General features: G+C 40.5%; 1 protein-coding gene across 1 annotated transcript; it reads right to left on the bottom strand.

Moving 5' to 3' along the window:
- Positions 1–22,865: 22,865 nt before the first annotated feature.
- LOC142150596 (NXPE family member 3-like) lies at positions 22,866–68,082 on the bottom strand. The gene is made up of 6 exons (XM_075205796.1): positions 68,075–68,082; positions 67,445–67,949; positions 66,024–66,244; positions 54,084–54,154; positions 49,199–49,414; positions 22,866–23,398 (listed from the first exon to the last, which is right to left on the bottom strand). The coding sequence occupies exons 1-6, from the start codon at positions 68,080–68,082 to the stop codon at positions 22,866–22,868; spliced, it is 1,554 nt and encodes a 517-aa protein (XP_075061897.1).
- Between the last annotated feature and the right edge of the window lie 4,007 nt (positions 68,083–72,089).

The following is a 72,089-nucleotide window of genomic DNA, read 5'->3' as shown; positions in this document are numbered from 1 at the left end:
TTTATGAGAAAATATTCCCGGTTGCAAGGGACCTAGACTAGAGTGTGTTACAACTACAAATGCATATTACGGTTTTGTAAGTAATGAAAAAAAAACTATATTTTACGTTAGGGTGCATTTGAATGAAGAAATACTAAATACTGGCCACAAAATCATATGTTACCAGATTATAAACCTATATGTCCATACACTGACTTGAGGGGAAGAATCGGATCAGCCATAAGTGCCAGCCTTTTAATCTACAGCCGATAAAACTCACATCTGGTGTTCCTATGGCAGACTAGGAGGTAAAGGATTAAAGACACTTAAAGTCTGTACAAAGGGGAAAATTATATTACCTTATTCCGCTTACAAGACATTGTAACCCAGATACTGACAGTACTGTGACCAGTAACCCAGTAATGGGGGCACAGAATATTAAGATGCCTATTATAGGTAAACCCATCGATATAATGAAGGAGAGAGAAGGTAGTACAGCTCTTAAAAGAAGTCATAAATAAAGAACAGGATTTCAGGATTTTTCGCCCAGAAGGAACATTAGATTTAGAGACATGGTATGGGTTTTATTTATATAATAAAGAATGGATAAAAATGGTTGGCTATAAAGATCAGGTGAATGTGTGGGTATGCTATATGTATATTTGAAGCTGCGCAGCTAAATGAGTGAGATGTGTCCCTCCCTTATTCTGTATAAAAGATTTCAGTGTGTTGAGATAAGAAGCACTCTGTTTTTTGTTATCTGACAATGTATGTAAAGCTGATAAAATATGTCCGGAGTGCTGAGTGATAATAACATGTTGAGGCTAGCTTGTATTTAGTCTAATGCTGGGACTTGTAGTTCCACAGCAGTAGGATGGAAGATATCAGTTAATCTATCTCTCTCTGTATGCTCTGTCTTACTGCGTGTGAGGGAGATCAGTGTTTGTCTGACTTGTCTGTTTTTTTATTTTACAAGAGACATGTTTCAAGGTTGAAAAAGTTGTACATTTGTAAAAATATAGTGCCTGCATGCTTAATTCTAAGCTTTTAAAGAGATGCAAAACAAGTGTTGAAATGTTTGGTCCGTCATTACACTATTCAGTGAACGGACAAGTTGGCTGGGGTCCAACAAGCCGTTTCTGTATTTGAACAAAATAATTTTGTTTCTGAAATTGAGAGAAATAGCTTTCTCTTTAATGAAGTTGAGAATTGTGGGAGTGAACTTCTACATGCAGCTAACAAGTGGTCTTAATCTGTGTGAAAATAATGCTGATAAATGTTCTCAGAAATAAGGAGGGTTTGTTATGCCTATAAAGAAATGATACGAGATAAAATGTTTGTGAGCGAGACTTAAGTGAATATATTTGTACTTTCAATACAAAAATAACAGAATCTGAAAATGTGTGTGAATATTTTATGACAGGAGCAGTGTTGCTTTTAAAATGGCTGTATGATTAGAAAATTTTCCAGGGCTTTTGGTGATGAATGATTCATAAAGGAGTGGCTTTGAACACTCGTCCAGGTCACGTCACTTTGACATTCCCTGTTTGTGAGATTAGGGACTGCCACTTTGAGGAAATCATATTTCCATGGCATGCAAGTGTCACAGTTATTAGCAGCCATTCACTGAAAAAAAAAAAAAAAAATATTTACTGGTTACCTAATAATAGTGTACTGAAGTTGACAAACATGTTACATGCAATACACACTGATTGGGAAATGAGAATTAATGATAGTTGTTGTAATCCCTAATTAATAAATGTTAATCACTATGCAAAAGTTTTTTTCTCTCTTCACAGAAAGTCTCCAGCTATAAAGACCATTTCAATCCAGATTGAATTTATCCAATGTCCAATGATTAGAAGTTTGAATGAAGGATTTAAATAACGTAGACTCTGCTGAGTAATGATTACCTTGTTTTGGAAAGAGATATTAGAGTTTATGGGCTATTCACATAACAAATGCATGAACTAGGTGTTTGAAAGAAAGTAATGCAATTTAGTGTCAAATTATGTCAGATAACAAAAGGTTTTTATTTTTATCCTCATAACAATTTTGAGTCAATCAGTGTTGTAAACACATTGACTGCCCTTATTTACTGTGCTATATTAGTCATATACTGCAAGTCCTTCTTTGTATCTTGGGTATGGTAATGCATTGTTGAGAATTCAATGTTTGTACATAAATGAAAAAAAAACTTAAGACTTTATGAGCTATTATCTGTGCTCCTGCATTAGCATTTCTGGGTGATAGCAAGACATTTACACTCTCCACTGAGCAAAACCAAATGTTTAACCAATTTTAAGCTAAAGCAACTTCAGCACCAGCACTGGCTTTGCCAGATTGTGACAGAGCTACTCAAGCACACGAAGTTGAAGGTTTTACTCGAGATTACCCTCCTCTGCCTCCCCTCTCTGCCTTGCCCTTCACTGGCTCCCCTTCCCCTACAGAATTCTTTTCAAACTCCTCACCACCACTTACAAGGCTCTCTCCCACTCTACTGCCCCTTATATCTCCAACCTCCTCTCCATTCACACTCCCGCCCGCTCCCTGCGCTCGGCCAATGACCGTCGCCTCTCCTCCACTCTGATCACCTCTTCCCATTCCAGAATCCAGGACTTTTCCCGTGCTGCCCCCCTTCACTGGAATGACCTCCCTCGCTCCATCCGCCTCTCTCCCACTCTGTGCTCCTTCAAACGTGCACTCAAAACTCACCTCTTTCTCAAAGCCTACCAACCATCCACTTAACCCCTATCTCCTCCGCTTATTCTCCCCTCTCTCCCATTGCCTCAACTGGCTCCTCTTGTGCCTGGTCTGTCAACCCTCCCTTAGGATGTAAGCTCGAATGAGCAGGGCCCTCTTCCCTCCTGTCTCCCTACCCGTTCTTCTGCTCCGTGTCTATTGCATCTGCCTGCCTGGAGTTTCTGAAGTATTGGTACTTTTTGTTTATTGTTCTGTACTGTTATACCCTGTATAGTCTACTGTTTGTACTATGTGCGGCGCTGCGGAAACCTTGTGGCGCCTAACAAATAAATGATAATAATAATAATAATAAAGCCCAACATCGCAGACTGTTTAAGACCATATTCCTTAATGACCTTTCTGAAACATATCATCAACAATTGTTCCTTATAAGACCAGAAGCAAATACAATGGAAATGCAATTCATGCTCCAAGTCCTTTAAGGTATAGAAGACCGGGAAAAGGAGAAGCAGAGGAAAGTCAAAGACAAGTCCCAAACCGTTCATGTGGTCCAAGAAAATCAAGACTGGAAGGTTCGTACAGACACAAGAGGTGCACCTGAGCAACAAATAAAGGAAAAAGGAAACATGACTCTGGCAGAAATGAAAAAACAAGGAGTTTGTTTATTTTGCAAACAAAGAGGCCACATGAAAAGAGATTGCATTAAACATAAGAAATGGCTGGAAAGAAGAAATCAACAAGCTACAGACCAACAACTGGCATAGTAAATTGGTAAATGGGCACTCCAACGTACCTCCGGCTCACATATAACCAAACTTTGAAAGATGACTTAACTAAAGGCCTAGTGAATATCATATTACCCAATGGTCAAGAATGTGAGTGTCTAATTGATACTGGAGCAAGCCGCACTGTATTAAGAAAACAGGAGGTACCTCAAGAACTATTATCAGAAATTGATTTACCTGCTACAGGCCAGCAGGAAAAGAAGTAAAACTAACAGAAAGTAAACCAGTTACACTTTTAGTAGGTGAAAAGACAATTGAAGTACCTATACAATTTCTCACTTCCTCATCTTGTCCCTATAATCTGTTGGGAGCAGAAGTACTTTAAAAGATACAAGCCAGTATCAAATACACCCCAACTGGAGTAAAACTCACAAGTCAACTCCCATCTCCAGTCCAAGAAGAGCTTACAGCAGCAACCAGATTAGCACATGTTACAAGGATAAAACTGTTAATCTACCAGATTGGCTGAACATAGTACCAGACAAATTATGGTCCACAGGAAAACAGATTGTGGGTACACTTAAAGTAAGTCCTGTAAAACTGACACTAAAACCAGGAACACATCCTGTCTCAATTAAACAGTACCCACTTGCTGCAGCTCAAACCAAAGCGATCTCAGAACAAATACAAGAATACCTACAAGTAGGGGTGTTAAGAAAATGTCGCTCTCCTTATACCACACCCCTATTCCCAGTAAGGAAACGAGATGTCGGACAAGGGGTCAATCCCGGGCAATACCGGATGGTTTATAACCTAAGAGAGGTCAACAAAAGATTACTGATCAACAATCCCATTGTGCCCAACCCCTATACTTTGCTCAGTCAGATACCTCCAAATGCAAAATGGTTCTCACTAATCGACTTGGCAAACGCTTTCTTCTCAGTCCCCATTACAGAAGATAGTCAACATCTTCTAACCTTCACCCATGATAGAAACCAATACTGTTGGAAAAGACTGCCTCAAAGAGGAGCAACCAGCCTATCAGAATTTTCAGAAGCAATGGCACTAATCCTCCAAGGATGGAGGCCTATAAATCCAACTACTCAACTCATTCAATATGTAGATGATCTTATGGTGGCTGCGGAAACTGAAGAAGCATGCAAAGCAGAAACACTGTCATTACTTTGTTTCCTGGCCGAACAAGACTGCAGAGTATCACCAAGCAAGTTACAACTTGTACAGGAAAAAGTAATATTATTGGGACATTGTATCTCTGCAGGAGCCAGACATCTTACAACTGAAAGAGTTAAAGTTATACGAGACATGAAGACACCAAAAACAGTCAAATAAATCAGAGCCTTTTTGGGGCTCCTCGGGTATTGCAGAGAGTGGATTCCCTCAGCTTCAATTCTTATGCAACAGCTGTATGAATGCTTGAGGAAACAACAGGGAACAGAACCGCCCAATATAACTGAAATAGAGAACGCAGTACAAGCCTTGAAACATGCCATCTCTACTGCACCAGCACTTGGACTACCAGACTACCTGAAGCCTTTCACATTGTTCTGCCATGAGCAGTCAGGACATGCTCTAGAGGTCCTCACACAGAAACATGAAACGAATCAAAGGCCACTGGCCTATTATTCGTCACAACTCGATCCAGTTATAAGAGGCTCTCCATCATGTATACAAGCAGTAGCAGCGGCAGCAATACTGAAAGTGAAGGTAGCAGATATGGTATTGGACCATGCACTTATTATTCAAGTTCCACATGCAGTCACAGAAATTCTCAATCAAGCAAAGACAAGACATTTGTTTTCAGCTATACTAACTAAATATGAGGTAGCCTTGCTCAGCGCCTCACATGTAACAATTACCAGATGCACAGTCCTCAATCCAGCAACCCTGCTCCCCATTGATGATTCAAAAGAGGGGAGTAAGGGGAGTTACAAAGGAGATGAATCATCAGACAGGGATATGAGGACCTGAGTAATGCATCTAAAGCATGTGAAGAAGAAACTGAAGAAGCTGAAGAAATACACACACAAAATTTTTTCACATGACTGTTTGGAACTTATGGAATTCGAAACTTCAGCTTTGCAAAATGTCACTGACACACCACTTTTAGATGCAACCCTAACTCTTTATGTGGATGGACCTAGATATTATGTGGATGGAGTTCCATATACAGGATATGCCATCACTACTGAGGAAGAGGTGCTTCAATCGAGAACACTGTCTAATCGAACATCAGCACAAGAAGCAGAATTGATAGCTCTAATTAAGACTTGTGTATATGCAAAAGGACAAATAGCCAATGTATATACAGATTCACGTTATGACTGGGGAGTGGCGCAAGATTTCGGTCCCAATTGGAAAAGTAGAGACTTTCAAGGGTCAAATGGAAAACCCATAAAACACACCAACTTAATTAATGAGCTATTTAGAGCATTGGAACTCCCTAAACAAGTGGGAATTATAAAAGTTCAAGTTCACACTAAAGAACAAACTCCAGAAGCAAGAGGAAATAATTTTGCAGATCAACCAGCAAAAAAGGCAGCCCTCCAACAAAAGTATACTACATTTCTTGTAGACTCAACAGAAGGTGATGCAGACAAATTTAAAATCCCAGACCTACAAAGCCTTAAAGACTTTCAGAAACAAGCATCAAAGGAAGAAAAGAAAAAGTGGGAAAAACAAGGTGCACAGCTTGATGAGCAAGGAATATGGTCAAAAGAAAATAAATGGCACCTACCAAAAGCCTTATACCCAGTAATGATTCAAATTGCACATGGACAAGTACATCATTCCAAAGAAGCAATGATCAATAGGGTATGGAAAAACTGGATTGCTCTGGATACAACTCTGCGGATATGTGGAATACACAATCCAGGGCAAAAAGTAAAGACCCCCAGGAGGAAGCATTCCGAAGGCTTTCTATCCCTTTCAGAGACTTCAGATCAATTATATACAACCTCCTAAATGTGGTACCTACGAGTATGTGTTAGTAGGAAAAGCTACTGCCAAAAATACAGCAAAGACATTAATCTCAGAAGTCATCTGTAGATATGGTATACCTGAAGTTATTGAATCAGATAGAGGTACAACCTTTACAGGAGAGATAATGAAGCATGTAATGAAGGACTTGGGAGTATCACAAGCTTTTCAGACTCCTTATAGGCCACCAGCAGGTGGGAGGGTAGAAAGGCTTAATGGTGACATTAAATTAAAACTACAGAAAATGATGCAAGAAACCAAAAAGACGTGGTTAGAATATTTACCAATAGTTCTGTTTAACATTAGAACTACACTTATGAAAAGACACAGGTTTAACATCACATGAGATACTGTTTGGCACAGCACACAGAACAGGCTGTTACTTTCCATAGCAACTACAGCATGTACGTGGTGATTTGTTGAACTATGTTGCCTTATTACAGAAACAACTAAAATACATGGTGAAGTGTTCTCTTCCATTCCAGACTCTAATTTTGATACAGGTACCGACAGACTGCAATCTGGGGACTGGGTGGTCATGAGAAAGGTCATCAGGTGAAGTCTTGAACCCAGATACAAGGGTCCTTATCAAGTACTGTTGACAACTCCTAAGGCAGTGAAAGTACAGGGAAAAAGACACCTGGATTCACGCATCACACTGCAAAGTCTTCAAATCAGGGGAGTCTTGTTCTGATAAATAGAAATGACTGTCTTATGGTATTGATATGTCTTGCCACAGTCTGCAACAAGAGATTGACAGTGACCGTCGAGAAACCAGAATGAATATTGATGTCCTATTCATTAGTGGGACATATTTGTTAATGGATCTTATTCCATTAAGAAAGCAATGAATATTTTGATTCATCCATTGATACTAATTCTTCTTGTACTAACTATAATGATTATATGTAACTGCTACTTAACATGTAATACAAAAAAGCTTTTGAATAGATATCAGCAAAGTATTCCCCTCTATGCACCTAGATAAAACATTAAATAGGGAAAGAAAAGTTATGGTGATAAAGTACCAGAGATATGTGCTTAATGAATTCTTGTTCTACCCATATGGGGTTCTTATGATACCATATGGCGTAAATGTAGGTACTAACTGTCTTCTGCTGAGTATCGCCATGACTGATAGGTAGAAGTTAATAGTTGATATTTAATCAAAGAGGGGAATGTTAGAGTGGAATTGTATGATTATTGATTTAATATCTATCATGTGCTAAGCTTTAGAAGCTAATATGTTATGCTATAACTTTAAGAGAAATTAGCAGATATTATGTTCAGTTTAAAAGACAAATTATTCAAGGTTGTGAAACTACATAGCAGGATGTTCCCATCAACAGAAATAGACCAAGGGCATGTAGTAACGTTCTTCATAGATAAAACCCAAGGACTCAAAGCTGGGGGCAGCACAAGAATATTGGCAGAAAGCCTGGAAAGAGATAAAGCATAAAGAAGAAAGAATTGTTTGAACTTTGATGGAAAACTGCAATATATATAATTGTTGATTGACTTTCTTTCATAATTTTACTGTCTTATAATTGGTTGTTCAGCATCTATACCCCTAGACTTACATGTATAAAAATAGACGCTGAAGCGGTCTCACATTGTAACAGAATAAAAGCTGCTCAGCATTATATCATACAGGTGTTGAGTATTTTCTGTTCACCAGTCGACTGAAAACAAAGAAAGATCTGACTGACATTGAAGGTGATTGATAGAAGTATCGGTGAACCCCGATACCCCAACAGTGGTGGTTGAGGCCAATTGGCAGCTTCCTCCATGGGTGCTGAAAGAAATCAGAAAATAAACATTACATACATGTATACCTATTTGATCAAACAGACAGGATTTACTAGAGATGTGTACTGTTACATTACTTTCAAATGTTAGGCCTCTGGCAACAAAACCAGTTGGACGCACATTAGACTTTGAGAAGGCATTTGGATCAATGTACTACATTCTGGTGAGCCACAGGGAGAGGGCCATGGACAGGGTTGTCTTATCCATCATTATCGGTCCCAGGGCAAAGCACTACCATGGGCCACTACCTACACAATCACTTACAGGTATTCTAACAAATTTGGTTGATATTTGAAGTTATAAACAATTCATTAATATACTGACAAATTGACCAGGCTAGCGGCCAGTTTTTTTGGGTCCTGCCCTGCGTGGCCATGTGTTAAGATGGCTCTGGCTGTGGTTTGAGTGTTTAATGATCCTAAAATTGAAAGGCAGATATTAACTGTTAAACCTGTGGCATATAAGGCACCATGTAATCAACATGTGTCACAGCAGGGATAATGTACAAGTATAATGCACATCTCAATCTTATATAATTATGTCCATCACTTATCGCAAATACTTACAATCTTCCAACTCCACTGCCTCTTGGCTGCCGGATGTGGAGTCCTCAAATAGCTGTGGCTCCGGGTCAGCCTGCTCCTCCTCCACCGCTGCCACTGCTGCTGCCACTGGCACCGGCAGTGGCGCCACATCCTCCTCCTGCTCCTCCACTGCTCCTCCACTACCACTGCCACCGGCACCCCCACCACCTCCTCCTGCTCCTCCTGATGCTGCTGCTCCTCCTGCTCCTCCTGCTCCTCCTCCTCCTCCTGCTCCTGCTCCTCCTCCTCCTGCTCCTCCTCCTCTTCCGCCGCTGCCTGCACCTCCACCACTGCCTGGCGGCATTGCCGGCGTTCCCAGCGTGCCCGGTCTGTTGTAAAAAAGGAATTAAAAAAAAAAAAACATGTTGACACAATCAACAGCTGAAAAAAATAATAGTATTCTGACAATCAGGTGATCATACATGTTTCATAAAATTTCCATTGCCAGCAGATAGAAATATTAGCTACTAACAAAGCAAGGAGCTAAACATGATTAACACAAAGCATTTTACATGACCTATCTCAATTTTTTGAATTTTCCTTAGAGATGTGGAATTTGTCAGTGGCCTAGTGGTCAGCACTTTGCTCTCACAGCACTGGGGTCAGGAGTTCAAGTCCCTGATTATTGTTTCATATGTGTGGATTTTAGCGGCTTGCTCCATATTTGCATGTGTTGTCTACCACACTCCCCAAACATACTACTGGCCGCCTAATTTGGTTTTTGTAGAAATTGGCAGTAGTATGTTAGTTCATGTTGGTGAATTTAAGTCTGCAAACTCCCATGGGGCTGGCAATGATGTCAATTAGTTCTCTCTTTACAGGACCACTGAATTAGTGGATGGCTCTCAAAATTTATTTATGTTGCGTATACTTTGGAATTCACCCTTTGTTGGGACTACCTCACAGTCTAAATAGACAGGTAAATAATGATTGATTAGCTATATGTAGTACACTCTGTAATCTGTTTTCTTCTTATGGTATATAGTAAAAAATTGTCAAAACACTAAGTTATTTGGTATTTGAAACATGCCTTTTAAATGTTTGCACACTAATTACAACACATCTGCCACTCCAAAATGCTTTTTACTGTTAGACCAGCAAGTTACAGCACTAGGGTCAAGAGTTAGAATGCCTGATTACAAAAACCACCCTTAATGTTCAGATTTGTCACACAAAAATATTTAGTAGGTCAGTAAATTGTCAGCAGACAAATGTAGGAAACAGGAGGCAAAGCATTTTGGGTGCACTGGAAGGGGCATGACCTTTATAGTGTGCTTGCACATTGTTATGTAAGCCATGTCAGGTGATTAGGGTGAACATATTTACAAACATATAGCAAATATATATGTGTACACGTATTTTTGCCGAATAATAGAGAACTCACTTCTTATAATCTCCTGGCGGATTTCGGCAAGGAGCCTGGGCTGACGGCGCCGGAGATCGCTCCAGCGCCTCTGGAGCTGGATGAAGCTCCTGCGTATTTGGTACCGTAGGCGGAGGAGTCTGCGGACCCTTTCATAGGCCCGCAGTTTGATCTCATTGCTAACAGAGTGCCCTGAGGGCACGTTATCCATGGCCTCTGTGAGGACACGGAGCTCACGCCTAGAAAATGTGCTGGCCCTCATTTTAGTTCTCCAAAAACACCTCTGCAGTATTCTGCGGTCTGATTGGTTCTCAGAGCACGTATGGGCGAGCTAACGTCACTTGCAGATCTTTCTGACACCTGTGTGTAATGGTTGCCTCTCCCACCAAGAACATGGCGCCCACCTGCAATGAGACGATAACTCTGTGCTCTGCAATTAGGAAGAAAAGTGTACACCTGGCTTATTAATCCAAACCTCCATTTAAACCCACCTGTGCTTTGCTTTATTGCCTGTTCATTCGCTTTTTTGGCTGGATAGATCATAATCAAGATTTGATTATATTTGGATGCTTTGCCTAAGAAGCAAACAACAAACAGTAAGTACAAAACTAAATCAGAGATTGTAATATTTCAAAATTGTTTGTATCTCCTAATGTAGGCTTGTGTTTGCTATGAAATATGTGTGTCCGAGCTGTAATTAAACTGCTATATAAATGGGCCTTGCCGTCACATTTAACATGGAAAGAATGCAATAGTAGCCTACAGTATGCTAAGTTCTTTTACCTTATCCATATTAAACGCACTAATAAATAGCCGATAGCATTGATGGACACATGGCTCCAAATGTATACACTTATTTTGCCGCATACCTAACAAATTGCATTTGGACTACACACTTAAGTGTGTTGCTGGCTGATTTGTACCCAAAGACTAATATTTTTAACACAATATAGGGTTTCCCACTCTGCAACTCTTGGTGTGATATCCTTCATTTTGGTGTGTTGATAACCTGTCAACCAATGTTATGCTTTTAAAAGTGACGAGTGGTAGTAGTAGTAGGATAATGTGGCAATAGTATGTGTCGAATATGTCTGTCAAAATGCAGTGGACAAACTCAATGCTCGTTAAATAGACAAGCCACAATTTTTATTATAATAAGGGCCATGTGTTTTATACATAGTTAGAAGTTTGTGAAAAGCTACCTTATTTAGGGGGTGGATGCCCTTAGAATCTGTATTTGCACCTGACTGTTTGCATTGCCTATAAAGATACTACTTATCTTTCAAATAGGAATATGTTTGATGCTGGGCCAAGTGGTGAGCAGGCACCAGGTCTGCCAAGTAGGTGTAAGAACAATTTTAATGAGCAGGAGCTCAAAGTCCTGGTAGACGAAGTGCTAAAGAGGTTTCACAGTAACCAGCGCCCAATCACAGGACACGAGCGCCAAACTCATTGGCACCAAATTACCCACCTCATTAATGACGTCTCCATATGTGCATACAAAGGTTGAAGTACAGAAAAGGTAGTAATCCTAATTTGAAAGAATAGCCCTATTTAACTTGTCTGACTGTGTCTAGTTAGAAAATAATATATATAGATATCGATATAGATAAATATGGATATTGTGACATAGTAGTATTAGGCAACTGTGAGGTGAAACCACCTTGTGTCTCGAAAGCATTTGTTGATCAGGGCCTTTGTTTAAAGAAACTAACAGCATGGGCCTTGGTCACATTTACATAATATGTTTCCCACATTATCCACGCTTGAAAAGGCCAAAATCTGTATTTGCGTATGTGTAGTAGAAATTGGTGTGATTTGCCAACGTGCAATGTTTTCTTTTAAATTGTGTCTTATTTGGATTTAAAGCTGCTATGGGAGGCAATAATGTTTGTCTATTCCACAGATGGGCAGACTATAAAGCACGGCTGAAATTGAAACTTTCAAAACTCCATAGGCATGCAGTAGGAACTGGTGGTGGTCATCCACTAGATATTCAATTAACACCCCTAGAGGAGCGTGCAAGAGCAGCAATTGGTCTGGTGGAGATTGTTGGGGGGGGGGGGCGACATAGACACTGGCTATAGCCCATCCCGAACAGGAGAGGCCGCTGCACTGGGTACATGATGAGTTTGCTTAGTTAATGTCTGTAAAGGTTTCTATCTGTCTGAGCAAATGTGTAAACTATCAGGATGTGTCTGAAAGATAACTTTGATTGCACAATGTCTTAGCCTATCAGATTGGAGGAAATGTAATGTAGACACTGAAGAAAAAATGTCTCTATATGTATAGTTTTGTGCGTAAGTAAAACACAATATGTGGTAATGTCTGCTTTTGGTGACTGTGAAGGGCTGCAAGCACATTAAATGTCATTTCAGACTTGACCAATGCTACATCAGGCGTACCTCAATATGTGTAAAAATAACATTATTGTACCGTAAATGTTTTTATTGAATATCTTAGTGTTTGTATTTATTCTCTCTACAGATTCTGAGCAGCAGCCCGCTGCACCCGTCGCAGAAGTTGCCCGTGATGTGGAGGTGGCTCCGGAGGATCCAGCTGGACATGTATGGCGGCAGTCACTCTCACTCGCATCACAAAGACTTCAAAACGCCACTGAAGCACAGAATGTTCACCTAATAGCGAGCACTGTCTAACACACTGATCAAGAATTTACCAGTCTGAATAGCACACTCTCCACACTCTCCACTTTCATGAGCACACACACCTCTTTAATGAGCACACACACCACCCAAATGGATACGTTAAATACCACATTGTCAAATATCGCAACACTCCTGGGTGATTTCTTGCATGCCCACTCCCAACGCACCTCTGGCACATTCCCTTCACCCAGTTCTGATTATTTGTTCACCAGCCCCCATACCCAGTTGGCTGGCGGCTCAAACCTCCCTATTGTGTCTGACTCCTCCCTCCCTGTTTCTGGTACGTCCACCATCCCTGTTGTGTCTGACTCCTCCCTCCCTGTTTCTGGTACGTCCACCACCCCTGTTGTGTCTGACTCCTCCCTCCTTAACCCAAGCCTATGTCGTCTTATGTGTTTGGCATTTGCCCGTGGCTTTGCACCCCCCCTGTCGTGGTCCCTTCCCAATCCCCTGTTGTAGTCCCTTTCCAATCCCCTGTCGTGGTCCCGTCCCAATCCCCTGTCGTGGTCCCTTCACAATCCCCTGTCGCGGTCCCTTCCCAATCCCCTGTCGCGGTCCCTTCCCAATCCCCTGTCCATGAGCCTGCACCTTCACATCGTTGGACACAATCCGTTTCCCGTGCAGGTTTGGCTGGATCCTCTGACTCCTCTACATCACGGGTGACAAGAAGTAGGAGTCGGACACAGTCCAGTCCCACACCATATAAAAAGCCGGAAAAAAAATGATTTTGCTTTTTGGAATTAAACCTTATCCTTTAATATATTGAATCCAAAATATGTATTTTTGTGTAACAATTAGAGTGTTATTTATTAATGAAATTATGTGTTTCTTAATTTGCTATTGCATAATCTATTATGGTTTCTTTAAAGCAATACTTGTTATCAAGTCTAAGCAAAGTATTATCTCAGAACACTGAGTCATTAAGGTTCTTTAAGGAATAAGGATCTAATTTCAGTGCGGTGTCCAAAAGGAAGGGCCAGATTGATTAAGGGTCATAAATGAAGAGGATCCTTATTACAATAATCTGGGAGAAACCATGTAAGAATGCAAGGGGGAGTAAATTAGGAAACGGTTTATTGCAAAAGTTAAATACTGTCTGTATCCGAATATAGCGCACCAATACTTGTTAGCTTATTTGAACACTGAAATGTTAAGTTCATCTAGGACCTCTCCTACCCCCAAGCACAAACTGCAAGGTTTTTTTTTTTTTTAACATACCCCTACAATGCCACATGGTTTTGCCTGACTTAGTTACTTTGCCGTAACTTTGCTGAATGAATCAGGCCCATGGTTTGGTCAAGAAGACTTAAATAACAAGTTTATCAAGGTAAGCTTCTGAATGAATTTGCTTCAGTGTTTCTTTCTTTGTGTGAGTAAATGTTTTAAAAACAAGCGTGCAACTACTACAATGCCTCTTTATAGGTTGGCAAAATCATCCTGTAAAGGAAGTATTGCATTTGTAAACTGTAACCTGACACAAAGGAGCCAACAAAAACAGGTCCTAATGGCACCTAAATACTCCTAACAATTTTTGACATAATGTCACAGGGGAAGTATTGTTAACTACTAATCAGAACCTTCCAGAATGATGATTTTGTCTAAATATCTAATAAGGGGTTTGCCTTTAAGAATAGTGCTAATGCACAGTGTGTGGTACACCGATCACCCTTTAGCATAATGCGTGTTTAAATGTTACTTAGTGTCCTTATTGCACTAAGCACACATAGTTAGTGACTCAAATTGGGATTTTAGGCGCACTCACCACATCCACCTGCTGTCATATCATGGCTACCTGGGTCCCTTCTGGTCGTCTGCAACATTCCCGTCCTCCACACCTTCATTTGAAAACAAACACACACTGTTTGTTCTGCTGCATGGGTGCGGCCATCTTGGATGCAGTCAGGTGATCATTCCCGACCAACCAGAATCACCAGCTCTGAAATTATTAACTGATCAGCCAATAGTTGTTTTGGACACCCTATTTAAATCTGCTGCTGTGATCTGTTCATTGGCCGAACAACACACTTCTCTCCAGAGGATAGGTCTTGGCTCCAGTGTTCTGGCCTACATTACAAAAGCAGAGTTTATGACCACATTAGCAGACTGGTCATTCCCCTGCTATATTTGCCAATCATCAAGAACATGAGCAGGAAGATGATCCAGTCTGCTAGGTTCTTATTCAGTCCTGCTCCAGCTAGTCCCAAATCAGATCAAGAAATACAGATGACCGTGACATTTTTACACTATATAAGGGTGTATGTAGTCTTGTGTGAGCTGCTTGCTGTGTGCCTGGCTAATTATGTAAGAAGGACATTAAAAACATGGCAGTTTGATTATGGTTTACTCGGCCAAATCAACATACCCTCTAATCCAATTAAGCACCACATTATCTACATCACCTAATGATGGATATCCAATAGGTAGTTTGTCACCCAAATTGCTTGATACAGTCGTTATTTTACTAAACTCTATGGTCTGATTCCACAATTGCATGACAGTTCAATACAATTTGGAAGGCTTAATACCTTATTTTTCAAAACTGACCTTATAGTTTATTTACTTATGAACACTGAGTCATTCATTGCTATACTGGTCACGACACTAGGTTTTTGCTCCCTTCCAGTTGTGGATTCAATTTAAACAAGGCCAAGCTAATTGACATCACGTGCAAATTATCATAATGAGTCGTTTGGTATGTTGAGAGTTCGTGCAAATACAGACACAGGTACCCATTGCACATGATCCCTGGGCATGAATGATTAAGGATGTTTAAAGATTTGTATCCTTATTTCAGTGTCCTGGACAAAACCATGTAACAATGCAAGAGGTGCAAATGAGACTTCACATTTACTAGCATGTTTACACAGTCATAGCTTCAATTCTGGCCCAAACTAACACAATTTTCTATTTACACACACACTGACATATCATTTGAAGTCAAACCCAGCTGGAATCAGTGGCGGATCCAGGGGGGGGGGGGCGATCGGGGCGATCGCCCCCCCTACCAGGGGCTTGCTGCCGACAGCTGCACACTGTGCAGGTCCGTTCAGCAGTGACAGTATGCTGCCCGGCTGCTCTGATTGTGTTTTAAACACAATCAGAGCAGCGGGACAGCACACTTTCACTGCTGAACGGACCTGCACATACTGTGCAGCCGCCGGCAGCCTTAGGACACAGAAAGCGGGCGGGGCCTAAATCGCCCCCCCCTAAAATCGCCCGGGGTAGGACAAATGTCTGGGTCCGCCCCTGGCTGGAATGTGCCTTTTGTCAATATGTTATATTTACAGAGGGAAATCTAACAGAAATTTGGATTGTCTAAAAATTACACATTTATACACCGCCCAAAAATTTGAAACAGACAATTTCAGGGGCACCAAACATGTCAAGTGACTGGTGGCAAACAATCTGTGTCATCAGACTAATGAAACTAGTGCTAATTTGGGATAAGTGTGTTGGCCGTAAACTCACATTTCGCAGACTGGAGCAATTAACAAACTAGGTGAAGTATTACTTATCCCAACAATGAAACATTGTAAATACACCATGAAAAGGGTGTATACTGGATTATTTGCTGTTCCAAAGGTGGGTTACACATACTGTTAATCTGCCCTTGTAGCAAGACTACACTAGCTTAGGACACTAACGCATTTCCCATCATTGTTAATGTTGGGTTTGTGTCTGCCATGTGGGTGTTGGGCCTCTTTGAAACAAAGTGCCACTAGCACAGGCGAAAGATTGTTATCCTGTTTGGCCAAGGGCCAAAAGTTGGTAGTGTGGGACGTAACGCCGGTTACATTTTAGTATTATTTGTATGCGTTACACATTTTAAAATGCCTATTTTGCTATGCACATACCATGTTCCCTCTAAATGCTGAAAGTGTACACGAAATTAACTACTAAACAACCAAACACACATACAAACCTACTAACGAAACTCATTTTCTATATCTGAACATTAACACCATAGAGTGTGTTTGTAGGCTATGGTGTGTCTGTGGCAAAGGACAAAAGAACCACACATAATAATATTATATTTACCAAGTATACCTGTTCCACAATAGTTAGGAAAGCAATACATATGGATTTATGTGTATTCAAAAAGAAATCACTGCACTATAGTAATGGTACAAAATGGCATGACAACAGATTGCTGAGTCATTTCCAGGATAAGATATATTTATTACATATATGAATCCAAACGTGCTAACACAAAAATAGCAAAGAAGTTAATGGTCTGTGTGTGTCCAAGTTCCTTGAATGAAGAGATGACAATATGGCCAGACTGAAGAGAGACATAAGCAGGCTTGGAGCTCTGGAGAAATACTTCAACATGTAGTGAGACACGAATTGCACCACTCCAAAATCCACGCCAACGCACCCTGTTGAATGGAAATCAAGCATTTAATATTGCAATATTAGCTCCCAAATAACTTGCATTTAGGTATCTATTCGATGACTTGCTAATCAATAATTTTAGCACTGTATTGAAATGTGTAAAAAAGCAGGTAATACTCTACACAATAGTGTCAAATAATGGCTTGTGTGTTTGAGCTATATCTTTGAATCTGATTGTACTTTTTGACATGATTACAAACCACAAAACCATAGGTAACATAGCTAGCATATGTTTGGTTTGCACACCCACACATTCCAGGCTTAGTAACGACATTATTGTATGGAGCACACTCACTTGACAGACACATTTTAGTGCTGATAACACTATATGACTTACATTTGTCAACACCCTTCACCATGGCAACATCCACCAACTCATAAGGAAACTGCAATGACCCAAAGGCCAGCACTCCAGGCCAAGTGTAATATACAGCCTGTAGATTTAAGAAAAAACAAACAAAGTGTGAAAAAAGACTACTACAACACACTATATGTGCCAAACAATAACCTATAAACCTGACATGGTTAAATGACCAGAGTTAGGGTACATTTAAAAAGTCACAATTTAGCAAACACATTATGACACTAGGGGACATCTACATACTAGAGCATTAGTGCCTTTTGTGACTTAGCTAATACAACCATCAAGTGTGTAAAGTCTGGACTGTGCAAACTGTAGCAAACATTCAAACCAAAAATCATTAATGTTGCGACATTAGGCTGTAGATGAAATCTAACACACTAAGGTGCATTTAGCAAAAGACATTGAGGCAAAAAGTAGAGGCATGAAAATATACTTTCTACACACATTGTAAAAGTTAAATACAGGTTGCCATGTTTTTTTAAAAAAAATTATTACACATATTAGACATTTCACTATCACACCAGTCCATGTCTATTCATATTGACATTTGAATTTACGATACCTTATATAATTTAACCTTAAATAAGCTTGCAGATGATTTGACCAAGCAGCTTTGAAATGTGAAGTTAAAAAAAAATGCAAACAGATACATTACCTCAAAAATAACGACCCACAACATAGCTCCTGAAGTTGGAGCCACGCACTGCTTCACGAGGGGGGTGTAGTAGATCTTGCTCCTCCACCTCCTCCTCCTTCGCCTCCTCCTCCTCCTCCTCCGCCTCCTCCTCCGCCTCGTCCACCCCAGCAACCTCATCCATGACCCCTGGTGCCCCACTCCTGATGGCAATATTATGGAACACCGCACACAGAGCGATGATCCTACACACCTTCCTCGGCTCATACATCAGGGCACCACCAGACCGGTCCAGGCATCTAAATCGAGCCTTCAGAAGTCCAAAGGCCCTTTCTATGACCGATCTGGTGGCCCTATGAGCTGAGTTATAGGCCTCCTTCTTCTCTGTGTGTGGGTTCAATATAGGAGTGAGGAGCCAAGGGCAGGAGGGATACGCATTGTCTCCTATGTAGGAAGAGAGGAAAGAAAAAAGAAAAAAAAAAATTAATACCTTTTAAGAGTACAACTATACGTGAAAAAAATGTAATGCTATCATTCTAATATATGAGGCTAAACTACATTCTAGCCCAAATAGTAAGGTTACAAAGTCTTAATACTGTATAATTAGCATCCTAAGAAAACTAGCCATGTCTATTAATGCCTCTAAAACAAAGGTAAATCCACATTAGAGATTGGCAAAGTACACCTAACTAATAATTACACACCTGCCGGAGTCCATTATTCACAGGACACATACCTTTTACTAATAGGTGACTTTCAGTTATACGCCTACATTAGCATTATATCTCTTACTATTCAAAACATTGATACAATCACTCTATAGTAGCGCAATCTATAAATACAAGGCACATGCACTATCTTACACATTGTGTAACAGTAACATCTCATGTACTATATTATACTTTAACAATCTATGTCTGCCATACAATATTACTAAAAATTTATAGTTGAGGGAACCATTATTTGCACATAATTACCAAGAAGCCACGCATCTCCATGTGATCTGACACCCCCTTGCCTCTGTTGCAATCTAGGCCACAACCATGAGTTACGAAACGCATAGAAGTCATGGGTACTACCAGGCTATTTCGCAACCAGGTTTCGAAACAGGAGAGACGGGTCACATATGGCCTGAACGTTTATTGAGTGAAAATGCTTCCGGTTCATGTAAACCGAAGCATCTCCACTCAACGGCACCAGTGCCACATGCGTCCCATCTACAGCCCTTATAACGTGCGGAAAGCCAGCTATGGTGGCAAACTGCTGCTTGATCCGCACAAGAGACTCCTCTTCGAGTGGCAGATGGATAAACTGCCGGAGCCGTGACTGAAATGCCCTCAGGACAACCTCCAGCACACGGCTGAAGGTCACCTGGGACATTCCTGCCGCGACCCCGACAGTGAACTGGAATGAACCAGTAGCACAGAAGTGCAGTACCGCCACAAGTTTGGTCAAAGGCGGTACTGCTGTCGGGATGACGCTCTTTGGCTCAAGGTCACGCTCCACAATGCGCAGGGTGTCCAAGATCACATGTGGAGGAAGCCGATAGCGACAGACAACCTCCGCATCTGACATCCCAAAGAGGCTGACACGTGGCCTGAAGATGCGCTCCCTCGGATGGCGACGTTAGTGTAGTTGCTGGTTAGGACGGGGCACAGGAGCAGGCCCCTCGTGATGCATAATGTACTCCAACTCCAGGAGTGCCTGTATGTGTTTCAAAAGGAAGAGGTCACAAACCAGCACCTACGTGAAACGTTTAGACTTTGCATTGTCTGACTTTGCCACAAATGACACAACCAATACTTACAATGATGTCGTTATTCATGCTTTCACTTAATGGTGTAAAAGGACAGTCCATAAGTAGATGAAAGTAATGTGGAAGGCGAGTTTGTTATTAAAAAAAATAAAATAAATTAGAACCACATTTAGAGAAACAAACCATATTCATTGTCCAAACACCATCTAGTCATATAGAACCACCACCAAAGTGCTTGCAAACGTGATACTTACCATCGCCATAGACCCTTTCACAAATCACATTACTTATATTCAACCTTATGTGACGTACAAATGTGAAGGGAGTGAAACACTAAATACAGAGTGTTAATGTGTCTTTCAGGTAGGGACAAAAAACACCACTTCAAAAAAAGTGATTAGAGGAAAAAAAAAACACAAAAAAAAGCCTGCCCATTCTTACTGCAAGGTGTTTTAACAAGGGGTATGTAATAAACAATTTCTGGTTTCTACTTACCACACAGACAGACAATATTTTGTCTATAAATGGCACTGTTCCGAAACAAATATTATTGGGCGAAAATCACCATACAGATCCTATATCTGTGGGGGAGGGTCAACAGGTAACAAATAAAGTAAGGAAAAGGGATTATATTGATTAGTTTCAGTACTTTCTAGAGGTCTCTATGCAGGGCTGCATCTAAGTATACACAGTGGGCTAAAGAGTCAAACTCTGCAGCTAAGCAAACACTTTTCCACTAACCTTCTACATTAAAACCACTAGTACAGTACATTAAGGCCTTTCAGCACCAATTTTGAATTCTAGCTCACCAACACCTAGCTAAATAAGAAACATACTGAGGGCTGAGCAAGGTACAGCAGTAAACAGCAGATGAAAAAACATTAGACCATCTACGGTCTACTTACCCAGAACTATGAAACTCCCAACAACACAGAAGTGCAAGCAAGGTATTTTTAACTACCACTGTAATTAGTTAATTATATGCCGGTGAGTACGCCGGAGAGTATGCCAGACAGAAGTCATAAAGAACACACAGGTGCGTACAAATTAAATAAGTGTGTTTTAGCCTTAAAGTCACCTGCCAAGTTAGCAAAGTAGATTCAATGTACGGTAAGTCGAGATTTAACCTATTATTACAGATGTTATTCATGCGCTTAGGTGTTATTGCTGTGGCAATATTAAGGTAAAAAGAGTTTTTACTATAATTATATTCCGTAGAAATCATTTACATGTATTAAATTAACATGTGCAAGCTTTATATGTGTAGTGGTTATGTATTCCACCCACCAATGCTAAGTGCAGGAGTTCGAACCCGAAGCACTAAGCGATTTATGAGCCTCCATTAAGAGTACTCACTAAAGTATAACATTTTCAAAAATATGCAAATGCTTGTAACATATCGCAAGATACGCAACGCACTCACAAATTATTATTTTTTCCTTTTTTGGGGGTGAAGTCTTTCAAGCTCCTGCTGCTTTAGTCAAACAATTATTTTTCGTTATGTGTGTTTGTATGTAGGGTTATAAATTTAATAGAACATTATCCGTCATGCCGTTCATAATAAATGCAACCTGACAGATTTGTCAGGCCTAAGACAGCGATTCAGCTGACCGAAATAGTTAATGTGCAGTTTGGTGTGGGTGTTTCAATCAGAAGTATACTTTAGTGGATAAAGAAATGACCTTGCAATGATAAGGTAATGAGTTTGAGCCCCGAATGATGCGTGTCTGTGGCTAACCTTTGTTTTTTAGTGTATTTATTCCAATCTGTGACTTATCTAGGAGTGCTTTAGTATATGGTTTGGTGTGTAATCTGCCTCTATGTCATGTTGAACAGTGTGATCACTTACAACACAGCAAAGCAGTTGTTGCCAAAAACTGTATTGCAAAGACATAGGAAATCTGTACTGGCAAAAGTAGAAAAAGCTAAGTGAAAAAAAATAAAATTGGATAACAATATGAATATACTTTTGTTTTCTAATAATCAACATGGATATACTTCAATATGCATACATTTTTACTCTGCATGTACCAATTATTTCAGTGTATAATATTTGTAGGTCTTTTGACTTTTTACCATGTTTTAAGGAAACCAACTTATGATAGAAGTTGCTGGTCATCTTTCATTGTTATTCTATTCTGTTGAAGCACAGGCAGCACAGTTTAAGATGAGCAGATTCATTGTTTACCCTTGTGAATTCAATTCTGACTATAATGTGTTTTTTCTTTTCTTTTTTTGGTCTAATTCTGCGCCAAGGGATTATCTATTAAATTAAGGTAATTTTACATTACTTCCCTCTACCAGCCCCCAAATAATATTACTAGCCCTCCCACCTCAGCATTACAACACACTACCACACAAGCCCCCACATAAAAATACTACAACCCCTAACCATCCCTCACATAACAATAATACACCCCCACATAACATTAATACATATGGGTAGGAGAAGGAAGAGACAGGAAGAGGAATGAAAAGGAGGAATGGAACCATACTTATTAAAACTAATTCAGTGGTAATAAAAAATTGTACTAATGTCCTGAAACTACCAACTTGGCCTGATAGAGAGAACAATGGTAACAGGTTCATCATTTACTGTAATATTATTTATTAGGTTTGTTATAAGCTTTATTTTATAGTAGTAAAACGCTTTTAAAAAACAAGTATATAATAACCAAATAGTTATGAAACATTCCATTCACGATAATTTTATTTGAATCCTCTAAAAAAAAGCCCCCCCCCCCACAAAGGTCAAAGAACAAACATTGTTAAGATAACAGCGTTTATATTAATATATGTTTTACCTAACTATTATCATATGACCAACTAATGTCCATACCAAAATACAAGATGGTAGCATTTGTTTGGTGACTAAAAAGTGTCTTGTCTCTCATTGTGGACATATGTAAGACAACATAAGGTCCACCTCATTCCTTACAACTGGTGGACCTGGGTGCATGTCGTCAGGAAGATAGTGGCAGGATGTCATGTCCCAGGCATCCACGATAGTGACAGCCATTCCCTTGAAGGCCGCCCTCAGTAAGATGTCCAGCTGAAGAGACAACCAGTCACTGCTATGAATTAATTTGTCACCTGTGTTAGCTGATTTAATTATCACAGTTGTCTGAGGGCTACGGAAAAGTAAAGATGCAATTGCCCGACGAACCCGGTCCAACCTTTCTAAATAGACCCTCACAGGGTAGTTGGTGAAGTGGGCCCACAGGGTCAGTACAACAATAGTATGAGGTCCACCACCAATTCCAGCTAAGTGGACTGACTCATAGTGCAGGTCAGAAATCAGAGTCTTGGAGGTTCTCAAGGGAAGTCCATGGGACCTATATCGCATGGCCAGACCAGCATTAGCATCCACTGCTAGCAGAGGCCCTGGATAGTAATTTGTATGCAAGTCTATCCTCTTGAGACCTACGGAGCAAAGAAAAAATAACTATTGTTACCTGACCATCATCATATTATAACTATAACAATTATATTATAACTATTTCAACTCTCATTAATGAATTCTACAACAATTTTACAGCCTTCCAAAATTGGCTGTAAAATTATTTACCTGGGTGGTGGTGGCAATTTCATTACCTCAATATAAAATAAATAGATTTGACTAAATTGTTTCAAGAAATAGAATGTGCAGCTATAATTATTAAAGGACAATATTATTTTATATGTCCATCGAAAGTTGCACATGCGGTTTCAATTTTTAATTATGTAATTAATTTGATCAACATCTTTATCCTGGTAATCAAGTGTGCTCCAAGCCATGATACATAATTAAGGGGAAACTATAACATAAGACTTTGTTTACACAAGCAATGATGTAATTTGTAAGGTTGAGCTATCAGCATAAGTACTGAAATGCTTAAGACTTTCTGAACAGTTGTCACCACCTCCTACTATGTGTGTCTAATTCTTAGGGGTAAACTTATCAAGCCTCGGATTTGAAAAAGTGGAGATGTTGCCTATAGCAACCAATCAGTTTCTAGCTATCAGTTTGTAGACTGTTCTGAATAAGTGATAACTAAAATCTGATTGGTTGCTATAGGCAATATCTCCACTTTTTCAAACCCGCAGCTTGATAAATTTCCCCTTTAGTGTTTGCATTCCAAGCCATGCTAAACATGCAAGATTGGACGGGGACTGCTTCTATCTAGAGGTTTTTAACTAAGCAATCTGTATTTGGGACATTGAATAAATGTGGATTGTGAGTAATATGTATTTGAGCAGCAAAAATATCTGTTATGAAACTAGTACAGTTGTCATCGGCAAGATGTTTAGGTGGATCTATTTAAGAAAGATTTCTCACTGTACTGAGGTCTCCAATATAAAATGTAATGGCGGGGTGCTGAGAAGGAGCCAACATAATATTACTCATATAAGACAAAAAGTTCTATTTTAGATTCATCCATTCACAGAACATTCTTCCAGTAGTTTTCTGACTCATCCAGGTGGTCTTTAGCAAACTTTAGGGGGACAGTAATATTCTTCTTATAGAGAAGCAGCTTCCTTGCTGTCATCTCATGGACATTATTCTCGTTCAGTGTTTGCCTTACCTTATTTTTATGACTCAGATGTAGATATGAACACATTTAAGGTCACATTTATGCAGAAATTCAGAAATTTAAAAGGGTTCTCACACATTCTAGCATCTATATCTATTGTAACACTTCTGACACTCTCTGACACTGACACCAGATACAGACAGCTTCTTGCTTCAAATAAAATGGTGCTTTATTGTTTGTATCACAATAAACAGCAATACTTGTCAGGATGACACCAGTAAATGATCCCACATTGTTTACATCTCCTGATGAACCTAATGCTAATTAGACACTTTAGTCTCCTAACTGGACACTGGCCAGCTCTTCTAGCATTGGTCACCTTGCATGGCAGCACAGTATAGATTTAAATTCCATAAACACCTCCCTTTAATCTAATTACCTCAATAGGCCATCTGTGCGAGTTCAGCCTAGGAGTCTTGCTATGTGAATATTTAACCATGTCTGTCAACTTAAGCAGCAACTTCCCCATGACCTCACCTGTCCCAATTGAAGAGATGCGTGGCATATAGGCCTCCTTGCCACATCCCCATCCTTTGTGATGTGGACACCACATCTCTGTAAAAGAGAGCCTCTTTTACTATCTCAAGTGTCCTCTCAACAACGCTCGACAATTAAGAACACTGTTTTGAAACAGCCTGTCCTCTCTCTGTTTCCACTCACAGCCCTTATCTTTCTAAAAGAACGTTTGTGATCCATTTCCAATTGTGTTTGTATTATGACGTTGGGGTAGGTTTACTGGCACAAGCCCTACAAAACCTCCTCACTGCTACGTAGATTCTGGGCCAGTAAAACCTGCGTAAAATCTGTTCCCTTGTTCTCCCTTCCACTAAGTGTCCGCCACCCATCTGAGTGTGCTACTTTTCTCCCTTCCACAGTTGCCATTCAAAACACAAATCACAAATCATTTTTGACAAAATATACTGGTCTACAGCCTGCCGAGTTGGCAGCTCTCGCTATAACACCAACATTTTTTGCCACTTTAAATCCATGTTTTAAAGTCACATCCTTCTTTTGCTCTTGTACAAAGTTTGTCAAAGGCAACAACTCTGGATAATTAGACTATTCTACAATCTCACCAACAGGCAAGGCAGGCACATCCTTGATGTCACCAGCCAATGTTAATTTTGTTTGCTCAGGCTTGCCAAAATGATGAAACTTTTTTGGCAGTTTTGCCATTTCCCCCAGGATAGCATTCTGGGACGGCAAGTCCCAAGACCAAGTTCCACATACTGTGAGTTCCTTGGCAGATCCTTTAAAACTGAGCTTCCGGGGCGTGGTTTGGACGCCATCTCGGGAGGTCGCATGGTGTGTGAGCTCCTGCAAACCGGTGGCCAAATCTATATTTTCAGGGCTTCCCCCTGCCCTAATCACCCCCTTAGTGGCTTCTACGTGGTCCTTATACCCCCGGGACACTTCTGAACCATTTCCGGGCCCCGGATGTCCGTGAACAGCTAGCGGTTGAATTACTGGCCAGCATCGGTGTGCCGCAGCTCCCGGGGTCACTACATCCCTCCGGAATACCACTCACCCTGATAGTCTCCTCCGGTGCCCGCCTGCCTCGCCACCGATTCTCCCGCTGGTCTTTGAGAGCGAGGGAGCTCTGCCAGGAGCCGTGCTGTGTACCCCTGCAAGCCTGACATTAACTGGCGGAGTGCAAGGGTGGGAGCCCAGCTGAAGTACTCCTGAAAGATCCCTGGTGGGTGCTCTCTTGTAGGCGGCCCCCCCTCGAGTCCTCCATCAGCAGAGGCAGACCGGATGTTGGGGCCACCATTATCACCTTCACTTCCGACTAGTTGGGAGCAGAGCCCTCTGGGAGGTGAAAGGAAGGAGGAGAACGTGTATGGAGCCCATGTTCAGGTCAGAATACCACAATCCATTATATTAAGGGGTGTCCTCTCACCCTAGCCAGTTCTGATTCCCTGGACACACTCTGTCTGCTCCGTTTACAAAAGTTATCAGACCAGGGTTCCTACAGCCTCTGTATCGCTGATATCATTGTACCCCTTATAGTGAATCTTTGGCGCCATCTTGTGGTGAAAATTGCAAACTACAAGTGTTATTATTATACAACAAATCCTTGAGAATCTACTTGTAGATAAACCAGCATTACTGAATGCAACCCGGTCGCCTATTATCTCAAGCAGAATACCCTGCTGGAATCCCTTAGACCTTTCCTACAACTGTACCTCCTGACATCCCATCACGTAGAGTTCAGACAGGAACTTATCTATCTTTACAAGGTTCCACATGCCAATGTAGCCCTGATTATGGCCGGCTAACGATCGCCCCCCTGGGGAGGGGACTCGGGGGTCTCCTGATCAGTACCACCCATATGGGTTTCCACTTGTACTCGGGGATGTCGATGTGTATGTAATCATTGTTTAAATGGGGAGAGACAAAAAAAACAACACCCCCACAAACAGCATCTCAAACACCTTCACCGGACCCTGCAGATTCACCTCAATCCACTTCGTCGGCATCATCTATCATCATGTCAGAGAAAGGAGACTTAGGGGAGATTTTAGCCCATCTGAAATCTCTTCCAACTAAAACGGACATTCAAGCCCTAGAGTCTTGGATACAAGAGGCCTTGCAATCACAAATTGCCTCAATCAAGTCGGAACTTTCTCAGATGTCTGAAAAGATTGTTTCCATAGAGGACCACTCAGAAACGGTTGATACACGAATTGACAATCTCCAGAGTATGGTCACTCAACAATTCGGTGAATTTCGTAGAAGATTAGACGACCTCGACAATAGAGGCCGTCGCAACAATCTGAGAATAAGAGGTGTTCCAGAAGATATCCCCCCTCTTGGAATTACGGATGCTCTCACCAAAATATTCAATGAGCTTTTGGAAGCAAACCCAGATAATCAAATTATCTTTGACAGGTCTCACAGAGCGTTACGCCCTAAGAGTTCTCAGACTGACAACCCACGTGACATCATCTGCAGGTTGCATTACTTTTCAGTCAAAGAAGCAATCCTCAGGAAGGCAAGAAGAGTGTCTGGTATAGACTTCAACGGTCACGAAATTCAAATATTTCAGGACTTGTCCTGGTATACATTGCAACAAAGACGGGCTTTAAAACCCCTTACTGATGAACTCAAACAGCGCTCCATCCGGTTCCGATGGGGATTCCCGTTGAGTATCCAGGTTAACCACGAAGGGAAAACAGTGACCCTCCATAGCCACTCGGATGTTGGATCTTTTTGTGAAAATCTGAATCTGCCTAAAATTCAGATTCCTGATTGGGACAATCTAGCTATGGCGCAAATCCCCCTTCCTGCCTCCAATGGAGGAGGTTGGCAGAAGGTCTCAAGGAACAACAGAAGATCTTGCCCAATGGTTCCAGTTGGTTCTCAGAGTGGGACCTGATATCGAAGTTTTGTTTGTTTTGTTACCTCGTTTACTTACCACTGCTACTTGTCTCAGTTTTGGATCATTGATCCTGATTAGGATTGTATAGTTACATACCACTCACATATGTTGTCAGATGCTTCTCTATTATTAGCAATGTTCAATAATAGATTTATGTTAAACTTTTCTCTCCCTATTGATCTTACTTACAATTATTTGCACTAGTACCAATAATAATATTGTTATCTGAATGGTTCGAACTGGGTTTATCCCAGGCGAGCCATTCCATATACATCCCCTTTGAGTTTATTTTGATATTTTGATATTAATCTATAATTACAAGTATAGTCTCATTTCTCATTTCTGGTCGGAAGATTCCCGACGTCCCCTGCTTACCCTTGATTTTTCCGTCCTGTTAGATTTGTCCAGGGGTCTCCTTGCCCCCTGGTCTGTGTGACGGTTGCTTACAATGTCATTTTCCATGTTTCGATTTTTAATGATCTGTTTTTTGTATGTATTTTGTTTTCTTTTTCTCTCGTTCTTCTCCCCCTCCCTTCTGTGCTTTCCCCTTCTTCCCCCCTCTGGGAGCTTCTCTAGTGTCTACAAGTTGGTTGGTGTGAATCCTTCCTCATGGTTGTGCCCAGATTTTCCAGATGTCATAGTTGGGATCTTGGCCGCCGATCTCCTCTTCAATGGATAAGTTGAAATGTATTTCTACTAATGTTAGAGGTCTAAATGTCCCCCAGAAACGTTCACGCCTTTTGCATACATTACATATAGATAAAGTAGATGTCGCATTTGTCCAGGAAACCCTCTTTAAAAAAAGCCATGCCCCCACACTCGCCAACCACTACTACCCCACAGGTTTTTTTTAGCAATTACTCGTTATCCAAATCTAGGGGTGTCGCAATTCTTTTCGCAAAACACCTACGCCTTTCCGATATCTCCACTACGGTGATAGTAGAAGGTAGAGTCCTGCTTATTAAAGTTAAGATTTTTGACCAACAATTTTCTCTAGTAAATATATACGCTCCCAATACTTCTCAGGTTGCGTTCTTTACCAAAATTTTGACAAAGATTAAAGACCAATTAGAAGGTGTGGTTGTCCTAGGCGGTGACCTGAATTGGTCCTTTCTCCCCCAAATTGACTCCTCGACTGGTGCTCCTAGGACCTCTCTTCGAGATGCCCGTAAGGTTAGGAGGGAGTTTCACGATCACCAGCTGGCCGACGCGTGGAGAATATTTCATCCTGCAGATAGAGATTACACTTTTTTCTCATACCCTCACTCCTCTTACTCTCGCATAGACTATCTATTTATAGACCACAGAAGTCTGGACCTGGTAGACGACTCCTGGATAGGACAAATAACGGACTCTGACCATGCCCCGATATATTTGTCTATCAAATTGGTTTCCCCTCCCCCCAGACAGTGGTCTTGGAGACTCAACGAATTGCTGATGCAGGACCCATACTGTAAATCACAATTGAATGATGCTATTGGGGAATATTTGGATATTAACGATAATGGAGAGACGGCCAAGTTGTCAGTTTGGGAAGCTCACAAATGTGTTTTGAGGGGGAAGTGTATTCAATTAGGCTCATTTCTCAAGAAGCAGAAGGATGAGGTTCACAAAGCACTCTTATCAGATATCAAGAATTTAGAAACTAAACACAATAATACTTTGTCCCCTGAGACCTTGGTGGAACTCCATAATAAGCGGTCAACTTTAAATTCTCTACTAAATGATCGCATGAAAAAGGCTTGGCGGTGCTGTAGAAACAAATTTTATCAATGGGGGGATAAGCCGAGCCGCTTTCTTGCTAGAGCCCTTCGTTCCCAACATAACCGCTCCTACATACATAGCATACAAGACACTGGAGGCACCACTAGGCACACAGATAAGTCCATCGCTGAAGATTTCCATTCCTACTGTGCAAAGCTATATCACATTCGATCCCAGGTATCTGAAAACGATAATGCCTGGGCTGAGGAAGCTATAGGAGACTATCTACGGGGTATTGATTTTCCAAAAAATCTCCCAAGAGGCAAAAGATCTTTTGGATTCTCCCTTCTTTCAGAACTAAAGGGAGCTATAAAATCTTCCCCCCTTGGAAAAAGTCCTAGCCCTGATGGGTTCTCCATATCATATTAAAAAACATTTATGGATAAGCTATGTCCCATTCTGCTAGATGCTTTCAATGAAGTGTTGGAAACAAAGGGTTTTTCGCCACAGTCGCTGGAAGCGCATATTACAGTTATCCCTAAAGAGGGTAAGGATCCAGCTCTATGCCCTAGTTACCGTCCAATCTCCCTTCTAAACGTAGACATTAAACTTTATGCGAAAATCCTTTCAAACAGGTTAAAGAATCTCCTCCCGGAATTAATTACAAATGACCAAGTAGGATTTGTACCAGGCAGAGAAGCAAAGGATAATACTACTAAAATTATTAATCTAATACATTACGCCTCGTCTGTTAACCTGCCCACAATTCTCTTGTCAACCGACGCAGAGAAGGCATTCGATAGAGTGGACTGGGGCTTCATGAAGGGGGTACTTCTCCATATGGGACTTGGCCCCTCTTGTTTACAATTTTTTTGGGCCCTGTATAGATTCCCTTCCGCTAAAGTTAGAGCAAATGGCATTTTATCCGACCCCTTTACCATCTATAACAGCACTCGTCAAGGTTGCCCATTATCTCCCCTGATATTTGTACTCTGTATGGAAGCCTTGGCCAGGGCAATTCGATCTAACCCAAATATCACGGGTTTGCAGATTGGTAAAGAAAACTACCGATTGGCCCTATTTGCAGATGACTTGCTTGCGATCATCACAAACCCCATTACATCATTACCTAACCTGATGTTAGAATTCTATAAATTTGGTACTCTCTCCAACTTCAAAAAAAATTTCTCTAAGTCGAATGCTCTTAACATTTCAGCCCCAGAACAATCAATAAGGGGCCTCAAATCAGCATTCCCATTTAAATGGCAGTCTTCACATTTTTGTTATCTTGGGGTTTCTATCGCAAGGTCCAATGACCAGCTATTCCAATTGAATTTCCCTCCTCTTATAAATAAAATTAAAAAAGACTTGGCAACTTGGTCGTCCTCCAAATTCTCATGGTTTGGCAAAATGAACATCATAAAAATGAATGTTCTTCCCAAAGTACTCTACCTGATGCAAGCACTTCCGATTATAATCCCCCAGAGATTCCTTGACAGTCTCCAGCGCTTGATACGCGACTTTGTCTGGGGAGGTAGGAGACCCCGATTTAAGCATGCTCTTCTTTATAGGTGGAAGCATCAAGGAGGGGCGCAATTGCCGATGCTCCAGGGTTATCTTCAGGCAGTTTTTCTCAGCAGGATAGTGGATTGGACCAGAGGGGGTGACCTCAAACAATGGGTGGTTATTGAAAATGAATTTAACACAACTCCGCTAAATGTGGTACCTTGGTTATCTAAGATACCCAGAATCCTTCACCCAACCATCGGTCCAACCTTAAAGGTTTGGAAGAAAATCCGTTTTGGAAAAAGCATCTCAACCTTTCCTTCACATATCACCCCTTTGTCTTCAATCCAGACTTCCCACCAGGCCAATCGGGTTCTGACTTCAAAAGGTGGTCTCGGGCGGGAATCAAGGGCCTCGACCAGCTGGTGACGAATGGTAGACCTCTCTCTTTTGCGGACCTACAGTCAGCTTTTTCGCTTCTCTCCACTGAACATTGGAAATATGTTCAAATCTTACATTACATTAGTTCTATTGGAGGAACCAGAACTCTTAACAGACCTCCAACTCCATTCGAAAATCTATGCTTGTCCAAATCTGCTCCAATCCATATTATATCTGAAATTTACAAAATATTGATGGAGGACCAGTTCAGTTCTCCGCCTCCTTTTGTTAGATTATGGGAACGGGACCTAGCTCCACATATAACCCCAGCATCCTGTCAAAAATTTTTCACAAATACACACTCCTGTTCACTAAGCATCTCAGTAATAGAAACTCACTATTAGCTCTTGACCAGGTGGTACAGATGCCCTACTCTGTTACATAAATTTAATTCCCAGTTATCTTCTTCCTGCTGGAGATGCTCCCGTTCCCTGGGTTCTTTAATTCACATTTGGTGAGAATGTCCACTTATTACCCCATTCTGGAACGAGGTCATTAGATTATCCAGTATTATTGTGGGACATGAGGTTCCCAAGGATCCTGGCTTCTGGCTACTTTCATACTCCCCTACTCAGTCCTCAAAATATAAAAAATCTCTACTAAAACATCTCAACAATGCGGCTAGGGCAGTTGTACCGACGCGTTGGAAATCCCGAACGCCCCCTCTGATTATGGACTGGTTCAATAGAATTGACTATTATATGTCCATGGAAGACATCATCCTCTCAGCCAATGACAAATTCACAGAATTCTTGGCCACATGGTTTTCCTGGATTGAGTTTAAAAATTCAGAGAATTTCAAGATAGTTTGTTCTTTACCTGTCTGCGCTTGTTAGCTCCCCTCCCCTCTCTTCACCTTCCTTATGTGTCCTCTATCCCCCCCCCTATTTCCCCTTTCCTTTCTTGTTGTCCATCTTTGTCTCCCCTTCCTTTGGGGAGTGTTTTTTCTTTCCGAGTCTGTGCCTTATTACCAATTTAAAACTTTTGCGTAGTAAGTTACGTCAATGCTCCGGGCTATTGATGGTCCATTTGTTACAAGTGTTTTGTACTGACAGTATTTTTTCCTAATTGATCATTCTTTTGGTCAAGTTTGTAATAATTATTGCTCACTCGCAATGAAAATAAAGAATTTAAAAAAAAAACAAAAACTGAGCTTCCGACCAGTGTCTCAGTTGCCGTCATATCCAGCCAGACCTGCTCACATAGTACCAATTTCTAATCATGTTTATCGGGATTAGTGCACTTGGCTTTAAGATGTCCAAGCTGTCCACTCTTGAAACTCCTTTGGTTTGACAACTTCAGAGCTCGACCATGACCAGCAGCATCACTGGCCAAACAGTGCTATAAGGCTCTACTAACCAGACAGCGCTATGAGGCTACACTGACTGGAAAGTGCCATGAGGCTTCACCGACTAAACAGCACAATGTAGTACCATGCACTGAATGGCACTAAGAGAGATCTCATTGAAGGCTGGAACTCCAGGTCAACACTAGTGAACACTCTCATCCTCAGTGTTCATCAGCCTGCTCAGAGAGGCTGCCAAGACCACAGTTTTGTCATGTCATTGGCATGCTTATCAGAAAAAGTATTTTCTTTATGGAGCAATTGTTCAAGATTTTCACACTTTGCAGCTAGATGAAGCCTCTCTAAACTGCATTCCACGAGTTCCTTTATCGACTCTCTTTATGTGTGCACATTTTACTGAACCATGACAAGCTCTTGTGTCAGCGCAGCCATCTCTTGGTCATTATCCGCTGCTATCTCTTTAAGAGCTTCCAATGCTCTTTTCATTTGCTTCAAACAACTCTTGCAATTCATTTGCAAAGGACTCAAAAACAGCTTTTTGTACTTTTATCTTTCAACAAATTGCTGCTTTAAGACTCTCAACTCTTTTTCTTCTCTAAAAGTTTTCTCCATGCGATCATACACTGCCATGCCCACATAATATTCTATGAAAGTTTTCTCTAAGCATTCATACTCTTCCCTGGCCACATAATCTGACCCAGGTAACACCAGGCTTGCGCAAAGAGCATGAGATTTTTCAACTTCACTTCCCCTCTGCAAACTACTATGCAATTTTTCCAATTCACACTGCTGGGAATAAATTTCAAAAAAGTGCTGAACAGCTCTTAGTATATTGCTCATTTCTCTGTCTCTCCCCATGCAAAATATTTGCTTTTTATGCAATACAGCAATATCTCCACTACAACTGACAGCTTTACAACAGTTTGGTGTGTGATAGTGGCGGCATTCAATACTATCCACTCACCACCCTTGCTTCTGGAGACTGGGTGGACAGCTGTATGTTGGCTGTCCTTTACAGATCCCACACTGACACCACTTGTAGCACTTCTGACCCTGATGCCCCACAGTCATCAGATACAGACAGCTTCTTTCTTCAAATTAAACTGTGCTTTATTATTTGCTCACAATGATCATCGTTATAATCACTAACATTTATTTATATAGCGCCAGCAAATTCCGTAGCACTTTACATTTGGGAACAAACACAGTAATAAAAAATACTGGGTAATGCAGACAGACAAAGAGGTAAGAGGGCCCTGCTCACAATCTTACCAATCTATGGTACTATGGGAGTTGGATACATGAGGATAAATCTTCATATTGCATTTCGGTCCAGCCAGATTGCAAAGATAAAAGTGATTAGCATGCTATATGAACCAGTTACACAGCAATGTTGGTCAAGGGGTCTGAGTGTTGTTGTCTTGTGGGAATTTTGTAAAGGGTGGTAATAGGGTAACCTATGGAGATTAAGAAGGTGGTTAAGGAATATTATAAGCTTGCCTGAAGAGGTGGGGTTTTCAGAGAACATTTGTAGACCAGAAAAAAAGTCTTATTTTGTGAGGGAGGGAATTCCATAGAGTGGGTGCAGCTTAACAAAAGTTCTGTAAACAGGAATGGGAGGATGTAATGAGAGTGGATTAGAGACGCAGATCTTGTGCAGAACGGAGTTTTCGAGGTGGGAGATATTTTAAGACAAGTGAGGAGATGTATGTTGGTGTAGTTTTTTGATGGCCTTGTAGGCTAGTAGAAGTATTTTATATTGGATTCGGTAGAAAATAGGCAACCAATGTAAAGACTGACAGAGTGACTCATCAGAGGAAGAACAATTTGCAAGGAAAATTAATCTAGCTACTGCATACAAAATAGAATAAACACAATACAATAAACAGCAATACTTGTCAGGTTGACACCAGTGAACAATCCCATGTTGCTTACACCTCCTGGTGACCCTAATGCTAACTAGACACACACACACAAGTGGAGGTATTTTCCACAGGCATCTTAAAAAGGAGGTAGGTATTTAGCTGGCAATCTGCAGAGAAAAGCTATAGGCAGAGTTACACATTTATACACTAGTTCACTTACGTTAAAGTGGTACAGGTGGTGGACATACGAGTGACAAAATAATAGTAAAGAGTCTGGTTTAACTTACATATTTTGGTGGTTTAAAAAACATAATTTCCACAGCAAGCAGTAGCCTGGCAGGGTGTATCTGCAATTAAACAGAGCACCTGCAAAAAGCTCAGTTTTAAAGGCAAGGTGGGAGTGTCATCTGGCCCAGTGTACACATGGCTTTGAAAAGATATTGTCTGCCATGTCCCATTAGTCAGAGAATCTGTCCCAAACCCATGTACAGGGCACCTCACATCCCATTGAATGGATAGCCAAGGACCTAGTGGGGCCGTTGGAGAAATCTATTTGTGGGCACCAATATATACTACTGATGCTTGACTATGTGACCTGATATCCAGAAGCAATTCCCATACGGAACATAAAGTCCAGCGCCATTACAAGTACAGCATGTATTGATGTTTACAAGCTTGAAAATTCCCAAGGAAATTCTTATGGACCAGGGCTCCCTGGTCAAGTCCAAGCTGATGAAGGACATGTGCCAGTTGTTAGGGGTGATGGCTTTTCACACCTCCATGTACTATCCACAGATGGACGGCTTGGTAGAGGGCTTTAACCACATATTAAATAACTTTTAACTAAGGAAAGCAGAAAGATTGAGACACTCTTATCCCATATTTGATGTTTGCCATCCTTGTGGTACCTCAAGCCTCAACAGGGCTTAGTCCCTTTGAATTATTGTTCAGGAGACAGTTTGGGGGTATCTTGGATATGTTGAAGAAAGGGTGGGAGTAGTAAGACTCCATGGAGCCAAATATGGTCAAATATGTGTCCCAGATAGGGCCCATTTTAAAACAACATGAAAAAGTGGCTCAGGAATGGCAAAAGAGAAGTTATGATAAAAGTCTTGTAGTTCCATCTTTGAAGACTGGGGACCAGTCCTGGTCCCATTCCAGTAAAGCAAACTTTTGGTACAATGAGGACACCTGTCCTCGGGTAGTGAGTACTGTCATTTAGAAGTCTGAAATTCCCATAAAGCCAGCTTTATCTGATAGGTAAAAACAGCAGATTGAGGAAATGATACGTCGGAACAGGGATGCCTTCTCTCCCATTACTGGGCGCACTACTTTAATTGAACCATCATTGTCACGTCGCCGGGAGTTGTTGTAAAGCAGAAGCCAAACCGCATTCCGGAAGCCAGATGGGTTGACATTAGAAAGGATATTGAAAATATGATCCAGCTGGACATGATTGAGGAATCCACTAATGAGTGGAACAGCCTTATTGTGCTTGTCCCAAAACCCAACAGAGAATTAGGTTCTGTAATGGCTTTAGGCGGCTTAACAATATATCCCAGTTCGATGCCTACCGGATGCCACGTGTGGAGGAACTGGTAGAAAATCTAGCTGATAGAAATGATCTGACTTCTTTGGCAAGTTACACTTACCTCCTCAGCCAAGCCAAATAGTGCATTTTAAATCCCTGATGGTCTCTTCCAATATAAAGTCCTACCCTTTGTGTTGCATGGGGCACCTGCCGCTTTCCAAAGGACCATGAATAAGTCGCTACGACCCCATACAGGGCATGCAGCTGCTTATTTAGATGACATAGTAATTTATACCCCTTACTGGATCTCACATCTGTGCAAAGGAGCTTCCACTTCTGTATTTGTCTGAGAGGCATGTTGGTGTCAGTAGCTGAGAGGGGGTACTGGCGCTGAATTGCTGTTTGGAGGCTTCTGGGGTACCTCTTTGGTAAGTTAGGGCTCAATTTAAAAACACATATGTATGACCCAAATATATGGGACTCTCATTGTTTAGAGTTAGGACCACCCTATTAGCAAAAGCACCGTGGAGTGACGGGTGGCTTTAACATACATTTGCAAATGTGTGCAACTAAGACTTTTGCATTTTTATCTACAGTAGAAATGGCAGGTCTTTTGCTGGCTATAGCAGTGTGCTGGGGAAAAATTTGTGTGTTGTTCCTTTTAGGATAACCCCACCCTTTCAAGCACCTGCTATAGCCTATAAATTGATTGAGCAGCTTCCACTTCTGTACTTCATTGAGATCTGCAAGATTAACAGCTTATCCAGAAAAGTGTGCCATAGCTATGAGAAAAGTCAAATATATTGGGCTACTTGTCAGGAACCCCAACAGCCCGCAACACAAAACCCGGAGTATGCTCAGAAGTCTGGTTTTCGCTGGAGCCTCTAGGGTTGGGGACAGGCTTGGTTGCAGACAGGGTCGTGAATTGTGCACTGACTGAGGGGAACCCAGTGATAGAGGGTAGGAGCAATGGCAGAGTGAGGTCCAGGCAAGGGTTGAGGCCGGCAGCAGACAGAATATCCAGTACACAAAACCGGGGTCAGAGGTCACAGGCAAATCAGCAGCATAGGAGTCCAGGCAAAGGTCAATGAGCACAGGCAAACAAACGAAGTCAGTAAACAAGCAAGGGTCGGCAACAGTAATTAGAATCCAAAAGATACACAGGGAGCAAAGGTACACAGCAGGCTAGTATGCAAGCAGGAACTATAACCGGCAGGGGAGGATTGCCTCTCTCTGCCTTAAAAATGTGCCCCAGCCAATAGAAAGGGACTGGGGGCAGGACCTTCATTTAGCCACCTTGCTAAAGTATTGATTAGCGCGCGCGCCTGGCTTCCCTGAATGCTGGGACACGGCGCTGCCTCTGAAAATGTCCCGGCCGTTGCCCTGGCAACGGTTGGGGTAAGGCAGAAGTGACGTCCCGGTCATCATGACGATGGCCGGGACGCCGGATGACAGCGGGGAGCGAGTCGCGGCGGTATCCAGAGCCGCCGTGGCTCGTAACACTACTATTACATACCGAGCCTGCCAATTGTTCGGTCGGCTCCCTGCTCACTCACCTGGGGGGTCTCCTGTTGTGGCTACCTGTCAGGGAGACGCTGCGGCTCCCTCTGTCTGGCGCCATCTTGCTTCCGGTCTGCGCATGCGCAGACCCATTCTTTAACAGCTCCCATTCATTTCCTTTGGTTGGTGCCCTCTATTGGTTGCACTACTTAAGGACGAATGTTTTATTCATTCACTGCCAGTTCTTTGAGTCTTTTCCTCCTGTGTGGATGTGTTACTCGTGACTCCTTGTACTCTCCAGTTTCTATACAAAAGAAATATGTATATCGCACCAGGTAGACCTCAAAAATCCTAGAGGATTGGTCAGATAAATTATAAAAGGGAATTTTATAGCACCATTATGAGGCCAATCAGCCTAGGAGTGGTGCACCCACACATAATAATAGTAAATATATGTTAAAGAAAAGAAATGTGTAAATGGGGCACTGAGTTAATTATATAAATAAAATCTTATGTAAATTTTATTGATATGCATTAAAAAAATGTTATATAATACATTTAAGAACACAATTAGCAATATATTAAAATATGGTATTGGAAATGAGGACCTAAATAGTTAACTGATAAAACTAGCAGACACTCTGCTAGAACGCACCTTTGGCCCTGTGGGGTATAATTTTCTATAGGTGTAGCTGAGATTATGTGGCTATATTTATACTACTCCTCATGCCCTTGTCTGATAGGCAGTTGTTTAACTCCACCAGATATAAGGTTCTGTTTGAAAATGACAAAGCAAATAAAGTGGCGAGTATAGGAGTAGATAATAGAATATAATAGAATATAATAGAATAATCGCGGTATACATACTTCTTTTGTATAGTAATTTTGTTGTTTTATGCAACCCTATACCAGCACAGGATATTTTATTCCCTCCATTCGGGATATTAACAGATTTATGATTATCTGACCCATGGCGGCCTTTAGTATAAGTAGTGATCTCATGAAGAGACAAGACAAATGGCAAGGGGATACTGATGTTGAATTTTGCCTTGACACTTTTGAGTTTAACAGCTCAACCAATGGCTGGACACAGCCATTACATGAATTAAAAAATCTCATGTATAAACAGAAAAAGGTTTTTTGGAATAAAACTATATTTAGTAATTATTTAAAACACCAGATGATTCCAAGGGTTTGAGACCCAAACTCTATCCGGCATTTGATCTGGCCAATGCAGAATTGAAAACAAAGTGGGAGGTAGCCCTGACTGGATGCTCTAATGAACTGATTAACATACTTGTAGAACATGACAATTTGCTCTTGAAGTCATACTCTGAAGAGATCATCTCATTGGGAGAAATATTAAAACAATTTGAGGGTTTAGATCAGTTCCAAAAATCGTACGACAAGTTTAAACAGCAACTAGAACAATTTGAAAAGATAATTGTTGATAAAAAAATAAATGTATTTGCAAGGGATAAGAATGACTATCTAATCAACAAGATATTTAAGTGGGATCTTCAGAAAACAAAGAAATCCTCAGGTTACTTCTGAGGTTCAGTCGTCTGAAATTGAAACCTCAGACCAATCCCACATTTCTAGGGACAATCAAACCTCAGTACGGGATTTTTTAGGTTCAAACCTGAGATGCAGAGAAGGAGGAGGGATGTTAAATTTAAACCAATACCAAGGGGGGGGGGGATACCAAGGTAAAAAAATGGAAGGCTGTCGAGGAACAGGAACTTCCGTTACAACAATTACCCCCTCTGAGATACAGTAGAAGACAACGTTATTAAAAGATAAGATGAGGGTCATTAATCTATCAGATAAGCCCATTAGCCCAGATCAGATTTCCCTCCTAGAAAAAGGTCTATCATTTTCACCCTCCCAACATATCAATAGATTTAAATGGGAAAATGACCTGATGCTCTTCTCTAGAAAACTTTTGTTAAAGAAATATTTTTTCAACAAAACAAGAGAACAAGCGACCACCAGTGATTTGTATCTAAACCCGTTAATTTGCGATTGAACTCTGCAGAAGAAGCCCTAGCATTACAGATTTTGGTGGAACTGGACACAACTGACAGTCTGACCACTTCTGACAAGGAATCTATGGAAACAACTATGCCATTTAAAAAAAGAAAAAAAAATCCACATTTATGCCTTATGTCTCTATCTGCCCCCAGGTAAAAACATATAGAGATTTTGTGTCCAAGAATTTGGACTGTTTATACGATTTGATACAACACAAGACCATGAAGAAATGTAATGTTACTGAGGGTGAGTGGAAGGCACTAAAAGAGATAAAGAATTGGGATGATATAGTGGTCAAACTGTCAGATAAAGGTGATAATGTGGTATTGTGGCCACGTACCAAATATCTGAGTGAAGTCTATCGTCAACTGAATTATGTCAATTGTTATATGCGCCTAATATTCAACCCAACAGCGAACTATTAGTCAAGGTACAACACTTTAATATGTGATGCACTTGCAAGGGGAACTATTTCACGGTTGGATTTTGAATTTCTTTGGGTTAACCATCCAAGGATAGCTACGTTTCATGTCCTCCCCAAGGTACACAAAGATGAAATTAACGCACCAGGCAGACCCATAATCTCGGGCATGGGTAGCCTCACAGAAAACGCCAGTAAATTTATTGATAGACATCTTCGTCATTATGTCATTAGCCTTGATTCTTATGTGAAGGAAACATCTGATGTTTTAGCCAAAATTAACAATATTACTGTTAGTGAAACGACTAAGCTGGCATCATTTGATGTGGAATCCCTTTATTCAAACATAGTACACAAACAAGGTTTACAGGCGGTGAGGTATTTTCTGGATATGGGAGAAAAAGGATGACCTAAGTGACTTTAGCATGAATCTATTGGAATTTTTCTTAGCGAAAAACAATTTTTTTTTTAAGAAAAATGTTATCTTCAAATTAGAGGGACTGCGATGGGGACCGCTTGCGCACCCATGTATGCACACCTCTTTCAGGGCTGGTAGACAAGGGAGAGAGTCTTTATTGAGGACAACAGTGTATATACTGGCCACATAAACAGATGGCTTAGGTATATAGATGATATACTAATCCTGTGGGATGGAGATGAGAACCTCTTTCTGGAATTTGCTAAAATTCTTAATTCCAACGATTTGAACCTTAAATTGACATCTGAGGTCCATGATGCCAGTATCAATTTTCTGGATTTAACTATATCCAAGGCAGCAAATGGTCAACTAAAAACTGACATATATAGAAAGAAAACGGCTACTAATAGCCTACTGCACTCCACCAGCTCTCATTATCCAGCTGTGATTAAGGGAATTACTCAGAATGAAGCATAACTGCTCGAATGAACAAACATATACCAATAGGCCAGATGAGCTTAAAATGAGGTTGAAATTCAAAAGGTACAGCAAACAAATTATTTATAAGGCTGAGTTAACAGTGAATAAGATGAGTAGAGAAAGTCTTATTTACCCATCTCCCAAGATTAAGGCTGCTGACCCGAAGGTTCGTATGATTGGCACGTTTTGCTCTGAATGGCAACAGATAAATAAAATCTTCCAAAAACACTGGGACGTGCTTAGATCTGACGATGATCTTGGGAAGATCTATTGGGATAGGGTTTCTATAATGTGGCAGCGATCCAAAAATCTCAGGGATTGCATTGTGCACAGTACTTTATCCTCATTGTGCGGCTCATGCCATGCCCATCAATACATGGTTCAAACCAAGGAGTATAGGGATCGTTATTTAAAGATATGGAAGATAAATGGTTTCTTAAACTGCAATTTCACCAATATAATCTATTGCTTGACCTGCCCATGCAACCTACATTGTGTCGGTATGACTAATGAAAAAAATTAAAACAGCGCATCAATTCCGCAGTCAATATATAAATCAGCGTGCTGCTAATAATAACAGGCAACGATGGTGGCGAGACACTTTAAGAGATGCCATGATGGAAACCCACAGGGACTCCGGGCGTTCACTGTGGAGCAGATTAAAATGGGTCTGAGAGGAGGTGATCTTAACTTGGAACTCTTAATAAGAGAAGCAGAGAGGATTTTTCTTATGGACAGCTTCAACCCGAGGGGTCTCAATGAACACAATGATTTCATGGCATTTTAATAAGTCATGCTTATCCTCAGGATATAATATTGTTTTGGCCAGAAGGACCAAAAAATTAGAGTACATGTTGGTCAATACTTACCTCTAATAATTCTTCTGTACTATTTTCTTTTTATCTATTTATTTTATTTTTTATTTTTTTATTGTTCATTGAGAAGTAACACTGAAATGACATAGGCACATAGGATAATAGACATGTCACCTTAAATTATTTAAATTATTTATAGTTTTTTTCACAAATTACATGAGGCATCTTGTCTCATTCTTTGACACTGAAAATCCCGCTCAGCCTTAGCACCACTGATGGATTATATTATAATAGAATTTTTTCCTTGAATTTATTCATGTCACTGGAATGGTCTCCTATATAAGGACCCACATTAATAATTGTTAATGATTTTCTTTTATATTATCTTTTTACTTACACATTTTCTTATATGTTTTTGTGGTGAACAATAAACATTTTCTACTATTAATCTTTCTCACTTTTTATTTAAAATTGTACTTGTATTTTTTCTTATATGACACTGTGGTAATAGTTTTACATCCTCCTTAATCTTTCTGAACTATACATATTGACGTCGTAGTTGACATTTTAGGTCATTTATACTAACATGATGTCTAATTTTGTATTTGTTATGGATTACATCAATTAACCATTTAATAAGATAGATATTACCTGTTATTATTGACATGGCAGTGAAAGTTACTTCCAGCTTTGAAATTTATACAGCAATATAAAATGAGGACTCACTCTGACTCTGATTCAGGACAATTACACATTTCAATGACGATAGTTGAAGTGGGCGTGTAAGGTGGCTAATAAACGTTGCTAGGCATGACCTCATTAATGGGTGGCCCCCCTCGCTATAAATAACCAATTGAAAGGCTCAATTGGGTCGTCTTGAAAAAGCTAGTGTTAGCGAAATGCGCGTCGGATATACACGCGATGGCTCTCTCTGACAAAATATATTTACGAATCTTCGGTGTTTTAGTCTACTAGCGGTTAGGGGGGGGGACTAATGGATATTTCTCCTTAAATAAGTGGGAGTTCCGTATTACAGCTTTATATGTGAGCTTGCTCAGACTATAAGAACAGGAGAAAAGGTTGACATATAAAGGTCAATCTACTCCACGGGATGATCTTTAGTTTGATTAATCCTATTATTAGCTCTCCTGACAAGTTGTGCCAGTTAGGACTGTAGTGCACTCGTCTGTATCAATGTGGGTGCATGTGTGAGAACTAGTGGACATTTATGTAAGTTATTAGCTCTATAGGAGCAATTATCGGAGATTCTCATAACTCACACCTATTATCTCTTGCTTTGATTCTATTATCTACTCCTATACTCTCCACTTTATTTGCTATGTTATTTTGTAACAGACCCTCATATGTTGTGCAGTTAAACAACCGCCCTTCAGGCTAGGGCAAGAGGAGTAGTATAAATATAGCCGCATAAGCTCAACTACACCTATAGAAATGTTTACACCACAGGGCCAAAGGCGCGTTCTAGCAGAGTGTCTACTAGTTTTATCAGTTAACTATTTAGGTCCTCATTTCCAATACCATATTTTAATATTTCACTAATTGTGTTCTTAAATGTATTATAAAATATTATTTTAATGCATATCAATAAAATTTGACATAAGTTTTATTTATTTGATTATCTGAGTGTCCCATTTACAATTTTTTTTTACTTTAACATATATTTACTCTCCAGTTTCTGTCACAGTGTTCTCAGTAATACCTGAACTTCTGCTGCACATTGTTATACTATTACTGATCCATTACCGGTGCTCACCAGCATCCCCGGACCTATGTATACAGCCTGCCACAGTTCCTAGTACTCTTCAGTATCCGCCACAGTGTTCTCAGCAATACCTGAACTCCTGTCGCATACCGTTATACTGTTCCTGATCCAGTATCAGAGTGATAGGCCAGGAGGGATCAATCCACAGCAACCCTGACCTATAGGAAGAGGTCAGGAGTACCAGCCTAGGTACACCAGTAACGGGTGTCACACTTGCACTATATAAAAATCCCACAGCCAGGCTTAGATGTAATGGGGACCTCTCAGACCCAGAAGAATTCATAAATGGCACCAGACAAGGATGTTTACTCACTTTTTACCTGCGCATGGAGGCTCTGGCAAGGGTGAATCCCAATATCAGGACAATGGGTAGGAGATAAAGACCACAAGCTAGCCCTCTTTGCAAATGACCTTTCGGTAGTGATCACCAATCCTACTGCCTCAATCTTGAATTTACTGGCCAAATTCCAAAAATTTGGGACACTATCCAACTTCAAATTTAATTATTCAAAGTCGGTGCTGCTCAATCTCACCACCCCCTTTATTGTTGTTGAGGGCATTAAACAAACTTTCACATGGCACCCATCCCACATTAGGTATCTAAGAGTGATCATCAACAAGAATGAGTCCAGATTTTCAGTGCTAAGTTTCAACCTATCACAAATCAAATATGCAAAGAGCTGAGCGAGTGGTGAAACAAGAACTTCTTCTGGATAGGGAGGAGTGTTAAACTCAGAGATATTCCTCAGTTTAGATTGGCACTGGCCTAGCAAGGTGCAAAGTCTAACAGCCCCCTGGTCTTCTCCAAGAACCGCCGCAAGGCGGAATGGGTTTAGCTGCTGGGAGACTGCAGATCTCGGCCCTTTGTTTGACCCCTAGATGTGAGATATAGATAGGAGAAATGGGAGTGGAGCAATGAACAAAAGGCTGTACCTTAGGAGATGCCGGAGAGGATCAGATGGACGGTACAGATGTCAATCTTGCAGGAGGGAGATCCAGAAGGAGTAGTCTGTAAGCAAGCCAGGTCTGGTACACAGTTTAGATGACTGACCTTACACAAGGATGATCCAAGGAGATTAAACAGCAGGCAAGCCGGATCTGATACACAGGAGGTTAATCAGCAGGCAGAAGGACCACAAGGACAAGCAGATGTCAGGAGAATCAGAAGGTAAGTAACCTGTTGCTCTGACACAGGTTAGCGTCAGAGCGTTTCTTTTATACAGGAAGGAAGATTTAAAATCCCCACTGCAGGTTCATGTGATCAGCCCCGACAAGGAGCCATGTGACCAGCCCCGCTGCTCACCAGGAAGTGCCGCGCGGCTGACAGGACGGGACATAGGAGCGAGGAGAGGTAAGTTTTCTCACAAGGCGAAACCTCAACATTCGAAATATCCTGCTGAGAACTTTTGTCACGGTTTGGTAAACTGGATTCTTGGGCCTGCCCAACTTGGAGCTACTCCCAGCAGGACGGATGGTATTCACCAGTGACCACTGCAAAGTAATTTGGACTTAGCGGCGTCCCTAGGGGACTCAATAGTAAGATGTTATGAAGGGGTACAATGGGTGTAGATCGAATGTAAGCTCTTTGGCCGGCGGGCCAGTGAAAACTGATGGATACAGGTGGAGCGTAAACTCTTCAGCCACATAGCAGTGTGAAGACAGATGCAGAGTGAACAATTCAGCCAGCAAGATAATGGAAACTAGTACGGCTTGGACAGTGCAGCCTGTAGTGTAGTGGCATAGCGGCACAATAAGGATAGGTGCAGCGTGAACAGTTCAGACTGTAATTATAGCAGCCCCTCGGAGACAGGTGCAGCGTGAACAGTCCAGCCAGCAAAGTAACGGAGACAAGTGCAGCTTAAGCGGTTGACCCCTTCATATAGCAGCACAGCGGAGACAGGTGCAGTGTGAATAGTCCAGCCAGTAAGGTAAAGGAGGCAGATGCAGCTTGAGCGGTTGAGCCCGTAGTATAGCAGCATAGCGGAGATAGGTGCAGCGTGAACAGTCCAGCTAACAAGATAACAGAAGCAGGTGCAGCTTGAGCGATGTAGCCCGTAGTACAGCAGCACAGTGGAAACCGGTGCAGCATGAACAATCCAGCCAACAGAGTAACGAGGACAAGGAGACGCTGAGGATCCAAGGTAAATGTACAGGAGACAAGACTAAGTCTAATCAGGCAGGTAACTTGATCAACAGTCACTGAGGAGAAAGGGGAAGTGCCTTTTCAAGTTTGGAGCTGATAACCAATGGAAAACATGCAGAGGACACAAAGGCTTAAGGTCTGCGCATGCGCAGAACCAAAGCCAGGACGCCAGCAGCTGAAGTATGCAGCAATGGAGAACAGGTGAGCGTGTTGGTCTTCGGTTGTGGAAGCCGAATGAGCGCCGTGTGACAGTACCCCCCCCTTTAAAGGTGGGCACCGCACACCTTGGGTTCGGCTTCAGCGGGAATCTCTTATGAAAGTTCTTAACAAGAATCGGAGCGTGAACATCCGCTGCGCGAATCCAGGAGTGCTCCTCGGGACCGAAACCCTTCCAGTCTACCAGATACTTCAATCCTCCTTTACAGAATCTTGAATTCAAAATCTGCTTAACTTTGAATTCCTGATCCAGACGAACCTTGGGCACCGTAGAAGAAGTACGGGTAGAGGAGAAGCAGTTGATTGACCAATGGTTTTAACAATGAGACGTGAAAGGAATTAGAAATCCGAAGGGCAGCTGGTAGAGATAATTTAACACATGCTGGATTAATGACTTTGGAAATGGCATAGGGACCAATAAACCGAGGAGGAAACTTCATACAAGGAGTTTTGAGGCGAATATTCTTTGCAGAAAGCCATACTTTATCACCAATCTTGAAAGCAAGTGTAGCCCGGCATTTCCTATCAGCTGCGAATTTGTAACGTTTAGAAGATTTCCTAAGACAATTCCTTACTTGATTTCAAATTGACAGAAATCTACGCTGAAAGGCATTAACAACAGGAACCTGGGTGGGAGGGAGGGAAGTAAACTTAGGAAAGGATGGATGGATGCCATACACAATTGAAAAGGGCGATGCAGAAGTTGATTCGTGAAGGGCGTTGTTATGTACAAATTAAGCCTAAGGTAGAAGATCTACACAATCATCTTGATTAGCAGAGGATAACATTCTGAGGAAGGTCTCTAAATCTTGATTAATGCGCTCAGTCTGTCCATTAGACTGAGGGGGATAGGAAGATGAAAAATTCAACTGGATGCAAAGAAGTTTACACAAGGCTCACCAGAACTTAGACACAAACTTGACTCCACAATCCGAGACGATTTCAGCGGGGCAACCATGCAACCGAAAGATCTTGTTAATGAACTGCACAGCAAGGACTGAGGAGGAAGGAAGGCCAATGAGTGGAATAAAATGAGCAATCTTTGAAAACCGATCTACAACAACTCAGATGGTATTATGTTTCTTACTAGGGGGTAGGTCGGTCATAAAGTCCATGCTAAGGTGAGTCCATGGTTTGTCCGGAATAGGCAGAGGAATTAATTGCCCTGCAGATGACTGATTGGAAGACTTGTGTTGGCAACAAGTATTTCACGAGGAAACAAACTCTTTGACATCAAGGTGGAGCTTTGGCCATCAACAGTTCTGAGAAACCAATTCAGTGGTCTTACGTACTCCTGTATGACCAGCAAAGCGGGGGGAGTGGAACCATGTTAGAAGTTTTTTTTGAAGATTAGCCGGAACAAAAGTCTTCCCAGGTGGTGTTGAACAGACAGGAGTCAAAGTAGATGTTAGTAGGCACTTGGGATCCAGAATAAGACGAGATGATGTTTCCTCAATATTAGCATCAACACTGAAAGTCTGACATAGGGCGTCAGCACGTTTGTTCTTCTCTCCAGGTTTAAATGTGATACGGATATCAAAATGAGAAAAGAAAAGGGACCATGTAGCTTGTCAAGGTTTAGACACTGAGCAGATTATAAATACAGAAGACTTTTACAATCTGTAAAAATAGTGATGGGGTGTCTAGCTCCCTCCAACAGATAACGCCACTCCTCTACCACTTTGGAGGCATTCAAGCCAAATGGGACATACCTAATAGGAAGACCTAATAGGGGCACCTGCAATTGAAATACTTTTTGAACAAAGAGGAAATCTGTGAGGCAGTGAGTATCAAATTTACTCCATTTAAAGTAATGTGTACGACTCCCACCTGCCCCACGCACATTCTGTCCTGCACATATAAATAGTTAACAGAGAACGTAATCAATGCTTTTCCAAAATGTGTTAGGGACTGGCAAAGGAACCTTTGGAGTCATGTTATAGAAAATAACTGCCCCAACATCTACTGGTAAACCAGGCTTGCACAGTGAATATGTGTGTAATAGAGACTCAACATTAGGTCCTAGTCAGATGGAACCATTGCCTCAGCCTTTTCGCAAACACTTGCAGGAGATGTAATGCAACCGTAGCGATACCTCTCCATATTTGATGGCATTGCCTCAAAATCTGACCATTCTGGGAAGGACTAATCACCGATATCAGAAATAATTTGAGGAATAATGTCAGATAGCACTAGTTTCTGACAAATAAATTTGATAATTCAACTAAATTTGATAATTATGCTATTTCCTGTTATAATATTTGAACAGTGAAAATAATGAAGTGACAGGGAATAGGGTGAGGGCACTAAAAGTGCTCTTTCTTCTTCATAATGGCACCTAGAAACATAGGGGCACCCTTTTTTGAAAGATGGTCACTTAATGTATTTTGCCTGGAGATCACCAGACAATAATACCCTACATTATAGAAATAAGTAGAAATCCAGTGATGGAGGAGGAGGAAGGCACAATTCTGCTCCATCCTGGCTTAAATATATCAATATATTATGTGAATGAGGGGCATTCTTTCTTTACAAATATTTTGCTCATTTGTAGTTATTGTTAGGTGATCACCAGAAAATAACACCCTACACTACAGAAAACATTAAGGAGCCCAGGAAGGGGAAGCGGTTGTAATGCACAGATCTCCATGTGGAGTTGTTTGAATTAGGTAAATAAGAAAACAATTAGTCTATTGGACTATAAGGACACGTGAAACTAGGACACCATAACATTTTACAACATTAGCACACAAGCATGAATCTTAAAAATAATTGTAAAATGTATATTTCTAAAGATAATAGCTTAGCCAAGAATATACTTTGGATACTTGCATAGAGTCTTATTTTAGTATAAGAAGTTAGTATAAACTGTTATAAGTTCACATTTCATTAACCAACTATGATGACTTCATGCTGATTAACGTGCTTATTATACTTTACTGTGTTGTGCCTCTGAAAGAATAAAAGCTCCATAAAATATATTATTCAAGTTTGAATACAGTTCCAGTTTCCTACAACAAGAAACCACATAGAGGTATTTACATAGAATAATGTGCCCTACATATTGTCACTGAATTATAGTAGAAAAACAGTGAAAATCTTACTGGGAATGAACTTCTCCAAATATTCAAACCACTGGCGCAGAGTGGAGTCTCCGAGCATGTGAATGTCCTTCCCATTGAGACAGGCAAGAGCATCAGACGGCTGAGGAAAATGTCGCTCCAAACATGTAAGGGATGTCCACACATCACCATAATAGAAGCCAGAAGGCTGTGGAGATTTCTGGCCAGGTCTGCAGACCGAGAGACTGGAGGTGAGTCCTGAATGAGAGCGAGTGAGTGAGAATGAGTGAGAAAATTGAGTGAGTGAGAATCAGAGACAAAAAAAATTTAAGGAAGCCTCCATTTTCCTTTTTTTTTGTAACCATATTGTTTCTGGACGCACACCCTCACAATTTACTTAATAATGAAGTCACTTCCTGCACAGGACTCCTCCCACAAACACCTATAAACAAAAGTGAAAACACAGAGATTTTCCTTCTCTTTGCACATGGACATTTGAAGAGAAGACATCAATCTTCTTTTTCCTCTCCCATCCTCTCCACCACCTTATCACATTCTTCAACATGGTGCAACACAATGAATAATGGAACATATTCAGTCAGTATGATACAATATATATATATTGTGGTAAAGAGAAGTGTTTGTCACACACTCCAAAGACAGGAGTTAGACATTTAGCTGGCAATCTGCAGAGCAGGGCTGCAAACGGACTAATGTGTACTGTAGTGCACCTAGGTTAAAGAGATACAGGTGGAGAACATATGTGTGGCAAAATAATAGTCAAGAGTCTGATTTAACTTACATATTTTGAAGTGGTTTAAAAATCATCTTTTCCACAGCTAGCAGAAGCCTGACAGGGTGTGTCTGCAATCAAACAGAACACCTGCAAAGAACTCCCTTTTAAAGACAAGATGGGAGTGTCATCTTTCCATAAAGTTAGTTCTGTGGGAGGAGTGTAAACTATTTAAACTTGTCATTTCCTTTTATACATAGTGATCGATGCCAAACAGTGGGCAGTGTCTAGGGTGCTGGTTGTTAGCATTAGATTCACAAGAAAGTGTGTACAACTTTATGTCATGCATTACTTTGCCATCTTGACAATAAAGGAAAGTTAAAAACAAGAAGGTAGTGGTGCTGCGATAAAGAATCTGCACAAAAATGCTGTATTGTTTAGAAGGATTCTTGGCTAGATTGTCACATTAGAATACCTCTGCACGATATAGGACTACTGAGCTAATGTTGTAAACATTATAATGGAACCTAGGAATTATACATACAGGTGGCAATATGAGTTATATGAGAGACAGAGAGATGATAAGTTACTATACTTACACACCGATATTGTATCATCTATTAATCAATAATAATATGTACTGTGTGTAAGATTATGTTAATGAAAATACTTTGTAACATTGTTGTGAAATAAAGTATACTATTTTCTCCATATATATCGGCATTGTGATAGTGTGTTTTATACAGTCTACATACAGTAATTGTTAAACAAAGAGGGATTTATGTTACGTAAAGTGGTTAAAGAACTGGAGTGGGCGTGGCTTATAAGGAATATTTGAAAAACATGCAAATATTTAAGGAGACTATTTAGGACCAGCACATGGAAATAACTAGTGTATGATAACATATTCATATGTCCTATTCTCCTTTAACAGGGTCCCTCTCCCTGAAATGCCATAATTTCTGCAACCCATCTGCCTCCCAAAATCATTTGTACAGGTATCACCTCAATAGAGTTAGTCTCACACAATGGTTGTACAAAAGACGGTACCAGACTGATAAAGTGCCATAGCCATTCAATCAGACATTGGCAATCATTACAACTAGGGATGAGCGCGCTCGGATTTCTGAAATCCGAGCCCACCCGAACGTTGCGGATCCGAGTCGGATCCGAGACAGATCCGGGTATTGGCGCCAAATTCAAAAGTGAAACTGAGGCTCTGACTCATAATCCCGTTGTCGGATCTCGCGATACTCGGATCCTATAAATTCCCCGCTAGTCGCCGCCATCTTCACTCGGGCATTGATCAGGGTAGAGGGAGGGTGTGTTAGGTGGTCCTCTGTGCTGTTTAGTTCTGTGCTGTTTAGTTCTGTGCTGTTTAGTGCTGTGCTGTTTAGTGCTGTGCTGTGCTGTGCTGTGCTGTGTTCTGCAGTATCAGTCCAGTGGTGCTGTGTGCTGTGCTCTGTCCTTCTGAGGTCAGTGGTGCTGCTGGGTCCTGTGCTGTGTCCTGTTCAGTCCAGTGGTGCTGTGTCCTGTGCTCTGTGCTTCTAAGGGCATAGTTATTTCCCCAATATTCCCCTGTGTTTAAAAAAATAAAAAAAAGTTTTTTTTATAAAATACCAAAAACTACTTTAATATTTTTTAATTACCACAAAATTTTCACAACCAATCCTGCAGTATAAGCCCATTGGTACTGCAATATTACCAAGTTCACACATTCAGCAGTAAAAGTCCAGTGGTACTGCAATATTACAAAGTTTACACATTCTGCAGTATCAGTCCAGTGGTGCTGTGTCCTGTGCTCTGTCCTGCTGAGTTCCGTAGTGCTGCTGGGTCCTGTGCCGTGTCCTGTTCAGTCCAGTGGTGCTGTGTCCTGTGCTCTGTGCTTCTAAGGGCATAGTTATTTCCCCATTATTCCCAAGTTTGTAAAAAATAAAAAAAAAGTAAAAAAAAATAAAAAATTTAAAAAAAAAAAAAATATATAATAATTATAACCAAATTTGCAAAACCAATCCAGCATTATAAGTCCATTGGTACTGCAATATTACCAAGTTCACACATTCAGCAGTAAAAGTCCAGTGGTACTGCAATATTACAAAGTTTACACATTCTGCAGTATCAGTCCAGTGGTGCTGTGTCCTGTGCTCTGTCCTGCTGAGTTCCGTAGTGCTGCTGGGTCCTGTGCCGTGTCCTGTTCAGTCCAGTGGTGCTGTGTCCTGTGCTCTGTGCTTCTAAGGGCATAGTTATTTCCCCATTATTCCCAAGTTTGTAAAAAATAAAAAAAAAGTAAAAAAAAATAAAAAATTAAAAAAAAAAAAAAAATATATAATAATTATAACCAAATTTGCAAAACCAATCCAGCATTATAAGTCCATTGGTACTGCAATATTACCAAGTTCACACATTCTGCAGTATCTTGTGCTACATATAATGGAGACCAAAAATTTGGAGGATAAAGTAGGGAAAGATCAAGACCCACTTCCTCCTAATGCTGAAGCTGCTGCCACTAGTCATGACATAGACGATGAAATGCCATCAACGTCGTCTTCCAAGCCCGATGCCCAATCTCGTAGTACCGGGCATGTAAAATCCAAAAAGCCCAAGTTAAGAAAAAGTAGCAAAAAGAGAAACTTAAAATCATCTGAGGAGAAACGTAAAGTTGCCAATATGCCATTTACGACACGGAGTGGCAAGGAACGGCTTAGGCCCTGGCCCGTGTTCATGACTAGTGGTTCAGCTTCACCCACGCGTATCATAGATAAAGTACATTCAGTGGTGTGGGGCAAATTGAAAAATATTCAAAATGCACTGACATTATCAAAAACAAGAGGTTGTCACACGCTAAAACTCCAACATGTATATGATGGAGAGGATGGAGGAGCAGCCGTATGTGTAGTGTAATGCAGACCTGTTGAAGGTTTTTTATATATTTTATTGTGGTGCCCAGTGCCCACTCCTCTACGCAGTCCAGGTACATTTATTGGTGCGAATCAAACAAGTTGATGGTTTTCTTATTATATATATTGTGGTGACCCACTCCTCTACGCAGTCCAGGTACATTTATTGGTGCGATTCATAAAAGTTCAGGGTTTTTAATATATTGTGGTGACCCACTCCTCTACGCAGTCCAGGTACAATTATTGGTGCGAATCATAAAAGTTCAGGGTTTTTAATATATATTGTGGTGACCCACTCCTCTACGCAGTCCAGAAAGATACCTTGTTGCAACGTTTTGGACTAATAACTATATTGTGAGGTGTTCAGAATACACTGTAAATTAGTGGAAATGCTTGTTATTGAATGTTATTGAGGTTAATAATAGCCTAGGAGTGAAAATAAGCCCAAAAACTTGATTTTTAAACTTTTTATGTTTTTTTCAAAAAAAATCCGAATCCAATACCTTAAATCCGAACCGAGACCTTTCGTCAAGTGTTTTGCGAGACAAATCCGAACCTCAAAAATAACGAAAATCCGGATCCAAAACACAAAACACGAGACCTCAAAAGTCGCCGGTGCACATCCCTAATTACAACAAGGGATTGGACCACGTGGCTTTCTCACACGCTCTCTTGCAGCAATAATTGTACTGTTGATTTTGGGGATTCACTCTTTAACTCATCTCAGTTTCTGGTCTTATTCTGTATAAATGGAGAACGACACTGTGCCACTTCCTTTGTATGCTGTACAACACCTTTATCTATATAAGTATTTGTCAAATTGATTGTAAGCTTGCAAGCAGGGCCCTCTTACCTCTCTGTCTGCCTCTATTACCCAGTATTGTTTTATTACTGTATTTGTTCCCAATTGTAAAATGCTGCAGAATATTCTGGCTCTATATAAACAAATGTTGTTGATGATGATGATGGTGAAGTATTTATTATTACTACTATGTGAAAAACAGTATAATTGTGGAGCAATAAATGTGCTTTAGCATTAATATAATGATAGCTCACTTTGGGTTATATATCCAGTTCTGCTCTATGTGGGGGTAAACAAATCCACCTCTCCAAACAGAATTAAAAAATGAATTAATTGAACACTAAGACTACTGGCTTTGGGGAAAGGAAAACAGAAACATTACAAGGTGAAGATGCGGAGAAGTAATAGAAGGGGAGCGGAACTTTTACTGACGTCAACAGGAAAAAGTTAAAGTTATAGTTATAGAATGAAGTCTATTGTCCTGCAGTAACCTACCCAACGAGCTGCTATCTGAGATGACATTGATTGGAGGAACCTTGCCAGGGATAATTTTGTCAGTGACAGAGCTGGTGGAAAACAATAATTGATTAAACATTTTGAAATGTGTCAGATTATTATTATTATTATTATTATTATTATTATTATTATTATTATTATTATTAATAATAATATTATTATTATTACCATTTATTTTATAATGATGCATAATTAAAAATTAACAGGCACAAAAGCCAAATTTTAATTTAGACTCCACCCTTCCAATGTATTCCTCAGATACACCCAACTTGTGGTCCATCCAGACAAAATGGTTTTTCACTACAGATCTATTGTTGACTTATCCATAATTTCTCATTGTTCCAGTTTGTGCTGTCTGTTTCACTGCTGTGTCTATGAGTAACACACATGACATGACATAGGAAATGATAGCTGTGTTTTACCCAAATGTACTTGTGAACTAGTCACTTTCCCTCTGTCACATTTCCTGATCTCAGACAAGAGTTTTAGAAGGATTTTTTTTCACTCTTTCTACTTTGCAAAACGCAGCTCTCTAAGCCCGACTGACACACTGGAGATCATTTATGAAGTGCACGCAATCCGTACCACAAAATACCTGAATGGTCCAGCCTGTGCACATCAAGACACACACTTATTTAATTTTTATTTTGTTCATTGTTTAAAATGTAATTACTCTCTCTCCTTGGACTGCTCTGCTGTGCCTCACCCTTCCCAGTTTAGGAAATACGACTAATTAACTTATTTCCCATATTCTAATCACAGCGATATCCTCCATAGCCACATATTGGAAGGACCCTTCCCCACCTTCTCTTCAGCATGTAAAGAACAACGGGCCTGATTCATTAAGGATCTTAACTTGAGAAACTTTTTATTTCAGTCTCCTGGACAAAACCATGTTACAATGCAAGGGGTGCAAATTAGTATTCTGTTTTGCACATAAGTTAAATACTGCCTGTTTTTTCATGTAGCACACAAATATCAACTTTAGATTTCAGTGTACAAATAAGCTATCAAGTATTTGTGTGCTACATGACAAAACAGGCAGTATTTAACTTATGTGCAAAACAGAATACTAATTTGCACCCCTTGCATTGTAACATGGTTTTCTCCAGGAGACTGAAATAAGAAGTTTCTCAAGTTAAGATCCTTAATGAATCAGGCCCAACATTTGGTTCATTGCTTCCTTGGAGCTAATCAATATGATCCTATCTGGGAACCTTGGTTTAGGTTTGCCACCTGGACTCCTCCTACTCCGTATCTACTCCGTAACTGCGCCTCACAATCCAACATTGATAGTACTGATATGAATAATTATTATTCTAGCACAAACGTTTACAATATCCATCACAGTGTTACTGCATCTAGAACTTAAATATTCCAAATTGACCTATAGCACGAAACGCTTAAACAGTCATTTAATCCTATTTCTGGTTTATTTGTACATAACTTGTTAGGCGTTCTTCTCCCACTCTAGGCCTGATTCATTGAGGCACGCAAAACGCTCAAAAATCGGCATACGCACCTCCGTTTTCAACAAGGAGCTGATGTAAATAGACGCCTGTTGATGAATACGGGTCTAGGTCCGCTCTGCTCTTACAGATAATACACTGCAGGATCCGTCCAAAACATAAGTGGAATATAAAGTCACAAAAGAACGCACAGAAAAAAACTATTCAGTTAATGTCACATGTTAATAATAAAGTCAATAATGACAAAACATTAAAACAAATTAAAAAACATTTTTTTTTATTTCCATAAAATATATTTATTATGATGTTATGAATGTTTACTGTACTTAAAATGCATTTTTACAATTGCTTCTTATTGCAAACACATGTCATAGCATGCATACAAGACCAACGTCACTATCACTCGACACTTACTCCAGTACTGTAGCTGGAGCAAGTGATACGACAGAAAAACACGTACCTTTGGGATGCTCAGAGCTTGAATTGGACATGACTGCGCTCAGACTTGGCACGCCCTTATTGTAGATTGACGACATGCATACACCCAGTCCCCTTCCCGTTCCGCCCATGAAATTGTAGACTATAGTAAGGGTCCTTTGTGCTCAAACATGAATTAGACGTTGCTGCGTTCACTGGGGTATGGTCCAGTTCTGGGTATGCGGAGAGCGATTTTACACAAAATACGTCACGTATCTGCATTTACATTCCTTAATGACTCACATCCTCTATCTTTTCCTCCTCCCTCCCTAATTGTATAATATAACATTTTAAAATGTTGTGCTGATGATGTTCTATTTTTGTGTTTTTTCTGATTGTTACACAGATGAGAATTCTATTATTCAGATATGCTGTAATTTCAAAATAAATAAGTTTGAAAAAAAATATAATTACTCATCACCATTGTCATGAAGATAGCGTCAAGGTAAAATTGTATGATTATTGATTTAATATCTATCATATTTTAAGCTTTAGAAACTAATATATTATGCTAATAACCTTAAGAGAAATTAGCAGATATTATGTTCAGTTTTAAAGAAGAATTAATCAAGGCTGTGAAACTACATAGCAGGATGTTCCCATGAACAGAAACAGACCAAGGATATGCAGCAAAGTGAGACATTCTTTACAGAGCAGTACAAGAATATTGGCAGAATACCTGGAAAGAGATGACGTAGAAAGAAGAAAGAATTGTTTGAACTTTGTTGGAAAACTGCAATATATATAATTGTTGATTGACTTACTTTCATAATCTACTGTCTTATAATTGGTTGTTCAGCATCTATACCCCTAGACTTATATGTATAAATATAGATGCTGAACTATTCTCAAATTGGAACAGAATAAAAGCTGCTCAGCATTATATCATACAGGTGTTGAGAATTTTTCTGTTCACCGGTCGACTGAAAAATCAAGGAAGATCTAACTGACATTGAGGTGATTGATAGAAGTATTGGTGAAAACCGATACCCCAACAATAGAGAGCTTGCAGTTATTTATAAGGGATAATTCATAACTGCAGTGTAAATAGGTTATATCAAATTAATCCATTGATAAATTTAAAGTGAAAAATTTAAAGACAGCGAGTCTGATATAAATGTGTTTAATAGCTTTGCACATCCCAGTGTGAGAAGATAACCATGCCACCTCTACCAGCTTCAAAGATCTCTTACTGTTAGTCTTAGACACTTGAATACGCTTTGTGGGGCTGATCACAGCTGGAGATCCTGGTAGGCAGCATGTGAAAGCCTATACAGGTATATAGAAATATGAGCTGCCAAAGGAAAATTCTTTCATAGTTCATATTTTGGGGAATCTGGGTGCCATTACATACTGAGGAGGAGAAATCACACCAGGGTTGTGAATGACTGGTACGGGTGGTATCCGTGAACAGCTAAAATCACATTTCTTTGGAAAAGGTATGTCACATTGTCATAATTCCATCATGTTTGGCATTTAAATGTACGGGAGATTATGACCGGTTTATTGAAGGGGGAGTTATGTCGCTGAGATATATCTGTGAAAAGCTAAGACAGGTCAACACTTAGGAATAGTTTTGAACAAGCCTTAGGTGACACCCAGGGGACATCCCTGCCCCCTATTAGCATTAAACACTGCTCCTTTGAAGACCATCCTATTTCATTTTGCTTAAAAACCTGTGTTTTGAAAGGACAAACTGTCAGCTTTTTGGAGAATCAATCTAATTGAAGGACTGCCCATCTTTTCTGCCTACCCCCCAGGCATACAGATTATAAGTAAGTTATTCTCTGTACTGTTATCCCTTTTGTTTTTAGAACTGTTTGCCATTTTTTTATTTGTATTTCAAATCTTTATCTTACTGTTTTTTTTATTCTCTGTAAGCATTGTACTTTTTTGTATATTAAATCGAAAATTTAATAGTTCTGTCCTTATTGCTCTAAACAAATTGATTAGCCTATTAGAAGAGATTGTTCGACCAAGTTAACCCTTGGAATGCCAGTGTGTAATATGTTGATACATTTGATTAACAAGCTGTGTGTGCTTGCATTTACATTTGTGTAACAGTCTGGAGGTGTGAAGAGGTAAACCCTTTGTGTGCTGGTGTGGGTCTTGCTAGTCTGTGAATAGCTAGAAGCCTGCGTGCCAGTGTGGAACAGTGTATTGGGGTCCTATTTCCCGTATTCAATAGGTGGTGGCAAACCTGAAGTGTCTGGGGGTGTGAGAGCGCTGTGTTTGGGGGCGATTCCGTAGGTCTATAAACTGTGTGATAGGTAGAGAGAGACTGTGGGCTGATATCGTGTGTGACCTCATACAGCGAACACCCCAAAGGCACGGCAGCTGGGAGTGTTTTTGTGACAACCATCAACATTTACTTATATGGCTCCACAGATCACCATAGCACCTGACATATTTGTCATGTAGGAGAACAGTAAACAAAATGACAGATGTGACAAATGCATGGATGCAAATAACAGAACAAATTTGTGTTCTATTAAATGTTCTTTTCTTGTTCTACAAAAAAAATCTGTCACAATTCGTATTAGATGACAATGTATAATGGAATCTGTAGTCCTTTTAATATAAAAGAGGGCGCCTCTGTCTTATATTGAGATGAAAAATAGCTAAAAAATGCTCTTGATATTTGTTCTGTATTTTTCCCTAAGATACTTTTTTTCCCTCTTCTTGTTTGAATTGTTACAGTTTTGGTTATTTTAAGCAATCCGTATCAGAGAAGAAAGGTCAAAATAACATGTTTTTTATTAGCATTGTTTTATACATAGAGATTAAGTTGTGTTGCTTTTATGAACAATTATAAGGATTGCTTTATTCCCACTAACCAAGTGAAGCTGAGTTAGCTATGTCTAATTGGTATGTGAGCGGACTAATTAAAGTGCCTATTGGTATTCTGAAGAGTAGTCAGGAAAGCCAAGGTCAGAACAAGAAAGAGTCCAAACAGAGCAAATCAAAAGGAAGTATAGAAGTCAAGTATGCCGAGATCTATCCAGATGACCCACTCAAAACCAGCAAGAAAGGCAAAAAAGTAGTCAGGGAACTCAGGAGTCAGAACTAGGATATTCAATATTAAAAAGAACCAGAAGGAACTAGAAAGCCCATAGGAACTATTACCAGACCGCAATTAATGTGATCTAATACTCTGGTACTAGAGCAGTGGCAGAGTCTTCCTTTTATAGAGATGATAATGAAGTTCCGCTGTCAGTGATGTAATGCCAGCTGACCACCAGCAAGATAACAGAAAGACATGTCCCATTGCCTGCCAATGGGCGCGCATACTTACTGCACATGGAAGTCATATCCCGTTGCTAGGCAATGGGTGTGCACTGCAGCAGGAGGAAGGCTCTCCATCCCTGCAGCCAGCCAGAGAGCGGGGATGGAATCTGACAGATATTTGGTTAGAAGTAGCTAAAAACATTGGTTGAAAAGTCAGGACATCGTCCTTATCCTGGAACTTTTGTGGAGCAATTTTCTTCCTTTGTTGGACTGCTGAGAGCTGTGTAGCAGTCAAAGGTCGGATGCACTTGGTGTGTTCCATCTGATTTCTACCGATACCATGCTAATTCAGTAAGGCATGCACGTTACAATTTGCCCAGGATTATATAATTTGAATAGTTTTCACCTGATATAGCCAGGATTCCAGCTCAGGCTACAGAAAATATGTGTATTTTTATTAGATTTTAATAAGAATCAGGTATATTATTTTTAAAATCTCTAAAGATAATCCCTAAATCCTGTGAAAATGGGATTTTTTGCAGGATGTAGGGCTTCTCCCTATTTACCAAAGCTCTCAGCCGATAAAAGCTGTTTCGTCATAGCAAAAAGGTAGCCATTGATGGGGGCCTTCCGCGATGTGGAAGCCTATTTACCAAGGACAGCAGCGGTTCGAGTACAATTACTGATGCAATCCTCTGATAGCTAACGCCATTACAGGATGGAGATTGCATGTGGTGCCCGCAAGAAAAAATGCTTTAATACTTTTCGCATTTCTTCTCTGCATTTGCACATAATGACATATACGACTTCCTGCGATTTATAAGCAAGAACAGATGGGGACAGGGAGGACTACTGTAGGCAATGTAAAGTAAGAGCGCATTGAAGCTGAGCACATGCACCAGCATCCGATTCACGCTTTGGGCATCTCTAAGGCACTTATTTTTTGGCTGTATCATTAGCACCACCTACAGGGCAGGTGTAAGTGCCAATTGATAGTTATGACAGATGTATATGCATGCTAGATACATGTATTTGCAATCGGGAGAAACATTAAAAAGCCATTGTATATACAGTGCACATTGAGAACATCTCAATAAATGTATTTGGTGGGGAGGGGGAAGAAAAGAAAGTTCTTCTCACTGATTATATTATTAACAGGTGACAATAATTGAATACTTCTTATTTTTTGTTCTGATGGGACTGTATATTGAACATGTGTATTTTTTGTATCCTGCATTGTGTTATGTCTGTCGCCATACAGCAAGTGCAGTATATGTAGAGCGCACCTACATCCTTATTCAACAAGACACGTTTCTTCAGATCCACTTGTAGGTATATTTTGTTCATTTTGTATCCCTTAATGAATCAGGCCCTTGGTGTTTGCGTGTTTCTCTTTGTTTGATGTTTCATATCAAACCAATCTGCTAATTGTAAGTTTTAAGTAACAGAATTACTATGGGCAGACTCTTTAACAGACACATTAACTCACCCACTCAGCAGAGAGTCCTCCATTGGGTTTGTCACGTTGCGGATTTCACCAATGGCGTGATAGACCCAGGAGTCACACGGCAGCTTCCGTGGCCTCACACACTGCCACTTGTTACCAGAGATGGGGTCCATGTATTTGCACACGTCCTTTCCCGCAACTTCAAGGTTACACTCCGTCACCTCACTGCTTCCCTTAAAAAGAAAATACCCAGAGAAATAGATCTGCAAAAGAGAACTGTATATTCTTTATTGGAAGTGTGGTAAACAGGGCCTGATTAAAAGTTGTGGTCCTGTTTTGAACATGTGCAAACATGACAAACCCTCAATCATTAGGCTCTTTAGAGAGCATCCTCATGAACGCCACACAATACAGAGATCATACCTCCATACAAGCAGCCAATTCATGACCCGGCAGTCATTTCATCAGACCGCAGTGGCCAATTCATGACTCCCCTTCGCACTGTCCCCCTCAGAACACACTCTGTCCCCCACTCTGCATGCTGTAGCCCTCAGAACATACTCTGTCTCCTTCAAAACACACACTATGTCCCCCTTCGAAACACACTCTGTCCCCTTCAAAAAACACACTCTGTCCCCCTTTCTGCCCACAGTCCCCCCTGTACACAATCTGTCTCCCTCAGAACACACTCTGTCCCCCTCAGAACACACTCTGTCCCCCTTCAAAACACACTCTGTCCCCCTTCGAAACACACACTGTCCCTTTCAAAACACACATTCTGTCCCCCTTCCTGCAAGCTGTCCCCCTTCAAAACACACACTCTGTCCCCCTTTCTGCACGCTGTCCCCCTAGAACACATTCTGTCCCCCTTCCTGCACGCTGTCCTCCTTCAAAACACACACTCTGTCCCCCTTTTTGCACGCTGTCCCTCTAGAACACTCTGTTCCCCTTTCCGCACACACTCTGTCCCCCTCAAAACACACACTCTGTCCCCCTTTCTGCACACTGTCCCCCCAGAATATACTTTCTCCCCCTAGAACACATTCTGTTCCCCTTTCTGCACGCTGTCCCCCCAGAGCACACTCTTTTTCCAAACATTCTGTCTCCCTTTCTGCACACAATCTGTCCTCCTGCATAAACACAAATCTACGTACCTCTCACTGTCTTCTTCTCTTCTGCCTGCAGTCAGCTCCTCTCACTACAGCTCCTCACTGACACAGTCAGGAGTTGATGATGACATCACGCATGACAGCCAGTGAGGAGGGAGGAGAGGGGAGATGGGGAAGAAGAGTGGAAGAGTGGAAAGGAGGAGAGGGGCGGAGGGAGCGACAGTGTGGAGGAGGGTGGAGGGGCGACTCCATGTGCACATAATTATTAGTAAAAAAAAAAAATGTAAAGAAAAAAATCTCAAATGCTGCCGGCATAGCGCCCCCCCCCCCCCCCCCCATGTCCCAGCGCCCCAGGCTGCAGCCTCATCAGCCTATTGGTTGATCAGGCCCTGTTGTTAAGTAATTCCACTGCCTGTGGTGAGAGGTGTCGCTATCTTCATCCCTTATACAAACTATCAGAAACTTTTATGTAATACACCATGGAATACAGATAATAATAATTTACTCACTATTAGCTCTAACAACAAGGGAGAAATCATTAATTTACATTTAACCTTATTGGGCCTGATTCATCAAGGAACGGACCTGCCGATTTTTGCGGATAATGCTAAAATCGTCTCTGCGCATACCCAGAAAAGGTAGATAAGAAGGGAAATCCATCATAATCCGTTGCGTAAGCTAAGATTTTTCTTAAGTTTAGGTGAAATTCCATCGTAACTGCACTTGCGAAGCTTTCTGACCACTTAAGAAAAAAGGGTTGGGAATGGGAGGTGAATGGGCGGAGATCTTAAATAAGTTGAGAAGAGTAGGCGTTATTTGTACTGACTTAATAAAAGTAGGCGTTACCTCCGGATCCGTCGGATAGTTAAGTTGAGTTTTATGTTAACTCCTTGCTGAAACTCAAGGAAGCTCAGGGTCATGTTTAAATACAAAGCAGCTAGCTAAATAACAACAATAAACTGTTCTAAATATGCACAACATCTTAATATAATTCACATAAAAAATGTTGTTTTTTTTTAAAATGTACTTTATATTTATATAAAACATTAAACATTGTGTACATTTTTTAAAAAATTAACCTCTTTTTGTGTTTTCTATGCATGTATAGTGCATTTTGTTCTGCTACACAGATATGTTCTCTGTAATATGTTGAACAACAATTACACATATTATATAGAATATATATTGTATATCCCAGCTATATATTCTAGTTATCTGTTCTACCTGCCTTAATGTATGTCGGAATGGAGCACTGAGTGCATTCCCCATCCATTCCGGCTGCCAGAATGGGGCTTAGTATACCCAAACCATCTATTCCGCACATCCAGCCCTTCCTCTCTCAGGAGGCCACTAAAACTGTCATCCACGCACTCATCATCACCCGCCTATACTATTGCAACCTCCTCCTTATTAGCCTCCCCCTCTCCCATCTCACTCCCCTCCACTCTATACTCAATGCGGCTGCAAGATCCCAGAGGCGTTATGCCCTAATTATGGATAATGAAATATATATTTTAATATTTATAAATAAAGTTATATGTTTTATAGTATACCTTTGACCATTTGAGTGCCTCCATCCCAGGATACACTCTTTTCCCTCTCTTTTTTGTAAACATTGATCTCATAGAGTGTATGAGTGCACCCTCCTTAAATATTGTGACAGAATTACTGGAGTACTAATGATCCACTTGGTGCGGTGTAACTTTACAGTCCGAACGAAAATGAATGTTGACTTAGTGGTTAGCCAATCCTTCCTTCCAATTAGGGAGTCATGAGTTCGATTCCTGACTCACGCCCTTTCTCTGTGTGGAGGTTGAATGTTATCAAGTATGGAAGAGTACGCATTTTTTAACGGTCGGGATAGAATTTTAAAGCAATATAATTTTTAGAAATTATTATGCATATTTATTTATGCTAGGGAATTACATGCATTTGCATCTACATGCGCTCAGTTCAACTCACACACAAACAAACTCATTATACGATCTTTCTTCTATGTAGCAGAATAAGAAGGTGTGTGGACTTAGCTCATTAAAAACACTTCAAAGTCATTTGTTCCAGAATCACAAAACATGTAAGTGTGAAAAGGAATAATAAGGTTACAACTGTCCTGCATAAATACACCACCAATTGTGTTTTAACATTTGTAAACAAACTCATCGCTCCTCCCACATTTGGCGTCACGTAGCAAATTTCTTATCTTAACGTAGTGGAACTTTTTGAGTGAGTTAATTGCTTAAGATCCGTTGCATCTTATATTCCGTTGCGTAAAGGACTGAAGGTAGGTGTGTTTTTCGACTTTCCGTTCCATATTGAATTACGAATTTATTAACTTCCCCCGCTTCTGCTTAAAGTACTCATCGCAACTTTAGATGAGGAAAGATAAGATCCGATCGCTAATTAATCAGGCCCATTACCTGCATTTTACTCTTAACGCACCAGTGACCTCAATATAAGCACACTCCTGTTCTCTACATACCAAGGACCTCATTATAAGCACATCCCTGTTCTTTCCACACCAGTGACCTCATTATAAGAACATTGCTGTTCTTTATACACCAGTAACCTCTTTATAAGCACATCTCTGTTGTTTACAAACCTGTGACCTCATTATAAGCACACACCTGTTCTATACACACCAGTGACCTCATTATAAGCACACCCCTATTCTTTATACACCAGTGACCCCTTTATAAGCACACCCCTGTTCTTTACACATCTGTGACCTCATTATAAGCACACCCCTATTTTATACACACCAATGACCTAATTATAAATACACCCCTGTTCTCTCATTATAAGTGCATTCCTGTTCTTTGCACATCAGTGAACTCATTATAAGCACACCCCTATTCTTTACACACCAGTGATCTCATTTTAAGCACATTTCTGTTCTATACACACCAGTGAACTCATTATGAACACACCCCTCTCCTTTACACACCAGGGACCTCATTATAAGCATACTCCTGTTCTATACACACCAGTGACCTCCTTATGAGCACACCCCTTTTCTTTATACACCAGTGACCTCTTTATAAGCACACCCCTGTTCTTCACACAACTGTGAACTCATTATAAGCACACCCCTATTTTATACACACCAGTGACCTCATTATAAGCACACCCCTGTTCTTTACACACCAGTGATCTCATTATAAGTGCATTCCTGTACTTTACACATCAGTGACCTCTTTATAAGTACACCCCTGTTCTTTACACACCAATGACCTCATTATAAGCACATCCCTGTTCTTTACACACCAGTGACCTCATTATAAGCACACCCCTGTTCTTTACACACCAGTGATCTCATTATAGGCACACCCCTGTTCTTTACACACCAGTAAACTCATTATAAGCACACCCCTTTCCTTTACACACCAGTTACCTCATTATAAGCACACCCCTGTTCTTTACACACCAGTGATCTCATTATAAGCTCACACCTGTTCTTTACACACCAGTGATCTCATTATAAGCTCACACCTGTTCTTTACACACCAGTGACCTCATTATAAGCACACCCCTGTACCTTACACACAGGTGAACTCATTATAAGCTCACACCTGTTCTTTACACACCAGTGACCTCATTATAAGCACACCCCTGTTCTTTACACACTTCTGACCTCATTATACGAACATGTGTTTGCAATTAAGAACAACTGTAAAAAGTTATTTTATATACAGTACGCAGTGAGAACATCTCTATAAATGTATTTGATGGGGAGAAAAATGAAAAAACAAAAAGTTTTTTTTATATTGTTTTCTTCGTTTCTTTGCAATTATATTACTAACAGGTGACAAAAATGTAATATTATTTACTGAGAGTTCTGCTGGACTCTATATTCCAAATATGTGTTGTATATATCCTACATTGTGTTGTATCTGTCTCAATACGGCAAGTGCTGTATATGCAGAGTGCACCTACACCCATATTCAACAAGAAACATTTATTTAAATCCGCTTGTAGTTGACCACAGACATGCGTATGCCCGAATTACACATTTTTTTTTAAAAAAAAGACAAAAACCGCATGTTACTTTCGCTATCTCTGCCTTAATGAATCAGGCATTTGGTGTTTGCATGTTTCTCTTTGCTTGATGTTTTATATCAAACCTGTCAATTGTAAGTATTATGGAACAGAGTTTCTAAGGACAAACTCTCTAACATACAGAATTACTCACTCACTCAGCAGCGAACCCTCCAGGTTATTTGTTACTCTGCGGTATCCACCAATGGAGTGATAGACCAAGGAGTCACACGGCAGCTTCCGTGGCCTCACACACTGCCACGTGTTACCAGAGACGGGGTCCCTGTATTTGCACAGGAGCTTTCCTGGCATTTCTATGTTACATTCCATCACCTCTCTGCTACCGTTAAATTGGAAAAATCCATGGAAATAGACCTGTAAAACAGAACAGTATATTCTTAACCAAGAGTGTGGCAAGTAGTTCCACTGTCTGAGGTGAGAAGTGGCGCTATCCTCATCCATTACATAAACTGTCACAAACATTTATAGAATACACCATAGAATACAGATATGAATACTTAACTCATTATTAGTTCTAACAACAAGGGAGAAATCAACAATTTAAATTTAAACTAATTATCTGCATTTCGTTGTTGCTCTTTACACACCAGTGACCTCATTATAAACACACCCCTGTACTTACTAGAGACAAAAATGATTGTAAGTGTGTAATTTCTGCAACAGTATAACATTCTACTTTATTTCTATATTTGGAATATTATTAGAATAATTATTAATTATTATTATTATTATTATTATTATTATTATTATTATTATGATATTATATGACTTATTTTGGTCAAAAGTACTTCCCATCCATTTTTAAGCCTTATATTTCTGTTATGCATTTATAACATGGTCCCATCTTTTGTATTGAACTTATTCAAAAAGCAAGATATTGAACATAATATTGGTATTGGTATAATTACATTCTTCTTTATTCCTATATTTGGAATACAATTAGAATAAATTATTATTATTATTATTATTATTATTATTATTATTATTATTATTATATTATATGACTTATTTTGGTCAAAGTACTTCCCATCCATTTTTAAGCCTTATATTTCTGTTATGCATTTATAACATGGTCCCATCTTTTGTCTTGAACTTATTCAAAAAACAAGATGTTGAACATAATATTTGTTTTCAACTTTTTAGATTAGTTTAGAAAACCCCTAATCTTGCCATGGTGAAACAGTAAAACATAATTTCAGGAATACATGAACAGTGGACAATCTCATTATCACGAGTTACAACAGTCAATATTTATTAAAGAGCAGAGTGGAAGATTTTTGCACCCACAGAGCTTTATGCTGGTCAATGAGATCATCTTAGGATAGGATTGATTTACATCCTACCTCTGGATGACCTGTTCAGCCTGGTACAACCTTCTGGGAATCCCCCAGGCACATTATGATAATTATTGACTAAATTAACTCGTAATGGGATTTTCCTTGTGATACTGTAAGTAACATGGGGATACCAACAACACACAAATAAAATATAATAGTGATTGAATTGATTGATGGATTGATAATTGTTAGATTAGTCAGGGCTACTCTGTATCACCTTTTCTGGATGGCTCTCCCTCTTCTTCTTCAAGACGTCCACAGCCTCACTGGAATGAATGAGTCTGATGTGTACCTCTGCTTCTCCCGGCCATGGGAGGAGGAACGTGGCCAAATAGCTTCCATTACCGAAGTCCTTTACATGTCCAGTCACTCCAGCCTTGAGTGCCAGAGAGTGCAGTTTGGCCTGGAAGAAGTCTCCACCATATTCCTTGTGCCGACCATTGTGATCCCGAGCTGTGATGACCACTTCCAATGTCTCCCCAATCCTGTATGTGTCCCGTGCACTCAACAGATGGTAGTCACAGTTTCTGGGGCTGGTAGAAAAATGAAAATGTCCCACAGTGGATGGAGGTTCAGGCCAATCAAGTAGTCTTAAAAGTCTTTTGAAGTTGGGATCAACAGTTTTGGTAGAAACAGACATAACTTGAGGGGTATCTGTGGGACATGTCTGCATCTTAGGGAAGGGTGACTTATAGTTTTTCAAAGAATCCATTATGAGGATCCTGTAAAGGAACTGAAAATATCACCAATTACAAAAACTAGTCACTCAAAAATAAGAAACAAACCAACTGTAGGATAAAGGGGTTGGGTACTGAACAGTGAACATCACTACCGTGGCAACTCTTACCCCGACATCGTCACAGCGAATCCCGGAACCTCGACATGCTGTTAATATTTATTGTTTCAAAAACTGACTTGCAATCATTGCGACCATTTAACAGGCCGCCAGCACAGAATCACGTGACTTAGAACACCGGGACTATTATTCTTGCTGTTAAGGGTGCAATGGAAGCAGGCGGTGCTTGTATATTATAGAAGTTTTCTTAACAACATTCTACAGGCGGAGCTTCCTTCCATTGCACCCTTAAGAGCAAGAATAATAGTTCCGGTGTTCTAAGTAATGTGATCCTGTGCTGGGGGCATGTTAAATGGTCGCAATGATTGCAAGTCAGTTTTTTAAACAATCCATATTAAGAGCATATCAAGGTTCCGAGATTTGCTGAGAAGATGTCGGGGTAAGAGTTGTCGGGGTAGTGATGTTCGGGAACATGGCTACCACTGGAATAAAGCATGCTATAATACCAAACCGGGTCTGTGCATCGCAAAAATGGGGTGAAGGTCCCTCACTGTGGAAAACAATTGTACAGTTCATTGTATAGGGGTAAAATTAGTTTAAAAGTACTGAGATCTAATACACTGCTAGAAATGTCAGCAGTCACACCTCAAATTCTGAAGGTGGTCCTCATTTTTAGCATTATGTCATATCTAATAGCTTTCTCCAGTAGCTAATCCCGCTTCTACTCAATACATTGGAGCTCAGAGCAGAGATGAATTGTTCAAATCAGATTTAAGAATTATTGGGCCTGACTCATTAAATAACTTAGGCAAGAAATTTCTTACATAAGTCTCCTGGACAAAACCATGTTACAATGCAAGGGGTGAAAATTAGTTTTCTATTTTGCACATAAGTTAAATACTGACTGTTTTTTCATGTAGAGCACAAATACTTGATTGCTTAATTGTACACTGAAATTTAAAGTAGGGATGTGCACCGGCCACTTTTGGTGTCTCGTGTTTTGTGTTTTGGATTCGGATTTGCTTGAGGTTTTGGGTTTGGATTTGTTTTGCAAAACACCTGACGAAAGGTTTTGGTTCGGATTTAAGGTTTTGGATTCGGATTTATTTTGAAAAAAACATAAAAAGTGTTAAAATCAAGTTTTTTGGTTTATTTTCACTCCTACGCTATTATTAACATCAATAACATTCAATTACAATCATTTCCACTAATTCCCAGTCTATTCTGCAGAATCAGTGAACTTTGTAATATTGCAGTACCAATGGACTTATACTGCAGGATTGTTTTTGGATATTTTTTTTTAGTTTCTTTTTTTATAACTTTTTTAAATTTTTTCGTGCTGTGCTATGCTGTGCTGTGCTGGGCTGTGTCCTTCTAAGGGCATTGTTATTTCCCCAGCACAGCACAGCACGAAATATAGCAGGACAGAGGACCACCTAACACACCATCCCTCTACCCTGATCAAAGCCCGAGTGAAGATGGCGGCGACTAGCGGGGAATTTATAGGATCCAAGTATCGCGAGATCCGACAGCGGGATTATGACTCAGAGCCTCGGTTTCAGTTTTGCAATTGGCAGGAATACCCGGATCTGTCTCGGATCCGGCTCGGATCGGCAACGTTCGGGTGGGCTCGGATTTCAGATATCCGAGCCCGCTCATCTCTAATTTAAAGTTGATATTTGTGTGGTATGAGAAAAAAAAGCAGTGTTTAACCTATATCCGATTTTCACCCATTGCATTTTAACATGGTTTTGTTCAGGAGACTTAAGTAAGAAATTTCTTGCCTGAGTTCCTTAATGAATCAGGCCCATTATTATTATCTTTAAGTTAAATGGCGTCACAAAGGGTCTGTAGCACCGTACATGACATATACAGAAAACACTAACCCATGACACAATATTATACATGAAGAACAAAATAAAAAGTTCAAACATACTGAATTTAAAAAAATAAAAAATAATACAGGCAGCATGTTAATACAGATCAAAAGATTTTTGGGACAGTGAGTGAGAGTGATGGTAGTAATCAGCGTGAAGTAGGCCAAAGCTTAAGAAAAAAGGGCTAGGGAAGCAGGCCAATTGGTGCGGAGGGTGATGGAATAGTAGAAGGAAAACACAAGGAAAGAGGGCCCTGTTCCTGCGAGCTTACATCCTAAAAGAAAGGGGGAGATACAAATAGGGTGGTACTGACTGAGGGAGAAAGACAAAGCAAAGGAGTTAGGAGAATGACTGATAGACTTGAATAAAGAAATGAGTCTTAAGGGCACGGCACGCTTGAAGCCTTTGAGAGTAGAGGATAACCTGATGGAATGCGGAAGATTGTTCCACAGTTGGGGAGCAGCTCGGGCAAAGTCCTGGGGGTAAATGTATCAAGGTCTGATTTTTTCATCATTTAAAAATCGCAGCAAATTGCGGGTGATAACCCGCGATTTTAGACTCCAAGTTGCCAGATGTGTTAAGCTGCAATTTTTACTCTGTTCTTCAAAATCGTTGGACATCTCTAGCAATTTTCTGGGATTTTAAACACTCCCGTGTTTAGCAAACCCTCCAGTGTTCAAGTTAAAAATGCCATAGACAACACGCTGCATCCTAGCTGCGAGGTTAGTAAACACATCACTGTTACACTGCCCTGCCTGTGGAGTTGGAGGTCCAGTGGCTGTCAAAAGTTTAAAAATAGATAAATGTTCAAAAAATAAATGTGTGGGGTCCCCCCGTGCTGCCAGGCTACTGCTGGTTGCGTGAAAATTGGGAAAAATTTTGTTTGGGGCCTCTCCGATTTTCAAGCAATCAGTACTAGGCAAACCAGTCGGGGTGGGTGGCACTATAGCAGAGGGACACACACAGTGGTACCAACCCCTGGCTGTTCAGCCCTTTGCTGGATTCCCTAGGGAGTGGGGTCCGCCGTAAAAAACAAGCGGGCCCCCCCTCTAGGAATAACCAGCCCAGTGCTGAAAGCATTAGTGCTCTTCCTACCACCATGGGCTGTGGGTAGTAGATAAATAACGGCAATTTGTTTGCAACAAAACAAACAGACGCCTTTGTTTTGAGAAACTACAAGTCCCAGCCATGCCAGGGTGACATAAACAGTGTGGGCATGCTGATGCTTCTATAAATACAAGCACCAGCATACCCTTGGCATCCAGTTCATGCTGGCACTTGGAGAACAAGTGCCAACATGACCTGACACCCATGGCTGGCTGAGACCTGTAGTTCCACAAAACAAAATGTTAAAAAAAACACAACACCCTCATTAAAACCACATACTTTTAATTAAAAAAAACCAACAAAAATAAAAACACAACACAGCCTCATTATTGCCACATAAATGTAATTAAAATAATAAAACCCAAAATACTCACCAATCTGAATTCTTCTTCTTTTGTCAGCAGCTTTTCATCCAAATGTGTTTAAAAACCATGTCCATAAATAATTGTAGATCCAGATGTCCATGCTTGAAAATATCTTCTGTTCTTCTGGTCATCAAGACCCCTAGTTGCTTGCAGTCTTCTTATCTTCAGGCAACAAGGGCCCCCATATTTGTAAATCCAAATCCAGAACATGCTTGAATAAAATAAGAAAACCAATTTACAAACGACTCAACCTCTGCTTGTACAGTGTACAAACAGACTGACGCTACTGAATTGAATCCAGCCGTGAGGTCTATTTATACTCTATGGGGATTTCCCACGATGTCAAGGTGTCAAACAGTGTGCGGTCTCCCAATTTTACTATTTTACTAGGCTTTGCCAGCAAGGGCTGGTGGCACCATGGCAGGAAAACACGTAGCGTAGGGTCCCCCTGCCATTAGGATAAACCAGTCCCAGGTTGAATTCCTCAGGCAGATCAGGTTCACCCAAACAAATGTTGACACCCCCCCACTAGGCATAACGAGCCCTGTGCTGAAAGCACTAGGGCTCTTCCGACACTCCTGAGTATGGGGTTATAAAAAAATATTTAATGTTAATAAAAAAACATTTTGTCCCTGGTGCACTACAGGTCTAGGCACGCTGGCAAATGGGGACCCATAAGTTCCAGTATGTCCTGGCACCCAGGGACTGCTGGGACCT

Source organism: Mixophyes fleayi, chromosome 4 (assembly GCF_038048845.1).
Source record: "Mixophyes fleayi isolate aMixFle1 chromosome 4, aMixFle1.hap1, whole genome shotgun sequence".
Lineage (NCBI taxonomy): Eukaryota > Metazoa > Chordata > Amphibia > Anura > Limnodynastidae > Mixophyes > Mixophyes fleayi.
Note: the sequence above shows the minus strand (reverse complement) of the source record. Positions and strands in the feature narration are given on the sequence as shown.

What these genes read in the sequence shown, in the direction of transcription:
- LOC142150596 (XM_075205796.1), bottom strand. An exon ending in GAGGGTTCGCTGCTGAGTGA is followed by an intron (nt 54,155 to 66,023) that starts GTGAGTAATTCT and finishes GTTTTCCACCAG; the next exon opens with CTCTGTCACTGACAAAATTA. An exon ending in TTTGGAGAAGTTCATTCCCA is followed by an intron (nt 23,399 to 49,198) that starts GTAAGATTTTCA and finishes TTTGCTCCGTAG; the next exon opens with GTCTCAAGAGGATAGACTTG.